General features: G+C 42.8%; 1 pseudogene; it reads left to right on the plus strand.

The window, feature by feature from the left end:
* Positions 1-36341: 36341 nt before the first annotated feature.
* On the plus strand, positions 36342-36442 carry LOC141589518 (small nucleolar RNA R71; annotated as a pseudogene).
* Positions 36443-72089: the final 35647 nt, after the last annotated feature.

Below are 72089 nucleotides of genomic sequence, written 5' to 3' on the forward strand. Positions count from 1 at the left end.
TTTTGGGATGAAAATTCATACTGTGAATACCATAGGGGCAAAGGGCACGACACAGAAAAATGCTACAAGTTGAAACACGTGCTTCAAGATATGATTGAAGATGGTCGACTTCCAATTCCACCAGGAGGTAAGCCCAACAACACTCAGAATCCTCTTGGAGTTCTAGTGATTACAAGTGACGAATCTACCTTAGATTGCTCGCATCTTATCTCCCCGAAAGAAGAGGTCATTAATGGGATATGGACGGATAGTGAGGAGGACGTCTATCTCCAAGATCTTCCCTTAATCAAAAGCGCCGAAAGCATCATAGATGAGATCATTGCCATGCTTGGGACTGCAGAAATCGACACAAAGCAGCAGAAAGGGTGGAGAAAATCTATCAAATGGACTAATAACCAAGGAAGACTCTTCAAGCTCACCACTGGAGACGGAGAGATGTTCAAAGGAGAACTAGAAGACGACGAGTTCGAGTCGGAGTCAGAATCAAAGTCGGAGTCTAGAGAAGTCATTAGAGAGTCTACTCCTGTTGTCATCCCCACTCCCTTCGTTTCTCCTAGCTTAGCCTCGAGTAGTCACAGTAGTTCGGGAAATGCCCCAATTACTGTCCCTTTCCCGCCACTGACCATGGATCAGTTGGCTTCTTTGTTTCAACTTTACTCAAATCTTAATATGAATAAATCAGGTTCTGCTTACTCTTTGCGTTATCTTGAGTGCAATTCTGTTTACAATGATACTGAGGATGACCAAGACCCAGACTCAACCGAAATACCTCCCTACGTAGCCAAAGAAATACTACATGAAGGGGAAGGGGGACCTGTAATAGAGGACACCGAACCTATCAATGTAGGAACCGAACTAGAACCCAAAGAACTTAGGATAGGGACTACCTTGAGCTCAACCGAAAGGGCCGATTTCATAGACCTCCTAAATGAATTAAAAGACGTTTTCGCTTGGTCCTACAAAGACATGCCAGGAATCGACAGGGATATTGCCGAGCATAGGATTCCGATTAAGCCAGGTTTCAAACCTGTGAAACAGAAGCTTCGACGAATGAGAACAGAATGGGCTCTAAAGATTAAGGAAGAAGTTGACAAGCAATTCAAAGCCGGGTTCATCAAAGTTTCCGAGTATTCTGACTGGGTAGCTAACATAGTACCTGTACCCAAAAAGGATGGGAGAATCCGTGTTTGTGTTGATTTTAGGGACTTGAACAAAGCGAGTCCAAAAGATGACTTCCCTCTACCTCACATTGACATATTGGTAGACAATACTGCAGACCACGCATTACTATCCTTCATGGATGGATATGCGGGTTATAACCAAATCAAGATGGCCGTGGAAGATATGCATAAGACCGCGTTCGTCACCCAATGGGGAACATATTGTTATACAGTAATGCCGTTCGGATTGATCAACGGCGGAGCTACATACCAACGCACCGCAACTACACTCCTACACGACATGATGCACAAAGAAGTTGAGGTATACGTAGATGACATGATCGTCAAATCCAAGGAAAGAGAGGGACATATTGCGAACCTTCGCAAGTTCTTCGCAAGACTACGAAAGTACAACATGAGACTCAACCCCGTAAATGCACATTTGGGGTAACATCCGGGAAACTCTGGGATACGTCGTTAGCCAACGCGGTATAGAAATAGATCCTTCAAAAATCAAAGCTCTGATCGAAATGCCACAACCTCAAACAGAAAAAGAAGTCGAGGATTCACGGGAAAAGTACAAGACATAAGTCGATTCATATCGAAACTTACGATGATTTGTGAGCCTATCTTCAAGAAACTCAAGAAAACAGACCACACCATGTGGGATGATGATTGTCAAAAGGCGTTTGACCGAATTAAGGAGATATTGGCTAAACCACCAGTGCTCATGCCGCCACAACGAGATCAACCTCTTGGTTTATATCTCACAGTAACAGAAAGCGCCATGGGTGCCATGCTGGCTCAAACTGTAGGAAGCGAAGAAAGAGCTATTTACTATCTAAGTAAGAAGTTCTTGGAATATGAGTGCAAATACTCACAACTCGAAAAGACATGCCTCGCTCTTGTGTGGGCAACGAAGAAGCTACGTCACTACATGCTTAGCTACTCCGTCAAGATATACTCCAAAATGGATCCCGTCAAATACCTCTTCGAGAAACCCGTCCTCAACGGACGTCTGGCAAGATGGACTTTGATGCTCTCAGAATTCGACCTCAAACATGTGCCACTGAAAGTTATAAAAGGTCGCGCCGTCGCCGAATTCTTCGCAGAAAATCCTATCAATGACGCACAAACCATAGATACTTGGTCATTTCCCGACGAGGATATACTTCAAACGGATATAGACTCCTGGGACCTATACTTTGACGGAGCATCCAACTTAAGAGGATTCGGAATAGGAGTATTGCTCATTTCTCATGAAGGTGAGCATACACCGATTGCTGTCAAACTCGACGTCGAGGTGACAAACAACGCTGCAGAATACGAAGCTTGCCTCATTGGACTACAAGCGGCAGTAAGCTTGGGCATTAAAAATCTCCGAGTACATGGGGATTCATCACTGATCATCAACCAAGTTACAGGATCTTGGAAAATCCGAAGTGAAAGCCTCGCACCCTATCAGGCTAGGATAGACCAAGTCGCTCAATTCTTTGATCATGTAACATACCTACACCTACCTCGGGAGGAAAATCAATTTGCAGACGCTCTTGCGAAACTTGAATCTCTGATAAATATGCCAGATCACATGATAGAAATGCCTTTGTGCATCGAACGACGGTCAGAGCCGGCTTATGTCCATCAAATCACCGATGAAGAAGAAATCGCACAGGAACCCTGGTTCCAAGCAATCCTGAATTTCCAGCTTAATGGTACCTATCCACCAGATATGGACAAGAGGGGACATTGTGCTATACACCTACTAGCTTCCCAATACATTCTGATGCAAGGAGAATTATACAAAAGAACACCTCTTGGTGTAGTCCTACGATGCCTTAATCATTCACAGGCATGAAAGGTGATGGAAGAAGTCCACGACGGAGAATGCGGTCCTCACATGAGTGGGCCTATGATGGCAAAGAAAATCACACGTTTGGGGTATTATTGGACCACAATGGAATCCGATTGCATCAAATACGTGAGACGTTGCCACAATTGTCAAATTTTCGGGAATGTACAACATGTCCCTCCTTCGTTGCTCTACACGATGACATCTCCTTGGCCATTTTCTGCATGGGGAATTGACATAATCGGGAAGATAACCCCAGCCGGAACAGGAGGTCACTGTTTCATCCTAGTGGCGATTGACTATTTCACCAAATGGGTAGAAGCGGCTTCCTACACTGGTCTTACGGCCAAAAATGTGGCAAAGTTCATACAAAACAACATTATCTGTCGATACGGCTGCCCACATGAGATCATTAGCGATAATGGGTCACACTTTCAAGCCGAAACCGAGCAATTGCTAGCCAAATACAAGATCAAGCATCACCACTCTTCGCCCTATAGACCACAGACTAACGGCGCGGTAGAGGCGGCAAACAAGAATGTTGTCACAATTCTCAAGAAAATGATTGACAACTATAGAGATTGGCCAAGCAAGATACCTTTCGCCTTATGGGGTACCGTACATCTGTCGGGACGCCCATCGGGGCTACTCCTTTCTATTTGACCTACGGAATGGAAGTCGTACAACCAGTCGAGCTAGAAATACCATCCTTGCGTATTTTACTCGAAAGTCAAATCCCAGAGGCCGATTGGAAGAGGGACAGATATGAAGAACTCATCCTCCTGGATGAACGTAGGCTACGCGCCTTACATAATGTCCAAACATATCAAGCACGTATCAAACGAGCTTTCAACAAAAGGGTTAGGCCAAGAAACATCAAAGAAGGAGACTTAGTACTCAAATCGGTTAGAGCTCTTTTACCTGTCGACCCAAGGGGAAAATTCAAACCTAACTAGGCCGGACCATTTCTAGTCAAATCCATACTCCCGTGGGGTCTTGTTAGAATTCTGAGACTTAGACGGGAATGAGTTTTCAAACCCCACAAACCTTGACCAACTGAAACAGTACTATGCCTAGAATAGGAACAAACACGCGCCTCGCGTAAACCCATGTGTCGCTCTTGTGGCACTAAATAAACGGCCCCTGGCCAAGCTAAAATAAGCCCAAATGTCACTGTGCTCTTGCATTTTGACAAGTTTGTCATCCTCATATCATCAAATAAACTAAATTCGCACCTCCAGAGTAAGGAAAAGCTCATGCTTATTTTCTATGTTCATTACAAGCTCTTGCTTCGAATAATTATTCTTTTACATTTACTCGAACTACGCGCAAGGGTTTGATTTCGCTTTTTCAAGTGAATACGTAGGCAATCCTTCACGGGATTCAACCCATTATATCTAAAATGTAAATAGAAGGACATTTGCATTGCATTTGAAATTCGACAAGAATAATAAGTGGAAAATCTCAACGGTTTCATAACCATTTAACCTTTTTTATTTCATTCGTTTCATAAATAATAGTAGTACGTTACATAATAAAAATAGAATAGGCTAGGATTCTAAAAATCCCTCCTTTTTATTACAACAATAATAATAATAATAAAATAATAATAAACAGACTTGGGCTATTCCTCCATTTTCCCCTTGCCCTTGTCATTCTTGTCATATTTTTTGTCACGACCTCGAGCAGGGCGCTCTTGCACCACTTCAGACCTAATCACCAACGGTCTTTCTCGAGGCCTGACTCTTCCATTCTTGCCAACCACCACCTCTGCGACAGGAGTAGTCTTTGATTTCTTTGAAGGATGAATGACTTGAAACCCGGCTTCTTCTTCTCCCTCTGTCAGATGCTTCTCCTTCTCTTTCTCTCCCTCGCGCACCTTGTAGTCAACAGGCTCGCGTTTCCTCAGTCTCTCGCGCACTTCCGGAGTTGCAGCCTTTCTCCACCTCAGATAAGAATCCGACACCCACAAAGCATTGGTGGAGAAGCCCAACAACCACATGTTTCTTTGGGCCCATTTAATGGCCCACTCCCTTCGGCTCTCCGTAGTAAGTGCCATAGCAGTCCGCGGGGCGGTATCAAGCCTAGGGATCTTCTGCTTCAGCCCAACTTGCCTCATCAATCTTTCCGGAAAGATGCATACCATAAACTCCAATCCCGGAATGCGCACGGACCTAGTGGGATCCAAAGAAGACACTCCAGTGACAGACTTGAGGTGCCACCACGGTACGACCCACCTGATCAACGGACCATCATCATTCTTCAGCTTGTTCTTCCAATAGTCACAGACCCGGGTAAAGTCCACCATGTACAACCGCGTCCTCATCGCAATCGAACGAGCATGATAGGAAAGTGCATGAGCTGGGGGCTCGATCAATCGGAGCCGTTCCATAAGCCAAACCTACCAGAAGCAGGCATTAGTCATAAAAAAAAAAAAAAAAAAAAAAAAAAAAAAAAAAAAAAGCGAAAAAAAAAAAAAAAAAAAAAAAAAACAAAAAAAAAAAAAAAAAAAAAAAAAAACAAAAGATGTCTTTTTCCTGCAAAATGACGGGACTCCCCAAGAACGGCAGATCGCGGTTGGATTTCCTATTATCCAAACCGAAAATGATCTCTCCTAAGCATAAGCAAGCTGGGCTCCTGCGCAGCTCCATTTGCTCAATAAGACCCAAAAGACGGGGATCACCTCTCAGATCTTCATCAACGTGTCCCTGGAAGACGTACACGTGCAGCAAACAAAAGCCAAATGCCCTCCTCCTAGCAACATGAGAAACAGTAGGGTCGGCCCTGTTGATGAATCGGTCTATAAAGTCCAACATTCTCACGCCTTTCGGGGTAACTAAACGGTCCACCTCGAGTCTAGTCAATCCAAGCAAGTCTCTGAATTTACTCTTATACCCTTGTGAAGTAGAAGGGATGGCAGGTAAATGTTCGGGGTCCCACCCACCAATAGCAGCAATTTCCTCAGGAAATGGGCAAATATCACCTCCCGGGAACGCGAAAACATGATAATTCGGGTCCCAATAGTCAAGGCAAGCATCCAAGAACGGTTTTACTACCTTAATGAGTTTCAAACTCAACAAAGACCCAAGGTTATAAGCACCCATGTCGTGCTTCTCCATATTTGAAAATTCATTAGTCCATTCCTTCAAGCGGATCTCCAAAGTATTCATGATGACAATTTTCTCTTGAAGATTTATTTTTGGAGTTTTATGTGAATAGACGAAGAAGAGACGAAAGATTTATGTAAATTAAAGCTCCGTCGACGCTTCTATTTATACTAATTGCTGTTTCCAAAAATCCGCCAGAACGGACCAGCTTGGGAACAGGCGCAACGCCTGCTGCGCCTCTTCAAAGGGACGCATCTCATGCTGCGCCTCTTCCCCGGTCTCACTTCTGTGATTTCCGCGTTGGATCTTTCCTAATTCTATAACGCATGATTTCCTATTCCCGCGGGGTTGTATTTTGGTAAATACGAGAAGTTTACCATGTTTCAAGCCTTCCTGGATTCGCGGGCACGCATTTCAAGGCAACATCGACATTTCTGCCATTATATCACATTCGCATATTTCATTTTAAACATAACTTTCACTTTAATTTTAGCTTGTGTATATTGATTTCTTTTATTTAATTTCATTTTCTAAACTTATAGATTTCTCTTTTTTCTTTTTTTAGGGGGTAACCCTCCCTACCGTCCGGTCATTTCCGGCAAAAATTTTTGCACTTTTGTGATCTTTTGCGTCTCATTTTGCGCTGATTAAAGGCCTTATGTATATAAAATGTATGTTTTGCGCGATTTCTATGTAAATTTCGGCAGCATGACGGCGTAAACCGTTGTCTACCAAACCTGTTCAAGAACTAACCTGCAGGTACAAGCAACACAACCCAGCAACAAAGGCACTCAGGCCATCGTATATACACCAAACAAAGCAAATGTACAAGCAAACTGGGGGGCTTGCGCCCCGAACGGAGTCCAAAAGACCAAGCAAACTGGGGGCTTGCGCCCCAAACAGAGTCCAAAAATGTTTCAAAATCAAATGTCCAAATGTACAAGTCAACAAAACTACACAAAACTACTGCTGGGCGCCCTCCAACTCGGCAACTCTCGCCACAAGAGCAGCGATCTCGCCATCCCGAGCCTCGAGCTCCCTCAGCAAGTGAGCGGTCTCCTCCCGAGACTGGGTCAACTCTCGCTCCAACTCGCGGTCACCCTGTAAACAGCAAAAAAATTGGCTCATGTCAATCGGTTCAAGCAAGATCGAAAATCAAAATCAAAAAAATCAAATGAGGTTCATACCTGACGACCTCGACCACCGACGAGTGCCTCGATGGCAGTAGCTCGCAGCCGGTTGGCCACCCTCCATAGCGCCACGAACCGGGACGGCGCGACCTGCATTATCAAAAGAAATTCTCAGCAAATTGAGCAAACTCAATCAAATGTGTTCTTACACAAAAGTCATACAAGTTGGAGGCTTACCCTCGAATCGATCTCGCAGGTCATCTAAGCCAGCATCCGTCACAGCTACGTCAAAGTCACGCAACTCGGAGATCGTCGTCCTCCCAGTCGCGTCAGTGTACTCGAGGGTCTCGGGGTACTCTGGGGGCTCGATGCCCGCCACCTCAACCTCCTGCAAAGACAAATAGCTCTCGTTAATCGATGATCTTTCGTCGCAATTCTCGAAATCAAATCAAGAAAAAAGTAAAAGATACTCACCACTACCGGCCAGTACGCCAACCTCCCGTAAAGGAACGCCGAGTAGTCCTCGCCAGGCAGAAGAAGGTCGTCGCCACTGGCACCAGCGAAGTCCGCCTCCCTCTCAGCCTCAGAAGGCTCCCTAAACATCGTGCTGGGAGGATCGACAGGAACCGTCAACACGTCCCGAGAGCACTGGCGAGCCAACCGCTCGCCCAAGTACCACACAGGACCCATCGACGTCCTCAACAGCAGTCGACTCGGGCTCTTAGGTTGAAGGACCTCAGCGACAAAAGGAGGCGCTCCAGCGTACTCCGCCCAAGGTCTGGCCACCCACTGCGACAAGATAAGGCAAAGATCATCCCTATGATCAATTAAAAGCAAAGTATAAATAAATGAATACAGATGGGATACTCACGCTGCTCAGCTGAAGAGCGTTCACGTCCCGCCGGTAGACATTGTGAGAAGAACGCTTGCTCTTCGTCCGACACATGACCCAATCCCTCACCACGGGATAGGCCCTCTCCAATGGCTCCATCCTCTTGGGCGCGAGACTCGGGAAGTAAGAGTACACCCACGCCTGTAAAACAGAATAATCAATGACGATCTTTCGTAGTTTGATAACGAAAGGAATTTACTTTGGTCTAAAGGTTCATACCTCCAACAGTAGTCCAGGTCCGACAGCACCAGGAGAAGTCCCCTTCTCCATCAACTCCGGACGAACCATGGCCCTCATGAAGCGGATGAGGACCGCAAAACCAGCAAAGATGACCCGGTCCCGGCGTCCTAGGGAGCTCGGGTCGAAAGAAAAGGAAGAAGCTTCGTCGACGACCTCTCGCCCTTGTCTCCGAGGTAAATCGAAGACAGGGAACCACCAAAGCCACATACGAGCCCCTCGTCACCAGACAGGAGGAGGAGCCGTCTCCCTCCCATCGATCGTCACCGGCGCCGGGGTCTTCCCGCAAAGTAGTCTCGAACGTAAGGCGGGTACCAAACCCAAGATCGCAACAGCCTTCGGCGACAAGTTCCACCCGATCAACCTCCTAGCCTCGGCCGAGTCCGCCCTCATGGCGGTCTCCGGCCACACCATCTCCTCGGTCCCCACACGGCACTGTAAATCATGCCGTAATCCTCCAAAGTGACTCCCACCTCACCAAAAGGTAGGTGAAACGTGGAAGTCGTATCCCAGAATCGGTCCAAGAAAGCGCGGACCAGGCTAAGGTTAGCCCGCAACTTCCTCTTCACGATATCCCTCCAGACCTGAACCAGAGGACCAAACGCTCCACGCTCGATCATGGCCCTCTCCTCCGCCGACAGCTGCTCGTAGTGCTCCATCGCTGTCGTGTAACCCGAGAACGACCTGATGTTCCCGGCCTCCTATTATGATTTGAAACAAAAGCTGTCTTTAGTTTTGAATGAAATTTGAAAGAAATTTGGACAAAAAGAATGAAAGAGGACAGGTGTGAGTAGTGAATTCCTATTTACCAAGCTCTTCACCGTCCTGTAGGACAGGTGACCCTCTGCAGCCCACACGAGGTGTCTACTCTCCCAGGTCTCAGCCCACACAGGAGCTCCTCTCAGCTGACGACCTCCTCGCCCGACGTTGGCCCGTCTCGGGGCCTCCTCCTCCTCGACGGCCTCCTCCTCGTGAGCCTCGTCTCCAGCAGCCCATCACCGCAACGGTGAAGGCCACGCTCTAAAGCCTCCTCAACAAAGTGGCGTCTATCTCCATGGGAGCTCTCCCGAAGTAGAAGCCTCATCACCTGCAAAGCAAATTCAGGCCGCGTCACACGACGACAAGCCTTTGTTAAAGGGGTTTTCAAGCCTTCAAAGCCCTGAAACTGCTCCTCCCGTGCCATCCTTGGCCATGTTCCCATCAACCCGGTCACTCATGTGACAAATTGGGTCAAGTCAAGTCCAATTCGAAGCATTGTTCTGGGTTCGAGTCGGAAATTCGGCAGCATTTCGCTATAACGGTGATTATGCCCTAGAAAGGTGTCCTGAAAAAGTTGTCACAAACCAAAATTCCGAGATGGTAGGAAGTTTACCCATCATTCAAGGATCCCAAATATCAAATTTCATCGCAAATGGGCAATCCTAAGGCTATTTTCGAAGCAATTTACGGTTGAGCTGTAAAACCGTCTCAAAATTCACTCAAAGGCTCAAAACTTGATGAAAATTCGAAGCGAATACATGGTTGTGTTCCTAACACTACCTCCTATCCATTTCTAGTGTCAATTTGGCAAGGCAAATCCATTTGGGGGAAAAGCCCCAAATTTTCGATCAAAAGGGTCGAAAACCCTAATTTTCGCGGCTCAAAATTCGACAAATGTAGAAGATTAATGCAAGATTAAGACACATACCTCGATTAGTCATGTTTAAAGCAAGCTTTTGAATCAAACCTTGGCGGAAATGGTGAAGATTTGAGAGCGAAATGGATGATTTATGTCTCGAATGCAAATGAACACAATCCCTCTTATTTCGCGTTTTTACGCAGGAAAGCAAAATTGGGGAAAAGACGCAGCAGGCGCTGCGCCTCTTCCAAGAGACGCAGTTCTTGCTGCGCCTCTTCCTTTTGTTCCCTCCATACGGATTTTCAAAAATTCGTTATAAGTTCGTTGTTTGTGGGCCCATCTTTGGTGCGCCTCTTCCTCGATGCTATTTTACCCTTTTGGTTCGTTCGACGATCTTCTTTCGTTCCGGTTCGCATTTCCAAGCCAGTAACCGACTGTTATTCCTTCCAAGGCCCATTTTGCTTATCGTAACGAGCGTTTACTTACTTACGAAAATTCGACACACCTTCATTATGTCTCAAGCGAGAGTAAGCGTACGCACTGTCTCTCTCAAGACGTGAGGGTTGACATCTACCTAAGCAGATTTTTTTCCCTCTAGCAGTTCCCAGCCGCGTCCTGCCACTCAATATTTGTCCCCAGCGCGGCAGTATTTTGCAGTATTGCTCACTCAAGATTTCATCCATGACGATCAAGATGTTCCTAGTCGTCAAAATATTTGTCCCCAGCGCAGTAGTATTTTGCAGTATTGCTCACTCAAGATTTCTTCCATGACGATCAAGATGTTCCTAATCGTCAATATATTCCCCAACAAGAGTTCGCTTGAGACCGACGCAAGCAGATTCAACCTCAAGTTTTTTTTGCCAGAGTTCGCTTGAGACCGACGCAAGCGGATGCCCCAGCAGTTTCTACCGACGTCCTGCCACCCTCACTATATTTTGTGTTTCCCCGCGGAGTTTGACAGGGTGTCGTTCTCCAGAAGTTCCTATACCCAAACCTTAGCAACCTTTAAGTTGACCTTATTGTTAGGCCTCCTTCCCGTCAATGCTTTCCTTTAGGGCCCCATACCCTAGCACAATCCTTATATATCCTTTAGGTCTTACCCTTAGCTCCCACGCTCAACCTTAGCTCCTACGCAACTTCGAAAGCATCTCGAGAAGAAGTCTCAGGTATGGTCTCTTCTTATGGCTGGCGAGCCTCCTTACGTAGTCTAATGGACTTTAAACGACCCTCCCCGATAGTCGACAGACTCTAAAATGTTCCCGACGACAGGTCCTTGGCTCAGACCCCTTGAGCCGCCTCGCGTCGCCATAGTCGTCAGGTTGTAATCTTCGATTGACCTGATGGCTATACTTTGACTTTCGCCTTGTCCAAGCCTCAGTCAAAGTGGGGGCTCTGTAGATACCTTATTTCTGCACCCCTCGCAAACCACCCGGTGATGATTGGGCCGCATGTTTGATACGCGGAACGATTTGTGACAGTTCGTAAGATTATCATCAAGTGATTGCTCAAATATTAAATGTCTACCTCACGGTTGTCATCTACGCACCGATACGGTCGTTTTGGCAGTAATTAGAGTACATTCGGAGTACGGGTCAAAAACCGTCTCCATTTTCTGATAACCGTTAAATCCCGAGTCAGAATGTTCTGGAATGTTCCGGATATTTCTATTCCATATTTCGTAAATTTTATCTTTTGGCAAATAATATCTCGTAATATTCATAAGATATTCGAATTATTTCCGTCCTACCATAACTCAAACGCGGAAATCTTTCTTCAGCAGGAGGAAACCTCCTGGGAACAGACGCAGCAGGCGCTGCGCCCCTTCCAAGAGACGCAGTGGCTGCTGCGCCTCTTCCCAGGCCCTTTTCTGCATGTTTCACTTATCTTTTTCATATCTTTCCGAGATTCACTTCCAAAGAGTCTCCGAAACCCTAATTCCTTCACGTGATTAGTATAAATAGGAGCCTTCGCTCCTCATATTTCTGACGCGAGTGTCCGCCCTTCTCTTCTCCCTTTGCATTCTAGACTTTGTTCTTACTTATTGGCGCCTACGTGCTTGAACTTTCGACCACGTAAGCTCGGATCTTTTCGGGTACCAGCCTCTCCATTGCATGACCGACCAATTTGACCAACTACACTCAATCAACTTAATTAATCAATCGTTTTCCTCTTACGAGGGCACTCTCTTTGCATTCGCGTTGAGCATCACTAATCGATATCTTAGTTCTTCTCGTTTCGTCAACATGTAAGTCTGAGGGTGTATAATCCTTATTTATTTATTGTATTTTACTTTTCGTATCATCAATTGTAAGGTTTATGTCGAAAATACCGTTAAAATCGATTTCTAAAACCCTTTGTTAAAACCTGTTTTTGCGGATTTCCAGTAAGTAACCGTCGAGAAAGGACGCAGCAACTGCTGCGCCTCTTCGAAGGAGCGCAGTTCCTGCTGCGCCTCTTCGTGAGGCTGCCGCAGTTCCTGCTTCCTTTCTTCTTCGTTTGTCCTCTGTAATTCGTGTTCAAATTCTTTCCTTTGTTTGTTTCGTCTGCTAATTCTTCTTCTTAATATCATAATAATCCATAGGTATTATAATCATTCATCATTAGTATGTTTTAATTTATCATAAATCCGACTTAAATCCCAAATAATCCAATATTTACGGGTTTTCGTCATTAAATTCAAACCCGGATTTTAGAAATTCAATTTGTTCATATTGAGTTTCTGGAATTCGTCATTGATATAGTTTAGTCTGTTTACTCGCATGTTCGTCACATATTCGTTGTATATCCGTCGTATTTAGCCTAATTGACTTATTTCAATAGAGGACTCATTAATATTTTCATCAGAATTTCATGTAAATAATCCGTTTCCGGTTCATCCCATCCTCGTTTATCGCATTTATGACCATCATTCACATGTAATTAACCTATTAATCACTTTCATCCGAGTAAATAATTTTAATCCATCATTAAATTCATCAATTCAAATTAACGATTTGCAGTTCCGGCTTCACAGCCAGAACTCACCCTTGGGAATGACGCGGCAAGAATCTTTGTGCCTCTTCCAGAGGGCGATCTGTTGCTACTGTTCCAGGATGATTTCTGTCCCTGAACTCCGTTTCTCCCTTGACCTAGTTTAATTAGCTTACATATTAATTAACTATTATCCGTATTATCACTTCTGTCTTGTTCGTTAATTTCTTTCTTTCTTTCTTTTATTTGTTTTCTCAAATTATCCGTTTTGAAGGTATTTTCGACATAAATCGCCTAATCCTTTGTAATTAATGTAATTTTCATTATTGTAATTCATAATCATTGTAATTTTCTTTTATTGTTTGTATGCTTTCACATGTAATGAACATTAACTCCTACTTCGACCCAATTGTATGCTAATTATGTGTCAACCGACTTAGTCTAATTCTCACATGCTAGGATTAAAACTTGGATGTTGCATTGCATGCATATAGCCGACGATATATCAAGTACGAATAACTTCCCTAATCATTAGTAGAGGCCGTTATCGAGGCGGGCGGGATTAGGTGTTCGATCAAAAGAGCTTCCTAATACGTACCCTCACCCCTTACTCCAGATCTCCATGAGCACCCGTGTTCATTGGCATCTACGAGAGTCATTCTAGACATAGAATGCTAAGGGTAACGATTGCTTAGTGTTCATGTCTCTACTTTGTGTCTTGACATGACACGAGGTATTCGAACGGTTCCAATTTCCCATAAAAATTGGTGGCGACTCCATACAAAATGCAAACGCTTGTTTCGTTTCTCACCAAGCGCCCCCATGGGCGGCCCGCTGTCCACACATTCACATAGGTTATTCATGTAGATGAAAATGAAATTGCCATTAGTAGTCATGGTTGTTCATTGAACCTAAAAACGGTTGATCTCATGATTATTAGTAACTAATGTTTCCGCCATTAGAATGATCATGTACATGTCCAATTATAAATCATATGCATAAGAGCATGATGATTGATTGGTAAGCCATAATAGAAACGTCATGTATTCTCAAGTAGAATCCGATGAGCGATTTCGGTGTTTGACGGAATACTCCATTATGTGATAAGAGGTTGCACATATTATAGAAAGTCCGAGCACATGTAAGGATTTATGAGAATCCCAAATCTTTCAAGCCTAGAAAGAGAAATAAGAAGTTTTGGAAAGATGCTTGGTCGAATAAGAATTCATTCAAAAATAATCTTTCCTAGTTAAGCTAGGACTTGTGAGAAGTGCTAAGCTAATAATCTTGTCAATTGTTACAAGATTCTACAAAACATATACCTAGTGCATTGTGTGTGGATGGAATACTTGATCAGTACAAGTTATATTATTCATCACAAATTCGTTCGTTGTGTGATAGTCGATAAGAAAGTTCTTTCAAGTTAAAGAACCAAAACCAAGGTCGGGAACCTTGATGTGTACTTGGTAGGATTCATGCTATAAGAGAGAACATGAATGCAAAGGAAATTGCAAGTGTAAGAAGTTTGAACGCATGGACACATGGGATGTTAAACTTCTATTGCAATCAATAAGTGTTTACACTGACGATACACATCACAAGGTTGTAATATGATATTGACTACCCGAGTGTGATGTCGACATTTGTCGTTTGAGTTATTATTAACTCGCCTTGCACATTGTTATGTCCAAACGGGTTGTAGAGACAATTGAACCCCGTTAAAGTGAACATGGATTAACATTGTATTTGCCCATAGTTACTTATATGAGGTGACGTCTCGAAGTGACTAGAGTGTGATGCGATTGATGGCAAGTTCAAGTGTCATAGAGTCATGTGAGATGACTAGTCGATCACATAGGCAGACTGTTAGGAACATTTTGTCGGGCCTAATGACCGCTTATAGAGTTCTGGAAAATTTATATAGCCTGGTCGTGGCGAGAGCTACTATAGTATTCAAATGAGTCAATTCTTTTGACTAAAGACTATTTGCCTAAGATGGCACAGTTTCAGATTAACTTTGATTTGTGTTACTACGACCTTCGTAAATGGGGTCAAATGGGCATATTTTGGGTTATGATGGCTGTGGCTAGTCGAAGGGAATGAGTGCGATAGGAATTGTCCACCCCTAGTCAGGGCTATAACAATATCTCAGGGCCACTCGAGGAGTAATGAATCGAAATGCGTGGCCACGCTCGGAAAGTATCTATGATAGATAAGTCCGGTCAATCAGTTATTCTCCAGATCGAGGAAATCACTCTCGATATGATCACTTGCAAGTACGACCTGAAAGACACCTTGCATTGAGTGGGAGATAGTAATAGGACAAGAGAATTGGTGACGCACACTTGTCGAGGACAAGTGGAAGATTGTTGGAATATGTGTCCTCCGACAATATTGCGATCACGACTGTTGTTCATAATGATCACGTGTTTAAATCTCATTATAAAGAATACAATTGGGAAGTAATTTTGTTACTGTCAACTGGTCAACATATATCGGTAATGATTGGCTGACTAGAGTTTGACATTATTGTCGTGCGACGGTCGTGATCAGTTGACCCCCTAGGTCATACCTATAGGGCAACACTCTTAATTGATTATTTAATTAATCGTATAATGTTACGAGTTAATTAAATTACTTGAAAATTGACGGACGATTTTGGAAGTAAAATTCACGTATCAAATTGAAATGTGATTAAATGAGATACGGTCTGAGTAATCAAATTGTATGATTACTCGGATGAAATAATTGTTTAATGTAACAATTAAATTTGAATGAATTGTTATAAATACAAACTGTTGTGATTTATAAATTGGTAAAATATTTGGTACAAGTAATTATGATATTACTAAGTCGATTTTTATATGTGACGTATTTTTGATAATACGTTGATTTTTAATATGTTAAAAATACATAACAAATTTATGTGACATGTGACATGTGACATATTGACAATTGACAAAAATAATATGGAATCCATATTACACAATGTGCCGAAAAATTGGAGGAGTATTAGGCTTAATATTGTGTTTATAATTAAGTGGTAAACATAATGATTGAAAAGGAAGAGTAGCCATGCAACCCTATAAACCTTGTGAAGGCAAACTAATGCATGCATTGGCTCTATTTTTCTTCCCTCCTCTTCCTTGCCCGGTTTTTCACAAAGGAAAAACAAAAGGGTTTTTTCCTTATATTCTCCTAATACACTACATTAATTTTTAGTGTATCATTATTCATTCACACTTTCATTTTATCTAAACAAGTTTTAGAGAGATAAAAAGCTTCAATTTTCTCCTCATAAAACCGAGATATTCAAGTGTTAAATAATATTTTGGTTCAATTTTCTACTAGATTAATATTATACTAGTATTTATAATATTAATTTGAATTAAGAGAAAGCCTTGGGTATTAAGCTTAGGGAGAGATCCTATACTTGGATCTTTGTTCTTCCATAAGGGAAAGCTCAAGAACAAGAGAGAAAGGTGATCTCTCTTGTGCCCATTAAACCGAAATCATCAATGTAAGGATATGATTTCTCCTCTATTTTTCATATTGTTTGCATGCATAAAATCCACATTTAATTTTATGACAAATTAATTTCGACATATATGAGTATGTTAGTATGTATATAGATCTACATTTCCTTCAAGTCTAGCTTCCGCTGTTACAAGTTTAGTTATCTTTGATTTCAGTTGTATTGAGATCTTATACTTTTATATTTGAAATGGTTTGAGATAATGTAATCGCTAACTCTTTATACTTTAATAAATGTGTTAGGACAGACGCTTTTGATATGTACTAACCTCGGGCAACCGAGATGGTAACAGTCTTTCATGTTAGGGTAGTCCTTGGTAAGGTACCTTGGTATGAGGGGGTGTTACAAAGTGGTATCAGAACCGACGATTCCGGCACCTAAAACTAATTAACCCAATAAACTTAGGGAGTCTAAGTAAAATGAACCCGGGGAGAGTTGTTTGGAGCTACCGCAAAGACTTGGGAGACGTCCCAAAGTCGCATTTAGGCCTTTACGATCTCAAGCCGGTCACATGGGGGGAAACTGTTGTATGTTTGAGTCATGTGTGTGTAATACTTGTAACTTGAGCCTTGTGAAGTGGTTGGATGACATGGTGAAAGTGTTGGAACATGGTAGTATATGAAAGGTGGATTTTGAATTCGCATATGATAGATCTTGAGCATGAAGTATGTTGAGCATGTTACCTATTTAATACGATATTGAGCATGATGAATGGTAGTGGTACATGTATAAATGAGCATGATGATGTTAATGTTTGGTTTGTTGGTAGTAACATGTGATTAAGGGCATGCGTCTATATATATATGAATATTGTGTTTAATTTTCATGTGAGTATGATAAAAGTTCAATTATGTACTGCTTTCTTGAAGTATTGAGTTGTTTTTGTTGCCTTATGCATGTTCAAATTGTTTTGGTTTAGAAAATTTGATTTGTATGAAGATCGATTACGGAAGGGTTGTCTTAAAACTGTCATAAGTCGAGTTCCAAGAACGATATTGCTGTGATTCTAAGTTGAGGTGATAGCTTGTCTTCTTACGATTCTAACGATAGGTCACACGCCCAGAATGACCAAGTAACGAATGAGATATGACTGTTTTACGAAAACTGGACGATGCTGAGAACTGTGTTGGTACTCGACCGAGTAAAGTAATACTCGACCGAGTAAGGGCTACTCGGCCGAGTATTCCCAATACTCGACCGAATAATCCTCTGTGACAATTGTGTTCGCTTCTGGAGTCGAAAACTCGGCCGAGTAATATAGTTACTCGACCGAGTACCCTATACTCGGCCTAGTATGCCACATACTCGACCGAGTACCTCAGTGGGCGACCATTTTGAGTCGGTGGCTATATTTTCACCTTAACTTTGAGTCGGTAGCTATGTTCTTACATTTGTTTTGAGTCGTGGGGTATGTGCACACGTTTGTTTTGAGTCTTAACGCATTCTTTTATATATGCGACGGTCTTGATACGTAAGTTACCAAATGTTATGATAGGGAGAATGCCGGCTTATGAGGGATAGGTGTTGGATATAAAGGACATGAGTTATATGTGGTTGTGAGGGATAGTGGAACAAGAAAAGAGTAGATTGATGGGCTAATTGAGGTAAAGAGCATGTTTTGTGTGATATGATGAGTAACATAATCGTGTGTTGAGTAATATAAAAGTAAGTGTATATGGGCAAGGGTGATGTAAGTGTAAAGAAACGTGAGAATGAAATATTGAAATGAGGGATACGAATAGTGGCATATTGGGGTATGTAAGGATTTATGGAGGGAGACGGTTAGGATTGAGTTGCTTAAGGATATATGAGATAAAAGGTCGCTATAGAGAGATGGAAACGAATGGTGTATAGTGGGATCGAGTTATGCCGCGATGAGTAGATAGTGGTTGATTTGGGAATTTGGAATATCAAGAGGTGAGCCTAATGTGTAATTCTTTGGGCAATTAACGGTATGAGATAAATTTTTGGTTTCCTAGAGATACGACAGGGAGATACGGCTTATTGAAGAGTAACCGTTAGTGTGTAGACTTGATGGTGACAAGGGTGAGAGAGAGGCAAGATGAGAGGAGATAAATGATAAGAAAGAATGATAATATATTGATATGAATTAATGGAATTTGGGTTGTGGAGTAACAAGAAGGTAATCAGATTATTAAGGAGTTAGGTAGAAGAAGGAAGAAGATAAATTATTAAGTGGTATTACTGGATGGAGGTAAATTGGGAGAACGTTGATCAAAGTTATGGGACATGGAAATAAGGAATCAAGGAAAGGCAAGATAGCATTATGAGAGGATGTGGGGTAATAGTTATATAGGAATTCAGGACGACATGTTAGCTGTCGGTCTTGAGGTATTAAGGGAGTAAGAAGCTAGGAGAGTGTTCATGCGATATGAGATTTTTGGTGGGAGGTTAGGTTACGACGCGATAAAGGATAGAATTGAAAATAATGTTCAGATAAATTTTGTTGATGGATTTGATATTCGTCATTTGGGATGATAACCAAAGAGATGAACGGATTGTGATATTAAGAAGTGATAGTAAGAGAGTAGTCACATGAAGGATGTTGGTGTCATAGTATTGTCACTAGTGGTTGAGGATGACGTTACTTTAGGGAAGTTAGTTGTTCTAATGAGGTTGATTTTGTGGAGGTGATTAGTATGTTTGGTTGTGAGGGAGTATAAGATGTGGATATATGAGGTGTTCGCTGGAAGTTGAGTGCGATGTTATGGCTACATTTGCTTGGGAGGGGTGATAATTGTGTGTATGGGAGGATATGTTATGAAAGGCACCTGAGTTAAGTCCGGATGAGAGGTATTCATTGTCAAGTGGTAACTTACGTGATCAGGATTGGCTAGTTAGATTCGATTATGGGTCCATGAGGTGTGTAAAACTTTGTGTGAGGTCCTGGCCTCACGAGTTATGGTGTGGCGTGATAGATACGAGTCGTTATATGTGTGTCCTGCGTCATATGTTATACTTATATGTGTATGTATGATATCTGTAAGTAATGGTGTGAGGTTCCGGCCTCTAGAGTCATGGTATGGATAATATTCATAAGGTTGGTATTGGTGATCCCGTCTAATATGTTGCGTCGTGATACGTAGAGAGCAGTTTTAAGAAAGTCTTGTGGTCAAGGAAGTTGTGCGCTCAGTCAGTGTTATGGGATTGTAAAAGTTGTGATGGCTATCGATATGGTTGTTGTTTCTCGAGTGGTGATCTGAGAACGGTAATTCGTGTGGTGATAAGAGTATTTTTGTGGTGTCATAGATTGTTGTTAGTTACTGCTATTTCATGTCAGTGTCGGTCGGGGCATATAAACCGTTGTTTTGTTTCTCGATGTTTCTTACCAGTGTCGGTATGGGTATGGTTCTGTTGTTGTCATGGTATAGTAATAAGCTGTTAATGGGACACAGTTGTGAGGGGTTATGGCGTACTTTTGATCTTGTTTTAGATGAGACGTTGGTGGACATAGTTGTGGCAAGAGATTGTGGAGCATGTAAGGTATTGATCTGGAACTACATGTGGTTTATCACCTTTTTCTTGGGACAGCGAGTACGGAGTTTTAGGACTTAGTATCATGTCAAGTCAAGGGTGAGTTTTGTGGTAATAGAAGAGATGAACTTGAGAAGTTAATGTGAGTATGTGTAACACTTGAGGATTATGAGATAAGATTGTGGACATGAGTGTATATGTATATAGAAGTATGTCGTTTTTTTGGTAATGTAGAAGAGATGGAGTAGTGGTTATACTGAGGATTTTATGATATATGTTATGGGGGTACAGAATAATTGGGGGCACGAGAACTGTTAGAGAAAGAGTGTCCTGGATATAGGAATGGTTGGAGGTGTTGAGGTTATAGTGGGTTATCGTTGACATGCGTTGATAATGAGGTTTATGGGAGGTATGGTAATGGACCTAGTATTAGTGAGTTACGAGGACGTAACTTTTATCTTAAGAGGAGTACGATGCGACAAAGAGAGTTTGATGATTGTACATGTTATGGTACAATTGGAAGTTGAGTGTTGGTGTAGAGTAAGGATGGATTTGTGTTGGGGTTAATTTTATTACAGGTAATGGCAGTGCTCGTAGTAGTATGATGTTTAGGAGTGTGAGTAACGGATTGTGTGAGGATGTTTATGTGTGTGAGTAAACTTCGAGGACGAAGTTCGTTTTAAGGGTGGTAGAATGTAACATTCTGTCTTGATGGTTGATCTTATTTTGTGGATTTTCTTGGTATTGAGTTGCTAGTGAGTGTTATGGAAGTGAGACAAGGTTGGCAACATTATATTGTGGTTATTCGATAATATTATGGAGTTAGTATTAGGAGGCTATGTTGTAGTTGAGATGTTATCGTGAGCCGTGTTGTGGAAGTAAGCGTGGTTGGTGGACTTAGTGTTAGGTGTCCAGGTTTTATAGGTTGGGTTGGAACTTCGGGGACAAAGTTCTTTTTAAGGGGGGAAGACTGTAATACTATGGATTTTATTAAGCTAAGTACTCGACCGAGTAGAGCCTACTCGGCCGAGTAGTGCTAAGTGTATATTCTGTTTAGCTTCTGCCGAGGAATACTCGGCCGAGTATGATGAATACTCGACCGAGTATAGGATACTCGGCCGAGTATACTCTATACTCAACCGAGTATCCGGTCTGCCGAGTAATATTTCAGCGGTTTGATTTGGAAGTAATTAGAACGATATATATTTCGTTAAGCAGTTTCCTAAACATAATTTACAAAATCTAATCATCGTACGACGCTCTAATCACTCCGAATCTCTCCTCTGTGTGTGTGGATAATCGTAGCAATCGCATTCGATCCTTTATTCCTTCGTCGGTAAGTCTTTATCCCCATGTTTGTTAATGATTATTCTAGGGTTTATCTTTGATTATGAATTTGGGGGAAATTGGGTTTTGCATATAGTGTTTGCGTTATGTGACTGTTGATTATCATTGTTGTAGGTGACGATGTGGTATTTTTTATGCATATTGTATGATTGATTGCAGCATAGCGGATTGCGAAAAGGTAGGGTTTCCCTACTCAGTTATTGTTAATTGATTTAAGACTGTGGTTGTGTTATAATTGTTGTTATCTGCTGATCATTGGAGTATGGGTGTTGTGATGACGGTGGTGATGTGGTTGTGTTGTGACGGTTATGGTGTTGTGACAGCTGTGATGCTGTGTGTGTGTGTGATTGTGGTGGAGTCACTTACGGGAGTGGCTTCACACCCTAGTTCGCCCTCCGTGGAACCCGCCACGGGAGGGGATGTGCACATTAAGGGACAGGGATTGTTAGTCGCTCGTTGATGAGCTGGACTAGGTGGGGATGGGTTGCGGTCACCCACTGGCGGAGTGGATTACCTGTTGCGATGGGTAATCTGGCAGGGCTACACACTTTGGTGTGTAGTCGGTTACTACGGAGGATGATCAGCTGGTTGCATTGTTTGTTTCTCTTTGTAGATACCCGGTGTCTGCTGAGACTCCAACAAACACCCGATGATTATCGGACTACAACATGTTTTGGAATCGCGGCGTTTGATCGACAATTTGTGTACAACTTTACGTCGGAAAACTTAAAACGATTTCGAAAATAAAACATTTCAAAAATACCTGGAGTGTTTAATGCACAGCGACGGGGTCGAGATGACACTAACTAGAGTCAAAACCGACACCGGACCAAAAACCGACTCAAAAATACAAATCCCGACTCCAACCGAGTCAACCACAAAAACAAAATATCTTAAATCCTTCTACCTTAAGTTTTCCCGGATTCATGAATGGTCAAGTACCAAACATGTGACTACAAAACCTAGGATAGAACAAATCATGATTGCGTTTGTTGTGAAAGCGACAACACAGCTCGAAGACCCGCGACGTGGCTCGCGCCTCTTTGAGCAGCCCAGGTGGCCACGTCGCTCAAAACTCACACAACCACTCATTCTCCTATAAATACCCCTCAAATGCCACCCATTTGAGACTTACGCGAGTGTCCGCCCCCTCTTTTCTCCCTTAAAATTCTCGACTCGACTTCTTAAGTCACAACCCGACGCGTATTTACGACCTACCGATCGTAAACACGAGCCTTACACATTGTTTGGTACCGTCATCGTGCATTAAACCACTTGACCGACCATTTCGACCACTACACTGATACGTGCCTAATGTATAGTCTTTTTGGCCTATTTCAGCACGTATTACTATGCATTTCTATACTGTTTTTATAGTATTTTGCCCCGAATTGGCTACTTTGGTGTATTTTGTCCTTTTTGTAGGAATAATCGCGGAAGTAGCGGAACCATACTCCTTTTCGTCCTTTTTGCATGCATTTAGAGGAGACGGGATTGTCCCAGAGTGAGATACTGTACTTGGAAGTGTCGTTGCGCGCATTACGAGGCATTTGGGTGAAGACGTAAGCTGAATTGAAGATACAAGTGCTCGATCGAGGGACTTCTGCTGAGATGATGGTCGATCGAGTGGTTTAATCCACTCGATCGAGAGGTTTTCACGGGCGTGGGCTTTAGTTCAGTCCGTGTGTTTAATTTTCGCTAAACATTGTTTTGTTTTCCTATTTAACCTACGTTTAACTAGGTTATTAAGGGGGATCTCTTTTATTATCTAAGTTTTCAACACTAGAAACTACTGTTATTCTTCCTACGTTACTTTTACTTCGACTGCTACTCTTACTTTCGGGATTGCTTCATTGGATTTCGTGTTCTTTACGCCGGAATTTGCTTGGATTGTAATTCCCTCTCTTCTTTCAATAATAATTAACCTTCTTGTTGCGTTAATTCTTTGTTTGCCTTATTTATTCTTTTGCCCTAGTTTATCTATTATTGCAATTTATTGTTATTCATCATGTTTTCTGCTGGAAAATTGTTTGCTGTTAGTTTTATTAAGAATATGAGTAGCTAAACCCTCTCATGTTGGGATTAGGGGATCTGCGGTAGGAAAATGACGACGTAGTGAATGAACTGGACGAATTGATTAAAGAGACTCTGTCACTATAGCAATTTAACTGTAATTCTCGACCTAGTTGAGTGCACGCTTCTATGTCACCCATTAATCTGGCTAAATTTGATCCTGGATCGAAAGATTGGACTAAATAGGCCTGCTATAAACAGTAGACTACCCTAATGAGGACGAAAGTTAAGTTAGTGGTATTTTAGGGTGGGAAGTGGACCGAAAGGACCTTCTAATATCCGTCTCGCATTAGTTAAATCGAGTCATTTCTTCGCTAAGTTGTTGAACTACCGTAGTGAACCGAATTCCCGACATGTCCCCCTCTTATTGATAGTTTTAATCCACTTTCCTGCTTTACTACTCTCTGCCTTATTTCTCTTTCCTTTCAACTCCGTAGTTAGAACCAAAAATTTAATCGACACCAATTGTTACCATAGATTAGAAATATATAGCCGTAGTTGCATTACCTCCCTGTGGATTCGATACTCGACTGCCTCTACTACATTTTAGTTGAGACCGTTAGGTTTTATTTTTTGTGCACGCGACAGACGTGTCAAATTTTGGCGCCGTTTCGGGGAGGCAATTGTTCAATTTACTATTTGTTTTATTTTTAATTCTTCTTTTAGTTTAAGGAACATCGTTCCTTAGACTATTCTTATATCTTGTCTGTAGTTTCTTCTTATGCGCAGGTCGCAAGGTGGTCCACTACTACCTTTTGATCCCGAGATTGAGAGATCTCTGCACGTAAAAAGGAGACTATTTCAAGAACAACAGGCAGAGGAAGAGCCTAGTTCTCGTGGTAGCTTTTACGAGAACGAGCTTTTCGAAGACAACCCACCGTCTTCTCCAGTTTCCAATTCATCAGTTGAGTCTATTACTTTCCCAGATTTTCCCGAAATGGCTGAGTAAGCAACCATTGCTAGTCACTCCGAGCCCACGGCTGACAATCTCTATAAAGGGTTCGAACTGCCGGGAGATGCTAGGAAGTTCGAGCCAAAGCCTTCATACATCAATATGGTCGAGAAAAATCAGTTGGGAGCAGAATCAAGATGCGGCTCAAAGATATGGAGACCTTCATTGATTATCTTTGCTCCATACCTCCTCCCACCGGCGTGACGGTGATCGATAAAAGAAACCATGTTCATCTTCTCACTCCGCGATCTTTGCAAGGGAGTGGTATAGGGACTTGGACCGAGCCGCTCACGGCATAGCAGTTGGAATTCGCTAGCATTGGCGTTTTATAAGAAGTACTTCTCTGCTTCGAGAACCATCGCCATCGAGCTCGGATAACAAGTTTCAAACAAGGGCCCGACGAGAACTTCCACGAGGCATGGCTTCGATTTAAGAAACTGGTGCGGACCATACCGCACCACGGTTTCGAAAAGTGGAGCTTGTGTAACCATTTTTACAATGGTTTATATGATGATCAGAGGGCTATATTAGATGCGAGCCAACGGTTGATTTCTTTCGACAACTTGGGAGCGACCAAGGGATGGAAAATCATAGATGATTTAGCCACTCATAGGGCTGAATATGGGAATTCAAGAGGAAACCAAAGGAGAGCCGCTGAATCCTCTTGAGAGCCGCATTAGAAGCCCTTACCGCGAGGTTCGACAAGTATGAACTAGGGGGAGCTCTCAAGGGAGGGATGTACCAGGTTAATGCTATGACAGACGGTCCTTTCGTGCATACGAGATGGGGTAGATGGACATGTCTCGATTATTGTCCTAGTCCTTATGAGCAATGTCTTTGCCATTCAACATTACAGCAAAACAACACTCATTACGAGCCGAATATCCACCCCAATTTGAGGTGGCGTAACCGTAACGTACTCAACCCCACCGCCCCTCCAAATCAGCCGCAATGACCCTATATTCCTCCACATCGAAGCAACAAGGCTATCGAAGCCTCCGTCTTTCAACCCTCCTAACCAAGGTGCTTCGTCATCTAGTGGGGTGAGTGAGATAGGTGAGTTAAAGTCCATGATGCGATCAATTGCAAAGCAATTACAACAGAAGGACACGGCATTCAAGGCACTTGAGACTCAAGTTTCCCAACTGGCTGAAAATCAATCCTCAAGGAAGCCCGGTCATTTACCGACTCAAAATGACAAGAACCCAAATGAGACGGTGCATCTGATAGAGTTGAGAAGCGGTCTTTCTTATGAGGAGGGAAGCAAGTAAATCAGACCCAAGGGAAGTCATCATGATGATGAACAAGTGTTCTGTTAAGAGAAAAGGACTCACGACACGGGAGTTACTCGATCGATCAAGTCGATGCTCGATCGAGTGGAAATGGTGAAGAAGTGGTCGATCGAGTAGAATCCCCGCTCGATCGAGTGAAGCAGATGATGAGGTTGGTCGATCGAGTGGTAAGTTTGCTCGATCGACCGACGCCGGTGAAGAAACCGCTCGATCGAGTGAGCACATTGCTCGATCGAGTGATACTGATGACGGGAAGCTTATTCGAGAGCCTGCTAGTGCTCGTTTAAGCGAGGAATTACCAGAAAGGCCTCGTTCGAGAGGTAAGAAGCGTCCAAAGGACACCGAACTTGCTCCGGAAGACACTTTGGAGGCGAGAAACAAGGGACTCGAGATTCCAATTACAGTTCCCTTCCCGAGGCAGCTGCAGAATACCAAAGTTAATCAATAGTTTGGCAAATTTGTTGAACTCTTGAAAAGCGTGGAAGTTTCCGTGCCGTTCACTGAATTGCTGACTAAGGTACCCTCTTATTTACGATTTATGAAAGAGATTTTAGCACGTAAGAGGACTATAAATGATAATGAGACCATAGCTTTAACTGAGGTGGGGTCAGCCCTATTTCAAAATAAGCTACCTCCTAAGCAATCAGACCCGGGTAGTTTTTCGATCCCTTGTCACATAGGTATGCAATTGATTGATAATGCGCTATGCGATTTAGGCGCTAGCGTAAGTGTTCTACCTTTGTCTCTAGCTAAGAGACTTGGTGTGACAAAGCTGAGTTGCACCAACATGACTGTCCAGATGGCCGACCGTAGTCTATCACGGCCACTAGGTGTAGTAGAAGACGTACCTGTTCAGATCGGGAAGTTCTTTATTCCCGTTGATTTTGTCGTCTTAGATATCCCCGAAGATGTGCACACCCCTATCATTTTAGGGAGACCATTTCGTCCACCGCCCGTGCAAAGTAATAGACGTCGGGGAAGACTTTGACCTTCCGGTAGGGGACGAGGAGCCGACTTTTCATCACCCAAGTTCCGGAGGGCTCCCATGCAAGCTCGGCCTTGCAATGCCCTCTCTCTTTCGTCGACCCTATTATTGACACTCCGGATGAAAATTTGGAGAATATTTCATTATTGCTAACCCTCCGCCTCATCGAGAGCAAAAAGGAGGAAAATTGTCTGCATTTTTTTTTCCTTCGTAGGCACGGATGAAGGCAAGAAAGGGTGTCAAGGGACGTGGTGCAACCACTATCAATCAAACTGGAGCCAAGGATGCCAAAGAAGATGACAGAGGGGCGAGAACGAAGACGTTCGAACCTACATAGATTGGAACTATGTTCCTCCTCCTCTTGCAAACAAGAATTCAAGCTCATGGAAATCAAAGAGGACGGTCAGTATCGCTGAAGTGACGTCCTCCAGTCAGAAGCCCACGAAGGGGCTACTGAAAGCTAATGGGAATTAAACGGGGAAATGCCCCGTGTAACAAATTGTAATAGATATTTGCTTGACTATTCTTTTGAATTTCTTTATTACGTTTTTAATTAGGACAATTAGTTTAGACAATTCTTCAGCTTAGACTAAGACTATAGACTTTGTTTTATGCGTTTTTGGTATTTTGGGATGTGTTTGGTTATGTTTTACGCAGGTTTGGGGAAGATTCACGCAATTCGAGGAAGAAGGGACGAAATTCAAAGAGTCTACAAGAGGAAGCCCTCGATCGAGTACTTTTTGCACTCGATCGAGTGGAAGTTGGTTCGATCGAGCTTGCTGGTTACTCGATCGAGAAAGGCCAAGAGGAACAGGTCGATCGAGAGGTTTTTACTCGATCGAACAGAGGGATATCAACAGTCCTCGATCGAGTGATTTAAAAACCACTCGATCGAGTGGTATGAATAGGACACGGGAGTTTTCTATACTTAACTCCTTATTTCAGTTTTCATTTTTATTTTTATCCCTAATTTCTTCTAACCCCTTCCTAATTGCGATTTCCATCTCCCCCAAATCCCCATTTCTTGCCCAAAATTATCAAATCCGTCACCTACATTCTATTGCTAGCACGTTAATCTTCAATAGCCCCTTATTTTCCCCCTCTTTTGTGCTCGTTTTCACGGTTTTTAAAGGGAATTAGGGTTCGCGGGTTTTTCAATCGAAAATCCGCCTTTGTTGCTTGTTATTTGAAGTTTAATTGCTTATTGTAGGTTAATCATCATCAAGTAAGTGTTCCTTTCACACTGATCGAGGCCATTTCGTGTTCACAATTAAGCATATGTGGTCGTTGGTCAATGGTCGATACAAAACACAATTTATACTCCACAAACAACTCTACAATTAGTAAAGAGGCAAGTAAAGGTCGGATCCCAAGGGACGGGTATTGAAATGAGAATTCTATTGTAACTAGTAGTGTCTAAGGGGTGTCACAAATTGGGTTGATGTAGAAGGTTACTAAACTAAAATAACAATGAAAATAAACAAGCAAGATGAATAAAATAAGGGGTGTAAACAATTGATTAAAAGCACTAGGGTGTCATGGGTTCATAGGGGAATCATGGGATATGATCATACAAACATGTTCTCAAATTATAAGCAAGCAATTATTGTTGTGATGGATTGAGTTGGGTTATATCTTACAATCCTAGGAAAGTTTGGGTCCCGGAGCCGAATCGATTAGATTGTACAACACCTACAAGTCGACTTAATCTTTCCTACTCAACACATGCATGGTCTAACAAGACTCGAGTTGGGTTATGTCTTACAAGTCAAGTTGAAAGGATAGAAGATGATAGTAAATGCAAGGATTCATAGGCTTAGCATTTCATCAAATATAACATGTGCATGTATTAAGATCAAAACAAGCAAGCAAATAAGATATGAAATCATATTAATTTAAGCATGAATCATTCCCCATGTTGGTTTCCCCTAATCACCCATTAAACCCTAGCTAAGAGACTACTCACTCATTATCATATTGATCATGCTAGAAAGGTTGTCAATCATACTAACATAATGAAACATGATGAATAAATGAAAGTAATTAACAATAATTAAAAAGGGATTAAGAGATTATACCTACTAATGATTCCAATAATAAAGCAAGAATAATAGAAGTACTTGAATCCTAGATTGAGAGGTTGTCAATCTCCCAATAATAACCCAAATAATCTTCAATTACCCAAAATAAAGGAAGAACAAGAGAGAGATTAAAGAACTAAAACTTGGATTAAAACTTGATTAATACTTGATTACAATATTGAAGAGAGATTTGATTGATATTAACTACTCTAAATATTGATAAGAAGAACATGCTCCTCTAATTAGCCTAATGGGGTATTTATAGTGAAAATTAGGGAGGATGCATTAGGGTTAACTAAGGGCTAAACTAGTAATTACACTTTTTAAGTTGAGCAAGGAGAATCCGGTATTTTCTGAGAGAAGGGCTTCTCTTTTCGTAGATTGAAGAATGAAAAATGTGCTGTACTGAAATCCGTGCGGATTGGAGTCGGGACGGCCGGATATGGGCTAAGGAATCCGAGCGGATTCAAGAGAGGGACGCTCGGATTGTGCTGGGGGAATCCGAGCGGATTCCATGGTGGGACGCTCGGATTGGGCTGGACGGACGGGCGGATTTGGTACAATCCGTTCGGATTGTTGGTCAGCTTCAATTTTTCTTCTTTTCTTCCCTTTTCTTCATAAATTCCTTGGGGATTTCCTTGGGGACTCAAGGACCCTTTCTCAACAATGCTCTTCTACTAATGATATGTACAAAGGTCTTCTAGTCTTGTCTCTCCTTGATGCTTGGTCATTGAATACAATCAATTTAGCCCCGTTTTGCCATGAAAATGCAAGATTCTTACTCCTTTCCTACCAAGGGATCAAAATCTCAAAGAATATGCAAAACAAAGAACTAAAGATAAGAAATGACCCAAATAGGCACTAAAAAGCATGGAAACAATGGTAATTCGGGGGCTAAATATGCGCCAATTATGGTCACATCAAATATCCCCAAACCGAACCATTGCTCGTCCCGAGTAAAGAGGTGACAAAGACTAGGACCAATACTAACCTAACCTAATAATAATAGCCGATATGAGACAATTAGCGGGTCTCACTCCGCCCCTTCAACTCACAACAAGACAACCATGAGGTAGGATGCCTTCTTGCAAGGCAAGGTGGGTCTTGCCAAAATGGCGACACATCCAAACATTAAGGCACATAAAATCACATAATGGATGCATCTACAAAAGAATAGCCACTTTCCTCATCTAAGTGGCGAAAATTATCTACAAGGGAAGCAATTCAAGGGTACATAATCCTTCATAGATGCAATTTGTTCAAACTACTAGGCCTAGAAGGATACCAATAAATCACCTCCAAAAGGTGTCAAGCTAGGGTACCTTTGTCCTCAATCGTTAAATGCTTTTGTCAAGAGTAGACTCCCTATGGTGTTAGAAATACTGGAGGATCGCGGAATTCCCCCTCTTGCCTAGACAAGAAGAAGGGTCGTCCCCTCTCTACCATGCACAAAAATGGATACGATGGATAAAGGGATCGATAGATTTTTGAGTTTTCACTTTGGGAGTTTGCTTTTGTTTTTGTTTTTCCCCCCAATTTCTTGTGGCATATAACATTTGAGAACACTTTCTTTTTGCCATTTCTTTTTGATTTTTGGCTTTTCAATACTTGACAACTTTTTTGCATTTCTTTTTGAACATTTTCAAAGTCACCCCAATTAGTAACGAGGGTGCCTTGTATTTGAAGCTTAGGAGTTCTATTTTTGCTCCTCTTTTCATTTGATGCATTTTTGCAAACTTTCTTTCACTTTTCATTTCTTTGAACTCAAATTGATTTCTTTTTGTGCCCATTCCCTTTGATGACAAAAATGTATGGTAGAACATGGATGAATAATGGAAGTATGCATGGTTTCAAGGGTCACCTTGGAATAAACGGTAGCCAAGGAGTTATCACACCACAAGGTACTCTTGACTCGGCCTTAAACCATGGGTCAAAGGATACTAGCATGACACATCCTAGGGTGTTTTACAAGCATTCTAACAAGCAAAGTCTTAAGAATAAAAAGCGTCTACTAGGGCCTATATACACTTGTCAAGCTTCCCAAGTAGACGGTTTCGCAAAATTTTCTAACATGCAACTACATGCCATGATGCAACTAACATATATACATCCTAATGCAAATGATTCTACCAACTAATATGCCATATAATCTAAATGCAATCCTAAGTTCACATTGTTTTACCGCATCAATCAAAATAAAGCCACATAGTCATTAACATAAAGAGGAAAAAGGAGATTGGAAAGATCATACCATGCGGTCTTCAATATCCTCATGTCTCGGATGTGGCGTAGTCAATCAAAGTGAACAAGGATGAAACAAACACAATGTATACAAGACAATATATACAAAGGAAATGAACTTGTTTTTTGTTTTTTCAATTTTTTTCAATTTTTTTGTTTTTTTGAAATTTTTCAATTTTTATGGGTTTTTGAATAAAAGTTAAGTGTTAGAATTCCCATCCCCACACTAATATGGGCATTGTCCTCAATGGCCAAAATGATGGAAATTATGCAAAGATGATGCATGATTTCTATACTAAATGCAATTCTACGCTAAGCTATACTACATGATGCATGGTTTTTGTTATGACGGAGAGGATAATTTAGATTACCTCCCGTTGTGTATGCATTAACTTCCCCAAACCAAATAAGACACTATTGCTAATGTCAAGGATGGGTATAGTTCATGCACACACTATGCTATGCATGAAACTAGATTGTCATTTTGGATTTTCAAAAATGGGAACAATAAAGAACACCTCAATGGTACCGAGGTGTGAGTCCTTTGATGTTGCTAGGACTAAACCAACAATGATAAAAATGAAATAAAATACAAAGAGATATAGACAAACCATGGGAGTGTAGGAGTCTCCAAGGCTAGTCTTCCATCATGCTATCATCATCATCATCACTTCCCTCATGAGAAGTGGTCACATTGCCACTTTCCTTGGCACTTTCTTCTTCACTTTCTTCATTATCTTGCTCATCATCATCTTCACCATCTCTTTCTTCATCTCCACTTGCTTCTTCCTCAATATTATCATCAAATTCTTCACCATTTCCAACAACCTCATTGTCTTCCACCACGTCCCTAGATGCACCCGGAAACAAGGCTTCTTTATCCGCCCAACTAGGCAAAGGACAAGATGGATCAAGGAGTCCTTGCCTAGCTAGATGTAGGAGGGGAGGATATTGAGCCAAATATGCATTCTTCCGGTCTTCATAAGCTTGCTTGTGCATGGCTTGCATAAGAAGAGTGACATAGTCTTTCCCAATTTCAACTCCTTGCGGTTTGAACTCTTCATACACAAAGGGGTAAGGCGGTATAACAATGGAAGAGGAGGGGGTTTCATGATCACCCTTTTGTTGTTGAATGATGTACTCGGCTTCTTCGGATAGGGGAAGTAAATAGTTGGTCCGGTGGACACTTAGACGACAAATCTTCGCGGGTAGAGTGAATGATCGAGCCTCACTAGTAAGCCACCCATACTTGGTGTCAAGGGGATTGTGAGCAACCCACTTGAACTTGTTAATCATGATAGACATATCAATAAGATGGCCACCTTCCTTTGCCTTGTACTTGCTATCCTTATTGAAATTAGGATCAAAGTGCTTGGCTAGGACCGTGACTAGGCCGCCATTAACAATAACGGTTGTACCCTTCTTCCCACTATCAACATGGAGCCATCTATCAACCAATAGCCTCAAAGAATTGTAAGGCTTGGTATGAATTCTTCCAATATTCAAAGCCGATTCAAGGAGAATAAAATCAAGTCTTGTGAATGATTGGTGTCTTTCCTAGCAATTATGGTATTTCCCACAACTTTGTTCCATACTCTTATGCCCGGATGGTGGACCAAAAGAGCACGACAAGCATGAAAATCATCAAATTTCTTCCCGGAGATTGCCTCCCAAAGAGGCTCGGGGTCATACTTCCCATATTGCTTATAATATTTCTCTTCATCGCTAAGACCCAAAATTTCACCCAATTCCGGAAAGGTAATGCGTCTACTAGTGTTAGCTAGACGAAACTCAAGATTTTCCCTATTCTCAACTTTTGTCACTTTTAAAAAACTTAAGAATTCTAAGACAAGGGAGGGGTATGTTACTTCCTTTGTTTCAAACAATTTCTTCAAACCCATGGCATTGAAAAAGGCTTTTGTTTGTTCAAGAACACCTAATTTCTCCAAAACATCTTTACATATGAATTTGGTGGATTGAATTGATTTCATAGCAAACTTGGCAAATGTCTTTCTATGGGTATCGGAAATAAAAGTTACCTCCGGATAATGCAAGAGTTGATCGACACGGAGTAGAAGGTGATGCTCCCATAGAAGTTTGTTGTTGTTGTTGTACTTCCAAGTTTGGTGTTGATACCACCATTGCCAAAGCTTTCTTTGTTTGGAGAGCTTTTTGCCTTTGAGAGAGAGCCTTTGCCTTTGGTGCCTTTGTTGCCTTTGTTGCACCCTTTGTCCTTGCCATTTGATGAACTAACCAAGAAAAGAGTCAAAAATCTTCAATTTGTGGAATGCCCAAATCGATTTGAAGGTGAAAGGCTTTGCCTTTATGAAATCAAAAATCGACTCAAAGGTTGAAGAATTTGTTCTTGGTTTTGATTTTTATTGAAGATGGAGTGATTGATTTGTTGTTTGAAGGATGGTTTGATTTGATTTTGGTGGATTTTGTTGAGGGTTTTTGTTTTTGTGATGGAGAGGATGAGGGTTTTGATGTTGTGGGTAGTGTTTGTGAATGAATGAATGAATGAATGAAGGTGGGGTGGGTTATAAAGAAGTCGACAATTTCAGAACGCAGGGACAATCCGTGCGGATTGGGCGCAATCCGTGCGGATTCTGCAGCTTCAAAATTTTCAAAATCCCGCCTAGAGACGGGCTGATTCTGGGGAATCCGCTCGGATTCTCTGTGTTGGGACGGGCGGATTTTGTGCAGGACGGACGGATTTCAGTCCAGAGATTTTTCTTTGTTTTCTTCAGCTGCAAGACGGGCGTCTTGTATAAAAGACGGACGGATTCTGTGAGACGGGCGTCTTTCCAGAAATCCGCTCGGATTCTTTTGTCAAGAAATTTGCAATTTCAGCTCGGCTCAGACGGGCGTCTTCTCAGCAGAACGCTCGGATTTGCTGCAGACGGGCGGATTCTCAGGAATCCGCTCGGATTCTTCTCTGTTGTACACGTGTTCAGCTCCACCCGTGCACAAACGCAATCCCTTATCATTCTTTCTTTCTTTCTTTCAAATCTTGTGTTCTTCATTGTGGGGGCACTACTAAGGCATGAATAGCCTAGGCAATTGTCATCCCCACACTAAGGCAAAGCACTACACATCAATTGAAATCGTTAGTCCCTCCCTCACTTCTTTCTTACATGACAATTATTTTGATCAAAGTAAATAAAATCCAAAAATGACTAAAATGCAATACAAGAATTGAAATGTAAGTTAGGGAGTTAGAAATATTTACAAGTGGTGGTTTAGGGAGGACTCCACCAAACTCTCATTCTTGATGAGATGTCAAGGGGGCATGTTCAAGGTGTTGTTGATGTTGCTCAACACCTTGAAGAAGTAATCAAAAGCTTGTTCATTGTTATGGTAGAGGTCCTCAATAGACCGTGGTCCTTGTTGTTGATCATGATCGATGGCATGCCCAATGTAGGGATTAAAGATCCCTTCAAATTCGTCGTCCCAAAGACCACAAACTTCATTGAGTTGATCATTGAAAATCTCTTGCTTAGATGGAGACAACTCTCCCAATTTCTTCTCTTGGCCAATGAGGCCATCTTCTTCTTCCTTGGTTGATTTTGATGAGCTTTGCAAGCTCTCCTTGTCACAATTCACTTGCTCTTTGAATGGAGCATCTTCAATTTTCTTCCTCCATTGGAGTTCCGATTTCTTCTTTTCATCTTTCCGGCTATAATGATCAATCATGAAACATGGCTCATGCAAACGAGGAGCTCTCATGGTCTTGTCAAGATTAAAAGTTATGCTTTCATCTCCCACTTCTAGAGTGAGCTCTCCATGTTTCACATCAATCACCGCACCCGCGGTGTGTAGGAAAGGTCTTCCTAAGATGATTGGAATGTTGGAATCTTCCTCCATATCAACAATGACAAAGTCCACCGGGATGAAAAACTTCCCAATTCGCACGGGGACATCTTTCCATATCCCTAATGGTGTCTTCGTCGATCTATCGGCCATTTGAAGTGTGATATTGGTGCATTTAAGCTCTCCCATTCCCAACCTTTTACTTACCGAGTACCGCATGACACTCACACTAGCCCCTAGATCACATAAGGCTTTGTTGATCGTCGTGTCGCCAATGGTACACGGTATTGAGAAGCTTCCCGGATCCTTTAACTTTGGAGGTGAACTCCCTTGAAGTATTGCACTACTCACCTTAGTAAAGGCGATAGTCTCAAGTTTCCGGATCGACTTCTTCTTTGTGAGGATATCTTTCATGTACTTTGCATAGGCCGGTACGTGATTGATTAATTCCGTGAAAGGAATTGAGACTTCTAAATTCTTCACAATTTCCATGAATTTTCCAAGTTGATCATCAAATTTGGGTTTGGCTTGACGACTTGGAAAAGGAAGTCTAATCACAATGGGCTCCTTCTCTTTGGCCTTGTCTTCATTTTTCTTTGAACTTTCTTCTTTTGATGATTCCCCTTCTTTGGGGCTTTGCACCACAACTTCATTCTCAACTTGCTCCTTCGGTGCTTCATATCTTGTACCACTTCTCAAGTGAATGGCACTAACCGTTTCATGTCTAGGGGGATTACTTTGTGGTGGTAATTGCCCCTTTTGTCTTTGTGAGCTTCAAGATGCTAGTTGAGTCAATTGTGTTTCCAACATCTTGGTGTGAGCTAGAATGTTGTTGATGGTGGTGTCTTTTGCTTGGCTATCTTTTTGCATTTGAGTGAAAAATTCTTGTTGATTCTTTTGCATTTGGAGGACCGCTTTTTGAACATCAAAACCTTGGTCATTTTGGTGATTGTATGGATTTTGATTTTGGTAACCTTGGTTTTGATTGTAAAAGGGTCTTTGATTTTGATTTCTCATGGGTGGTGGGGTGTATGTTGTTTGAGGGTTTTGAACATTTTGGCTTTTGTATGAGAGATTTGGATGGAACTTGGTGTTTTCATTGTAAAAATTTGAATAAGGGGTACCACTTTTGTAAGCTTGGAAAGCATTAACTTGTTCGGTTGTTCCCCTACACTCACTTGAGTCATGACCCAAAGTTCCACAATTCTCACATATCCCACTTGGGATTGATGAGGATGCCGTCATGGCATTAACATGATGCTTTGATGTTTTTGAGTTTTCCTCAAGTCTAGCCATAGCTTGTTCAAACTTCAAGTTGATTGTGTCAATGTGAGCACTAAGTTGAGAACCCAATTGAGTAACGGAGTCCACTTCATACTTTCCTCCTCTAGTAGCCTTGCGAGGCCTACTATATTGTGAATTATGGACCGCCATTTCCTCAATCTTGTTCCATGTTTGATTGTCATCAACTTCGGTGAACATTCCATTTGATCCCATATTGAGAATGTTCCTTGAATCTTCATATAAACCATTCCAAAATTGTTGCACTAAAAACCATTCGCTAAGTCCATGGTGAGGACATGAGCGACAAATACCTTTGAACCGCTCCCAAGCTTCATACAAAGATTCTTCATCCCTTTGCTAGAGCTAACTTCTTCCAAGAATCTATTCCAAGGGTGGCCTTATCAAGGCCCTTCAACCATTGCTTTGCGGTGCCGATTAACGAAAAAGGAAATAAGACCCATCTTATTTGGTCTTGAGTCACGCCCGTTTGAGAGATAGCTTCATAATAATCGCAAAAGGTTTCCATATGAGAATGAGGGTCCTCAGTAGGCATTCCCCCGAATTGGCTCCTCTCAACTAGTTGGATGAAGGCGGACTTGGCAATAAAATTACCGGTGAGATGTTGCGGTGTAGGAGTACCATTTGGTAGGTCCTCCTCGGTGGGTATAGAGTGTGACGAGAAATTAGGCATTGTAGGTGGATTTTGTGGGATATTGTTTAATGGGTTCTCTTCTCCTTCTATTGCGAAAGGATTGACAAACTCACTAGTGGGTTGAACAACTTCACCAACACCTCCCAAATTCCTCCTAACAAGTCTCCTATTATTCGTCAAGGTTCTTTCGATTTCACGGTCAAAAGGTAACAAATCTCTTTGTAACCTTCTAGACATGCAAAATATCAAACAACTCGAAAACAATTAGAACAAACCTTGAGGAGTTTTACTTCCCCAAGGTGAAAAAGACACAACTAATAACAATAAAAGAAATCTTAAATCAATTAAACACCGTCCCCGGCAACGGCGCCATTTTTGATCGAGGCCATTTCGTGTTCACAATTAAGCATATGTGGTCGTTGGTCAATGGTCGATACAAAACACAATTTATACTCCACAAACAACTCTACAATTAGTAAAGAGGCAAGTAAAGGTCGGATCCCAAGGGACGGGTATTGAAATGAGAATTCTATTGTAACTAGTAGTGTCTAAGGGGTGTCACAAATTGGGTTGATGTAGAAGGTTACTAAACTAAAATAACAATGAAAATAAACAAGCAAGATGAATAAAATAAGGGGTGTAAACAATTGATTAAAAGCACTAGGGTGTCATGGGTTCATAGGGGAATCATGGGATATGATCATACAAACATGTTCTCAAATTATAAGCAAGCAATTATTGTTGTGATGGATTGAGTTGGGTTATATCTTACAATCCTAGGAATGTTTGGGTCCCGGAGCCGAATCGATTAGATTGTACAACACCTACAAGTCGACTTAATCTTTCCTACTCAACACATGCATGGTCTAACAAGACTCGAGTTGGGTTATGTCTTACAAGTCAAGTTGAAAGGATAGAAGATGATAGTAAATGCAAGGATTCATAGGCTTAGCATTTCATCAAATATAACATGTGCATGTATTAAGATCAAAACAAGCAAGCAAATAAGATATGAAAACATATTAATTTAAGCATGAATCATTCCCCATGTTGGTTTCCCCTAATCACCCATTAAACCCTAGCTAAGAGACTACTCACTCATTATCATATTGATCATGCTAGAAAGGTTGTCAATCATACTAACATAATGAAACATGATGAATAAATGAAAGTAATTAACAATAATTAAAAAGGGATTAAGAGATTATACCTACTAATGATTCCAATAATAAAGCAAGAATAATAGAAGTACTTGAATCCTAGATTGAGAGGTTGTCAATCTCCCAATAATAACCCAAATAATCTTCAATTACCCAAAATAAAGGAAGAACAAGAGAGAGATTAAAGAACTAAAACTTAGATTAAAACTTGATTAATACTTGATTACAATATTGAAGAGAGATTTGATTGATATTAACTACTCTAAATATTGATAAGAAGAACATGCTCCTCTAATTAGCCTAATGGGGTATTTATAGTGAAAATTAGGGAGGATGCATTAGGGTTAACTAAGGGCTAAACTAGTAATTACACTTTTTAAGTTGAGCAAGGAGAATCCGGTATTTTCTGAGAGAAGGGCTTCTCTTTTCGTAGCTTGAAGAATGAAAAACGTGCTGTACTAAAATCCGTGCGGATTGGAGTCGGGACGGCCGGATCTGGGCTGAGGAATCCGAGCGGATTCAAGAGAGGGACGCTCAGATTGTGCTGGGGGAATCCGAGCGGATTCCATGGTGGGACGCTCGGATTGGGCTGGACGGACGAGCGGATTTGGTACAATCCGTTCGGATTGTTGGTCAGCTTCAATTCTTCTTCTTTTCTTCCCTTTTCTTCATAAATTCCTTGGGGATTTCCTTGGGGACTCAAGGATCCTTTCTCAACAATGCTCTTCTACTAATGATATGTACAAAGGCCTTCTAGTCTTGTCTCTCCTTGATGCTTGGTCATTGAATACAATCAATTTAGCCCCGTTTTGCCATGAAAATGCAAGATTCTTACTCCTTTCCTACCAAGGGATCAAAATCTCAAAGAATATGCAAAACAAAGAACTAAAGATAAGAAATGACCCAAATAGGCACTAAAAAGCATGGAAACAATGGTAATTCGGGGGCTAAATATGCGCCAATTATGGTCACATCACACACTCTTTGCATTTTCACTTCATTTAATTCGAAATTCTTGAGGTGATTTGAATTAGGGTTCGAAAATCCATGTCTAGTCGATTTTGTTTCGACTTAATCGTGTTTATATGCCTTTAATTAGCTTGTTGATGATCTTTTCGCAATTCCTCGCTGTTGTTACATGTTTAAATTCGAATTTTGCGCGATTTCCGCGATTAGGGTTCCTGTAAGTCGAAATTTGTCGACTGTCAGACGGTTTTATGCTGCCATGCTATGTCTAACTGCAGTTCTTGATTACTTGTTGCTGCCGTTATCTTCTTTTCCGTCCCCTATCGCCATTACACGCTGTGAATCACTGGGAAATCCCGTGCTGTGAGTAGAAGTCTTCGACTGCTAGGAGTCATACATGCTCCCATGTTTGGTTTTCATGCTGTATTAGCCCCTTTAGCAGTCATTATTTTATCATATCACCACCACTCACATGCTGTATTTCGAATTTTTTGAGGAATTGTTGGGTTTTGCATTCTGGAAGTCGATTTTTTTCGACTAATAGGGCCGTTATTCGTTGTCACATGCTGGCTAACGCTTCATTTTAGCCACGGTTAGCAGCCATTCTTTCTTATTAAGCCCTTTATTTGATTGCAGGATGGATGCTAGTTCTCTTCCTTCTGCGAGTTCATCTTCCAGTCCATCCGTGAGCGAGCCAGTGGTCCCTGCTGTTGCCACTAGCTCCGCCTTGGTCACTACTGCAGCACCAGCTCTCCTTGTTTCAGCTGCAGGGACAGTTTACACCGCAGCCAGCTCAGCCGGGAGCTCAGTTCAGGCTACACCAGCCGTTACCCCTACCAGGCCCTTCTCTCTGCTGGATTGCGGATTCACCCCCCGCTTCCCGACCTGGTATGCCGCCACCGAGGCCACATCGCAGGCTAGCCGATTAGCCATCACTTCCCTTCCGAGGTCGTTGTTACGGGAGAGAGCGCTCTTACACCTTTACCGAAGATGCCCACGGTACGTTTCACTTCAGAGGCTCACCGGAAACGGTTAGCCACTTTACTTCGTTGCCCTCTCTCCCCCACCCGTTTCCTTGCGCGGACTGACCTAGAGACCTTAGGCATTTATGAGGAGGTCTGTAGTTTGTTGAACGGGACGGGTATGTCGGGTCTGATCACCATGCAGGAGGCTACTATTCGTACCTCTACTTACGAGTTTTTTAGCTCCTATTCTTTTGACACCGACTCTTACCATGCTGACCACTCCAGTTCCTGCATTCACTTTCGACTCCGCAATGAGTCGCACCACTGGACTTTGGCCAGGTTTGGGCAGGTTTTGGGACTAATTAGTGACGGTCCCACCGCCCCACCTCGAGACCTCCTTCAGCCACTTTGGGCTGCACTTACTCACACCCCTTCCGGGCACGGAAGGGAGCTCATGTTCACTTACCCGCGCCCCATTACTACTTGCGTCGTTAGGAGAGACCATTTTTGGGCGCCCGAGCCCAATAACGTGACCAACACCGAGCTAGCGATTCTCATGGTACCTCAACATTGACTACGGTACCCCGTTTGTTTCTAAACATTGCCTATCTAGTAGCTCGGCATTGAACGGAATTGGGACTCGGGTCAAGACCCGTTGTCTGCGGCGGGTGGTGACTAGGATTGCCCGCCACCTTTACCCCACCGAGCCGGACTCGGTGCACCGATGAGATGGCTCACCTTGACTGGATGCCATGGCCGACTTCGCCCTGGTTCCCAAAGGCGAAGGGGAGCGCGAGGACGTGGAAGATCTGTGGTTCCACGCCTGTTACCTTACCGTGCTCTACCCTTCCTCCACTTTTATCGCTCCCGTCTGCTGCTGAGGGAGCGAGGCCACCTCCACCTACCTACCACCTTACCTTCACCCCTCCTTCTTCTTCTAAGAAGAGGAAGCGGGAGGCCGGAGCATCTTCTAGCTCTCGAGGCTCGGACTCGAGCCCAGGCGGACCGACCCCCACGCCTCGGCCTACACCCACTCGGACTCATACTCCACCTCCACTTGACCCTCCTTTCGGTTCGGGCTTTGCACGCCAATTTTGTTTGCCCTCCTGTTTTAGGGGCGCCCGAGGTCACGGACCAAGGGCGTCGTGATCCCCTGCTTTTGGATATGTTTGGTACATTATCGAGATGCGACGGGATATGGCTTTGGCCGTATTCCCGATCTACGAGTACCATATCCGAGCCGGCCGACCGATTCCAGAGGGGTGGCCGCATCCCTCCTTTTACCGATACCCAGCGGACGGATACCCTTCACTTCCTTCTAACTCAGAGGAGTCGGTGGAGGAGACAGCGGTAGCACGAGAGGTGCGGTTGCGGGCTGAGCAGGCAGCACACCGAGCCGCCAGAGAGGAGGAGAGGGACCCCCCGTTTTCACCGACTGCGGAGGAGGCTGGAGATGACGACTAGAGGCCCCCCCTTGTTTGTTGCTGGTTTGGGGAGACCGTTTTGTTGAGTCGGAGTGCACTGGGAGACGGCGGTGCCGACGACGAGTAGCTCTTGGTCTACTCACTTCCCGGTTTTCGCTGGTTTGGGGAAGTTCGTGTCTTGTATGTTCTCTTACTCTTTTTATTTCGTCTCCTTTATTTTTCTTTTATTGGTTGTATACTCCCATCCCCATTTTTATTTGGTGTATCTTGGAGGACAACGAGGGCGTTGTCCGTTTTGGTTTGGGGAGGGTGTTGCATCCTTTTGAGTCTGCATCTGCATTTGTTTTGCATTCACGTTTAATTTTTCAGTTTGCATTTGTTGTTTATTTTCAAAAAATCAAAAATCCAAAAAAAGTTAGAAAATGTTAAAATTCAAAAATTTTTCACGTTTATTTTTGCATTTAGGTTGAGTCGGAACGGTAGATTCCCGTGATGAAATTGCACTATAACTTGTCAATTCACTTGAGCCTTGCACTTTATTGATGGTTTTTAGCTTTGTCATACGCATAGTCTACGAATTTCTGTTCAAATAATAGCCGATTTGTCTAGACTTGACTGATAAATTGGCAAACTACTTAAAAATTCTGAGTTTTAGAGCCATAATGGTGCCCTTCATGACCCAGTTCATTAGGAATTTTGAGAGTAGTACTCCTTGCATAGCATGTTCATCTCTTTTGCACATTTATGACATTCAATTTCTCGTCAAATGCACATATTCGGGTCTGCGGTTGGTGTCACATGCAGGGAGGGTCTTGCAATCTCCCCTTTCTTTACATCTTTCACCCAATTAGCTCCACATTGACCAAAACTAGCCTTTTTGACCCATTAGCCACATTCCAAACTAAGCCTGCCTAGTCAAGCTAGTTAGTCTGTCCTTTTGTGGTATGTTTTCCATTGCAGTTTGGTCCGTAATTCCCGTTTGGAGTTGGTGTTTGTATTAAGGAAGGAGGAAAGAAAGAAAAAAAAAGTATTGAAAAAGAAAAAAAAAAGAGAAACGTGAAAGAAAGAAAAAAAAAGTATTGAAAAAGAAAAAAAAATAGAAACGTGAAAGAAAGAAAATGAAAAGAAAAAAATGATGAGATTCACGTACAAAAAGAAAAAATTGTGAAAAAGTTGTACCCTCTTGTCAGAGTTGAGAAGATGTTTGAGGATGTACAATTGAAAAAAGGTTGTTTGTTCCAGTTAGTATCTTCAGACGGTGTTTAAAAAAGCGAACTTTGTGACCGTCTAACTCCTCCACTCTTATTCTATATTTTTGAGGAGATTGTGCTTTGAGTCTAGTGAGTTTTGTGCCAAGTGAAGGGCACCTGTGTTTAGTCTTTCAGACAGTTGAGATCCGGATGGTTTATCATGGTCCTGTTAGGAACTAGCTTGACGCTTTTACCTCCACATTTCCATAACTTGTTTTGCCTTTTCTCACCTGAACCTCACTATTCCCATATTATTTGCAAATCCTCTATTTGTGACGGACATTTTCGGTTGGAGTGTGTGCATTAGTACTTGAATTGTCTTTCATTTTTGTTGCATGCATGCTATGTAGGTCGCAGTTAGGCGAGTGACTGTCTTTTCTTCTCTCTTTTACATATAACATTTGCCCTTTGCTTCATGAGAAAAGAGTGACCACGTGAGAGTCCGGTTTTGTTGGTCTTGCAAGGTCGATAGGTCACTTTATTTTACGAACGACTTATAATTCGTTTGCGTATTGACTACTTGGCTTTAACTGTTGATTTCTGTTGCATTAAATCGGTTCAAGTAGACAAGTTAAGCTAGCTCTGAGCTATCATTTCCGTTCCATTAGTTTAGTTTTGAGTTTACTCGAGGGCGAGTAAAGGTTTGGTTTGGGGAGATTTGATACGTGCCTAATGTATAGTCTTTTTGGCCTATTTCAGCACGTATTTCTATGCATTTCTATACTGTTTTTATAGTATTTTGCCCCGAATTGGCTACTTTGGTGTATTTTGTCCTTTTTGTAGGAATAATCGCGGAAGTAGCGGAACCGTACTCCTTTTCGTCCTTTTTGCATGCATTTAGAGGAGACGGGATTGTCCCAGAGTGAGATACTGTACTTGGAAGTGTCGTTGCACGCATTACGAGGCATTTGGGTGAAGACGTAAGCTGAATTGAAGATACAAGTGCTCGATCGAGGGACTTCTGCTGAGATGATGGTCGATCGAGTGGTTTAATCCACTCGATCGAGAGGTTTTCACGGGCGTGGGCTTTAGTTCAGTCCGTGTGTTTAATTTTCGCTAAACATTGTTTTGTTTTCCTATTTAACCTACGTTTAACTAGGTTATTAAGGGGGATCTCTTTTATTATCTAAGTTTTCAACACTAGAAACTACTGTTATTCTTCCTACGTTACTTTTACTTCGACTGCTACTCTTACTTTCGGGATTGCTTCATTGGATTTCGTGTTCTTTACGCCGGAATTTGCTTGGATTGTAATTCCCTCTCTTCTTTCAATAATAATTAACCTTCTTGTTGCGTTAATTCTTTGTTTGCCTTATTTATTCTTTTGCCCTAGTTTATCTATTATTGCAATTTATTGTTATTCATCATGTTTTCTGCTGGAAAATTGTTTGCTGTTAGTTTTATTAAGAATATGAGTAGCTAAACCCTCTCATGTTGGGATTAGGGGATCTGCGGTAGGAAAATGACGACGTAGTGAATGAACTGGACGAATTGATTAAAGAGACTCTGTCACTATAGCAATTTAACTGTAATTCTCGACCTAGTTGAGTGCACGCTTCTATGTCACCCATTAATCTGGCTAAATTTGATCCTGGATCGAAAGATTGGACTAAATAAGCCTGCTATAAACAGTAGACTACCCTAATGAGGACGAAAGTTAAGTTAGTGGTATTTTAGGGTGGGAAGTGGACCGAAAGGACCTTCTAATATCCGTCTTGCATTAGTTCGTCTGAGTCAATTACTGCTAAGTTGTTGAACTACCGTAGTGAACCGAATTCCCGACATGTCCCCCTCTTATTGATAGTTTTAATCCACTTTCACCTTTCTTTGCTCGCCTTATTTCTCTTTCCTTTCAACTCCGTAGTTAGAACCAAAAATTTAATCAACACCAATTGTTACCATAGATTAGAAATAGATAGCTGTAGTTGCATTACCTCCCTGTGGATTCGATACTCGACTGCCTCTACTACATTTTAGTTGAGACCGTTAGGTTTTATTTTTGACAGGTACGTGACAGACGTGTCATACACCATCACTAAACTTTTAAAACACTCTTTTTACTTACCAAAACGGTTTTAAACCGTGTTTTTTCCGATCAAACAAGTTGTTACACTTACGTCGGTCACTCGCCATAACCAAACATGTAAGTATGTGGGTGTAAAAATCCTCTTTTATTATGTTTTCATTTGTCTTATGACTCTAACATGCTAAAACATGCATAACATGAACCAAAACATGGAATAAACGAGCCAAAACTGATTTTTGGTCTGAGGCAGAAGCCTCTTAGGTCGCCAACTGGCTCGCGCCTAAATGGGGTATTCAGACCAGAAATCAACCGTGTTTATTCTCGTCATTTCCCTTAATCCATTTTTCATATTTGTAATCGGTCTTTACCATTTCAAGTATTTTCGAAACCTTTTTGTTTCATTTCACATGTTTTAACCATAAAGCATTTTTCACCCTTGGTTCTTCATACCATGGCGGTTAAATCCGTGTTTCGGTGATAATATTTGGTTAATGACATTTAGAAGGTATTTTAAAGCCTTTTATTTCATTTCCTCACATTTTCAAACAAACATATTAGTCACCAACACAAAATCATCCTTGGTTCTACATACCATGCCGGATTTTAACCCGGGTACGATGACGAGTATCGACTAATTACATTCAAAATGGACTTAAAACAACTAGTCCATAATCATTTTTCAAAACTATTCATGTCAAGTTTGTCAAATCGAACTCGACACCGAATATTATCAAATAATGATGATTATTCGAGTCTAGTTCTTCAAATCAACAAATACGGTCTAAACGACCTTTTCAAAATCAAACAGGGTTCAAATACCCATTTTCAACACGTTTTATAACGTTTTCTAAATAGTCAGAACACGGCATACAACCGTTGGCTAACCCGCGCCTCAAGCAGGCTCCCCATTTCTCATTTTCAAAACTAGAGGGAGGTCCCTTACACCGCCGGCTGGCTCGCGCCTCTTATAGCCATCTGGTATAGGGCCTGTTTCCTTCCAGCATTAGTCCAGGATGATCCCGACTCCGGTTAACCCGGATATAGGACGGATCAGATGACTATTCGAACCATATTTGCTAAATGCCTTACTAAGACAAATGGATCATGTTATGCACCCTAAACCTAATACGGTAAATGGATGTTTAATTTCCGTCTTGCACGCAAATCAATCATTAATCCAACTCGACATATTATACTTGATACTTGGATTAAATCAATCAACTTAGAAAGCTCTCACATGTTAGGTTTAAATTATTGGATGCGCATTCATGCATTTAAACCGTTTTTTCAACTTTTGCATTCAACCAACCAAGATCGATCAATAGAGGCCGCTAAACGCGGGCGGGATTGGGTGTCTGATTAAAGGGCTTCCCAATACGTACCTTCACCTCTTACTCAGAAACTTTGGATAGTGGACGACCTTATCCAGGGCGTACGAGAGTCATTCTAGAGATAGGATGCTAAAGAGGGACGATTTCCTTATCTTTAGTACCTATGTCAAACGCTGCTTTGTGCTTCGATCTGACCGAGGTATAAAGTGGAAATCGAACGGGTTCCAGGCATCCCACAAATGCTTGGTGGCGACTCTGAATATCTCTAATCGTTTCGAGACCATTACCGAGACGAAACCAACCGATATAAAACGATCCGGTCGAAAGCATCTTTACGCCGCCGAGCGTGGCTTTCAAAAGACCGCTGCATGTCCACAGATTGGCTTGGCGTGCAGGTGGCCCGTGACTACGGACCGGTAGGTGGCCCAAATCCACAGACTGAGACGTGGCCCATGCCCACAAATTTGCGACTCCGCTGAGGAAAACTAGGACACTTACGTCTTTGTGTTCCCTAGATGGTGAGACTCGAACGAGGTCTTGGTTGGAATGCATTAATTGATATTACGGTCACGGTCAGGTTTCCTTGTCCGGGCCCACAACCTAACCATTTTCGACCAGTTGGCTCCTTTCGTCGGCGTGAGTTTTCTCATCCCCGCGTTTCGAATCCCGATTGAGTCAAGCATACCATTGACGTTACACATTTCTGTTTCGTCAAAGAGCTTTCATCACTTTCGAGCACGAGGCTAGGGCACCCTCCTTACACATTTTGTTTGGATTGGTATCCCTCTCGCAAATCGGGGTTTGATTGCTTGGTGTGTAACCCACCTTTCTAAGCCAAAACCCGTGTCAGCATTATGCATAATATAATGAACTGTGAGTGCTTATGTGCTATTTGATCATAAGTCCTTCCGTGCATTTTCAAACTTTCAAAAACACCCTTTGCGCGCCGTTATAATGGCCATTTCAAACCTCGGTCTTTCGCCGACCGATGCACGCCTTTCTAGGCCGTCGTAATGACGATTTTCAAACCCGGTTTTATATAACCATTTCAACACGCCTTTCTAGGCCGTCGTAATGACGATTTTCAAACCCGGTTTGTATAACCATTTCAACACGCCTTTATAGGCCTTCGTAATGACGATTTTCAAACCTGATTTTGTATAACCATTTCAACACGCCTTTCTAGGCCGTCGTAATGGCGATTTTCAAACCCGGTTTTGTATAACCATTTCAAATCGCCTATTTACGCCGTTATAATCGCCGCGTCTAGACACGGATTTTAACCCGTTTCGCGCCGACAATAGCTTTCTTTCAAAACCCGAGAAAAGCACACACCCTTTTCTCGAGACACTTTCAGATCCCGAAGACCATACACCGTCCCCGAGACCTTTTCAAACATTTCAAACTCGATTTTCAAAACATACAATTTTGAATTTCAAAACCGTCTTGGGAAGCAACACACTGTTTTCCGAGCCGACTCAAACTCAAACCGCCTTTTGCAAATAAACTTAAGACAACCCTTTTCAACTGATCGACTTGCGGAGATCTCTATCTTCGGAAGCCGTCCATTAAAGCGACAAATGAATCTTTTTGAAAATTTCTATTTTCGAAAACTTCAGTCCACCGTTCCAATTCCGCCTCGTGTCTATCGAGTCAAAGCAAACGTACTTATGGGTCTTTACTTATGAGTCGTCTCACCACGAGACCCGTCCAATGGCGTCGCGCCGTCATGATTAGACTCGTGTCAAAAGTTCGGTCAAACACCGTCACGTCATAAATCGAGTCAGCACCGAGGGACCACACACGGTCACCCCGTCTTGTTGAGTCGATCTTTGTCTCGTCCTCTGTGTTGTCTGCGTTCAGTCTTGGAACCGTGTCAGATTGAGTTGTAATGTGAGCCGTTTTTCTCCCTCAGAGCCATGACCCCGTCTTCAACTTTGTCTGTCAACCACAACAACAATGATAACAACAGAGATGTCACAACCGATCGGCTAGCCGAGCCACCGCTACCGCTCTTAAGGTCACTCTGGATCGCGTCGAGACCCATATCGACGCCTTGGAGAACAAGGAAATTGGGGAACATAATGCCCCACCTATGACTGAAACTGAGAAGAGGCTGAAACTCTTGGAAGAACAGCTCCTAGCCCGGGGTAACAATATCCACCTTGAAAATAACCGAAGGTTCGAACATTGGGATCGGTTACGACAACTTCACCCTGACCGATATGCCTAAGTTCAAGGAAGTGGAGGACCCACTCAACCACATCCGTGCTTTCAAAGACTACATGGCCATTAAAGGGGTCAAACAAGAGCTCTTTACCCGGATCTTCCCATCCTCTCTGGAACTGATTCCTCGCCAGTGTACTACTCCTTAGATCCGAAAAACCTTACTACTTGGGATAAGATCGCAGTTGAGTTTGCCAAACAGTATGCCGACAATGTCGAGATCCAGGCCAACCCCCGTACTCTCGAAGTGCTAACCCAAAACGACAAGGAAGGGTTCACTGAAGTTCCTAACCCGTTGGAGGAGGGTGAGCACTCACTTGGTCAGTAAGCCGAGTGAATCAACTCTGGTGGAAAAATTTGTCAACAACCTCCGCTATGCCAACCTACTGAGGTATCAGAATATCAAAACTTTTCAAGATCTGCAGATTCTGGGGACACGTATTGAGGACGACCTCCGAAAGGGTGTCTTAGCAAAGACCACTGGCAGGGGTTATCAAGGATCCACCTCAACCGGATCTCGCCCTTACGGTCAGACAAACAAGAGTGATGAGGTTAACCTCGTCGAACCATCTGCCAAGAAAACTGAACGCCCCCAGAGAGTGTTCACCAACATAGGGTCGACTTATGCAAGTGCCTTGAAAAGGCTCATGGACCAAGGGAAGTTACAACCGATCGGGTCCACCCCGGACCCGGCCGACGCCAAGAAATCCCGATTTTGGAACCCCAACGCCTATTGCCAGTATCATCGAGGGAAAGGGCATGATACCGAAAATTGCTTCGAACTCAAGCACCTCATTCAAGACATGATTGAGAAGGGAGATTTGCCTATACCCCCACCAACTAAACCGAACAACAAGACGAATCCCCTGGGAATTCATGCCATCTCTGACGATGAGCCGACGCTAGACTGCTCTCATCTCATCTTGCCGATTGACGACGAGGTGAATGTTCTGGAAAAGGATCCTTCAGACGGAGTGTTCGTGTTCAGTGCTGCCACCATGCTCACTATGTTTCAGCAAGTGGAAGAGGCCATAGCCAGCCTCTCTGAGAAAATCACCCGACTCGACGACGCCTACCGTCGACTCATCTTCAATCCCCCAACACCGCGCCCGAGGGAGAATTCCCCAAGCATTCAAAACAACCCGCCCCAGGATGGATTGCTCCCGCGACCATTCTGGTATAGACCTCACGAAAATCACCCTCAAAATAACTACCCTCAAAATAACTACCCCCACAAAAATCGCCCTCACAAAAATATCCCCCACAAGAACTACCCACCGAGGAATACCCCTCCAAGGTATCCTCGAGACCCTGAAATTAACGGCATATGGCGGGATGATGTTGAGGATGTCTATGTCATCCCAGGGAAGGAGAAGCGGACGAAGGAAATCGGACATCTCACCCGGTCCGGACGTCCCTATCATAATCCGATCAATCCAACGGTCGTTCCAACAACGAATGACCAAATCGTCCCAGAGGTGGACACTCAGCCAAAGGCCCCCGAGAACTCAATCCTAAAACAGCTCCAGAAAGCAAAAGCCGAAATCTCGATTTGGCAGCTGATCGCAACGTCTTTTGAGCATCGACAGGCCTTGTTGCAGGCCTTGGGAAAGTTAACCGTGCCCTCCACCTCTTCCCCAGAATAAATAATGGCACACATGACGAGAGACGCCATTGATCTGAGAAACCCGGTCGTCTTCTCCGACGAGGATATCCCCCTGTTCGAAGCTAATCACAACCTGGCCCTGTGCATCACCGTATAATGCCTCCAAAAGAATATACCAATGGTCCTCGTGGATGACGGTTCCACCGTGAATGTCATTCCTCTCAAAAGTGCCCACAGGCTGGGTATCAAGGAATCTGATTTAATCCCAATGAATCAAGGAGTACGCGCCTACGACGACACTCGTTGCAAGGTCGCTGGGTTAGTCACTTTGACCGTCGCAACCGGGCCATTAGAAAGACAAACCAGTTTTCAAGTGGTCGACATCGACGCGTCCTTCAACATGCTCCTGGGACCTCCCTGGATTCACGCCGTCAAGGCGGTCACCTCAACGCTCCACCAAAAGATCAGGGTCCCCTTCAACGGGAAAACGATCACGATCCCCGCTTCCCTAATCAAAGCAGTTATGAGAAGAGGGGTAGCCTCCCAAGCCATTGAGGAGGACGACAATGAAATGTGGGGTTTCCAAGCCGTAACCGCCATAACTGATGAATCGGCAACCTCTGAGTGTGACCCGTTCACCAACCTCATCATCAACCATATCATGATGCGTCAAGGTTTTTTCCGGGCCCGCGCTCAATCCATCGAAGGACCCATTGCCTCCTTGAAACAAAGCTAAGGTCCCCAACATTCCCTTTGGGCTGGGATACGAACCTACCAATGAAGACATCCAGGAGATGAACCTCCTAATCCGAAAACGCAAGAAGCACGGAGTCATCCTCCGTCCATACCACCTGACTCTCAACGGATACTTTGTCCCCGAGGGAGAGTCTGAACTCTACCACGACTTTCCGGAGCCAATCTATGACTCTGTGGCAAGGGCTAGATACCCTGGAGTGGAAGTCTTCCAGGACTGCTACTTTATCCCCGACAACATCGAGGCTGCGTCAGCCGAGTCCAAACCATCACCGTGCCTTGACGGACAAGCTGTCACACTCCTATTTGGGAAGATAACATCAAACACCTCGACTATGAGGACATCATCAACATCGCCCTGAAAAACAATCAATTTGATCCAACTGCCTTGATCTCCGATACTGACACGGAGAAACCTACCCAGGGCTGGAGGAAAACCATCACGTGGACCGATCGCCAAGGCCGCATTCTCAAGATAACAACTGGAGAAGGCCCTATGTTCAAAGAGAGAAGTGAAGAAGGATCTGAGTTCTAGTCTGAGTCGGAGTCAAAGTCTGTCATAGCTCCTAACACTCCTGATGTCCCAGTCAAGGTCCCCTTACCACTGTTTTATCACAAGCTCGTGGCTGATTCAGAGGCTGAGTCTACTAAGGTCACCCCCACTCCCATGAACGGTGACAACCTGGAGCTTGTTCCAGGGGCCACTTCCTCCGTCGTGTCGCCTCTGACTGACCACGAGATGTCTGTCCTTTCCGAGCTTTTCGCTCGTGTCAACTTAATGAACGCTAAGTTTATGAGGAATTTTAACTACAATGCAATTCTGAATGATTATGAGGAATTTGACTTGAGTGACTACCCACCTCACTTAGCCAAAGAACTTGACAAGCGGGAAACCAGAACCCCCATCATTGAGGAAACCGAGCCTATTAACGTAGGAACCAACAATACACCTCAAGAACTTAGGATAGGGACAACCCTGGACCCCTCGGAAAGACAACAGTTCATTGACCTCCTCCACGAATACAAGGACGTGTTCGCCTGGTCTTACAGAGATATGCCTGGGATTGACATAGAAATTGCAGAGCACCGGATACCCATTAAACCCGGGGCTAAACCCGTGAAGCAGAAGCAACGCCGGATGCGTCCTGAATGGGTCCTAAAAATCAAGGAAGAGGTGGACAAACAGTTCAAGGCTGGGTTCATCAAAGTGTCTGAAAACTCGGTTTGGGTGGCCAACATTGTGTCGGTACCAAAGAAAGACGGAAGGATTCGGGTTTGCGTCGACTTCAGGGATCTGAACAAGGCGAGTCCAAAGGACGACTTCCCTTTGCCACATGTTGACATTCTGGTGGACAACACTGCCGAACATGCTCTCCTATCAGTCATGGACGGGTATGCCGGGTACAACCAGATTAAAATGGCTGAGGAAGACATGCACAAAACTGCATTCACTACACAGTGGGGTACATATTGCTACACGGTCATGCCTTTCGGCCTCATCAATGCCAGAGCGACCTATCAAAGAACCGCTACCACTCTCCTACATGATATGATGCACCAGGAGGTAGAGGTATATGTCGATGACATGATTATCAAATCAAAAGAACGGGACGGCCACATCAATGCCCTCAGGAAATTCTTCGCTTGTCTGCGAAATATAACATGAGACTAAATCCTCAGAAGTGTGCATTCGGGGTCACGTCCAGAAAGCTCTTGGGACATGTCGTCAGCAAAAGAGGCATTGAGATTGATCCAACCAAAATAAAAGCCCTTCAACAAATGCCTCGGCCTAGGAAAAAGAAGGAGATTCGGGGATTTCTCTGTCAGGTTCAATACATCAGCCGGTTCATTGCCAAGCTCACTATGATCTGTGAACCAATATTCAAGAAGCTTCGTGCCTCTGACCACACCGATTGGGACGACGACTGTCAAAAGGCCTTCGACAGGATAAAGGAAATCCTATCCAAACCTCCTGTCCTCATGCCACCCCAACCGGGGATTCCTCTATCCCTATACCTGACTGTTACCAACACAGCCATGGGAGCAATGCTAGCACAAACAGTTGGCAACGAGGAGCGAGCCATCTACTACATCAGCAAAAAGTTCATTGAGTACGAGACGAGGTATACCCAACTGGAAAAGACATACCTTGCCCTAGTATGGTCAACAAAGAAGTTGCGGCATTACATGCTCAGCTACACGGTCCATATCTACTCCAAGATGGACCCGGTTAAATACATCTTCGAAAAACCCGTACTAAATGGAAGGTTGTCTAGATGGACACTCATGCTGTCCGAATTTGATCTCAAGTTCGTACCCCTCAAGGTTATCAAGGGAAGAGCAGTCGCCGATTTCCTAGCAGAAAATCCCGTCAACGAGGATCTAACGACCGACACATGGTTACTTCCTGACGAGGACATCCTTTGTGCCGACTCCGACGCATGGGACCTATACTTTGATGGTGCATCTAATCTGTGAGGCTTCGGGGTAGGAATCCTTCTAATATCACCAGAGGGAGAACATGTTCCGATCTTGGTCAAGCTAGAATTCGCCGTCACCAACAATGCCGTTGAATATGAAGCATGTCTCATCGGCCTACAAGCAGCCATCACACTTGGCATCAAGAGTCTGAGGGTCCACGGCGATTCCTCACTCATCATCAATCAGGTATCGGGATCATGGAAAATCAGATCTGACAGCTTAGCTCCCTACCGAGCAAAGAACAATCAAGTGGCCGAGTTGTTCGACCAAGTCGACTACTTCCACTTGCCGCGAGAGGCAATCAATTTGCTGATGCCCTGGCAAAACTTGCCGCGCTCGTCAACATACCTGACGACATAACATCGATGCCCCTATGTGTCGAAAGACGGAGTGAGCTGACACGTCAGTCGTATACTTGTCAAAAATACCAACTGGCTCTAACTAATATAGCTAGGGATGTCGGGTCGATCTCCACAGGGAGATGGGAAGATGTCAGCTTTGTCTAAGTTCGTCTCGGTAACCAAATTGGGGGGTTTTAAATTGATTGATTCTAAACTAATGAGAGTAAGGAAAAGAGTAAAGCATAGAAAATAAGGAAGACAAACAGGGGTAAATCAGATAAAAGAGAGAAATATGCTAGGAATCGGTCCACCGTGGCAGCTACACTATCGGGTCAACTGAGTCGATTAAATTATTGATAAGAAGAGCGAGGTCGTCACCTTTCGGTCCTTAAACCTACGATTATACCCTTTCGGTCTCTAATCGCCCTAGGGTCTCCCTAACTTAGCTTTCGCCCTAATTATGTGTCACCTATTGTAATTAAGCAAGCCTTCCCTTCCAATCTTTCGATCCAGGTCGGGGGTAACTAAGTAATCGGTCTCCTGCATGCATTCATTCAACCTAAATACAGTTATATTGCTTAACACAATTCTTTTCGCAAAGCTAATCTAATCATGTCGATCCTAACATGTTTCTACCACGGTTTCCCTAATCCTAACATATTAAAGGAATTAGCTACGCCTCATCATCGAATTAACAATAACAACATATAAATAATTAGCACTAAACATTATAGCAAACTAATAAAGATCGAATAAGTTAGAGATGAAATAATAGGGAAGAACAACAACACAATAGCAATAATAATTATAATTAAAAGATTAAAGAAGAATGATAGTACCAATCGTAATCCAATTCCGAGTAGCAAAGTATAGAGTAAAAATGTATGAGAGAATCAAGAGTGTCGAGAAGAGGGGGAGAGAGAGAGGAGTTACGTTGTTCACTCCTTCAGTCTTATACGAAAAATCCACTCTAAACCTAATCTATGGACTAATTACAAAAGCCCATACGAAATTTAGGCGGAAAAAGTCTATAGCAGGACAAACTACTCGATCGAGTGGAAATAAACCACTCGATCGAGCAAACTGACGCCAAACCACTTGATCGAGTGGAAATAATCCACTCGATCGAGCACTCCTTGCAAAGTCTTGTCTTGAGCATACTTGAACTGCTCGATCCAGCAGCCTTAAGCGAATAAAGCATTCGATCGAGTAGAAAACTACTCGATCGAGCGATCTTATCACGTAAGACAAAAAAATACTTCCCGAATCCAGCTCACGCGTCTTCCAAGTGTTAGATTTCCAAGCTCCGGCTCCTCGCTCTCCATAAATGCATGCAAATGGGACGAAACAAGGCTCGATTTAGCTCCTCTTTGGTTAATTCCTGCAAATTACATAAAACGAACCAAAGTAGAATATTCGGGGGTATTTGTAGCTAGATGCTACATAAATAGTATAGAAATGCGTGTAAAAATGAGGTAAAAACCTTATATAAAATACACACATCAAATCTCCCCAAACCAAACCTTTGCTTGTCCCCAAGCAAAATAGGAATGCAACTAAGGGATAAACAATGGAACGGGACCAACGCATCGGCTACAAATCACCCACGAAAACCAGTTTAATGCAACAAAATGACAAAGTGGCAGATGAGAAGTGCAAACGAATTAAATCAATGTTTCAAACTTACTGAACCGTCGACCTTGCTAGACTCAAAAGATATCGGACTCTCACGGGTCGCTCATCACTCAAAATTAGGCATAAGGTGAGTATATATGTGAAAGATAGAAAGAAGTGAAGACACTCACCTAACTCGACCTATAAGAACATGCATGAAGTTAACATGAATAAAGTCTTCTACAACCAAACATATGCATTCCAACCATACTAATGAGCAAGACACATGCCGAGGACTTACATTTGGGTAAGTGAGGTAATGGGTAAGAAGGGGCTAAAATGAATTTGGATAAGTGGAGTTAATAGCCAGGCTAGCAACAACGAATCCAAATATAAACTGCATCCCAATTGGTACTCAATATAATCAAGATGAAACGGTGCAAAAACCATGTACTCTACTCACGAAAAACCAAAACAGACCGTCAACTCCCCATAAGATATAAATAAAACATGGGAGTAAAAATCATTATACAATTTCTCTTTTTCTTTCTTCGCAATTGATTTTTTCTTTCTTTTTCTTCTTTTTCTTCTTTTTCTTATTTCTTTTTTTTCGTTCTCTTTTTTTTTTTTTTTTCATTCATCGATTTTTCTTTCTTTCATTCCCTTCGATTCTTCCACCAACTTCTGAAAATCAGATAAAGATAACCAAACTGCAGTAAAACATTCCAAACGGCTACTCGTCACTAGCTCGGCTAGGGTAGGGAAAATTATAGACAGTAGCTAAAAGGACAAAAAGGCAATTTGGCTATGTAGGGCTCTTGGGTAGAATGAAATAAAAGGGAACTGCCTCTCCTAACATGTGTCACCATCCACAGACCGAATGCATACAGGTATTAAGAACACTAGACTCATGTTTATGCAAATTGATGTTACATGCCTTAAAGAGAGTACTACTCACATCCTAAATGAAACCGGTCATGAATGTCACCAGTTTATAAAGCTCTAAACTCAGAATGTAATGTAGCTTGCCGATATAAGAATCAAGTCTATTCGTTCAGATAAGAGAGAAACAAAAATTCGTAGATCATGCACATAATCATGCCAACTAAATGTCAAGAATATGCAAGGTCAAGTAAGGATTCAATGTAGCGTCAAAGTTCAAACGTTCCGACCCAAATTAAACATGAAATTTTTTTGATTTTTTGAAATTTTTCTAATAATAATTTTTTTTAAATTTTTATGATTTTTTTTGAATTAATTAAAACAACAATGCATGAGAAAATAATTAAACGTGCAAGCGACAATGCAAGAGAACACGTGCAAGCGAAAATGCAAGAAAACATGCAGACAGACTTAGATATGGATGCATACCTCCCCAAACCAAACCGTACAATGCCCTCATTGTACCAAAAATAGGGAAAGAAATGCAAACTAAAGAGAAAAGGAGAAGTGGAGTCGGAAAACTTACAAAATGTCATAAAGAGGGACCTCCCCAAACCGACCATGAACATGGGAGGTCAAAGAAAGTCAAGCAGTAGCTCTATAGACGTAAAATAGCTGCTGGAAGACAAACTGCTCGATCGAGCAACTTGGAACAGCTCGATCGAGTAAACTGGTGTTTGGAAGGACTCGATCGAGTAGAAAACTACTCGATCGAGTAAACGTGATTTTGGCTCTGGTCGATCGAGTAAAAATAGCACTCGATCGAGTGGATACTACCCAAAAAGTGCTCGATCGAGTAGAAAAACTACTCGATCGAGTGCTTGGTCCTGCAAAACACGCGTTAAAAAGCAAGGAAGGCATAAAAAGTTCGTAAAACAGCGTCTAAAGTGCAACAAAAAGCTAAAGAAAAATAAAATGTTCAACCAAAGTACAATAAAATAGTCCGGGCTGCCTCCCAGAAGGCGCTGGTTTATGAGGTCCCGCACGACCTTTCTGGTATCAATTGACTGGCACATCTAGCTCGTCGAAGTACAAGACTTCAACACGATTGTCTCCTTCATTTGCCTCGTAGTAATGCTTCACATATTGCCCATTCACCTTGAACCTACTACCTTGAGTCTTGAGCTCCACGGATCCAAATTTGGTAACAATGTTGTCACCGTGTAAGGACCACTCCACCTGGACTTCAGCTTGCCAGGAAATAATCTCAAACGGGCATTAAAAAGCAGCACCTTTTGCCCAACATGAAACTCATGAGGTAGAATTCTCTTGTCATGCCATCTCTTCGTCTTTTCTTTATAAATGCGCGAGCTATCATAGGCATTAAGCCTAAACTCTTCCAACTCATCTAGCTGCAAAAGACGATTCTGACCACACAACTTAGGATCAAAGTTAAGCTCACGAATTGCCCACCAAGCCTTACATTCCAACTCAAGCGGGTAAGTGACATGATTTCCCATAAACTAACCTATAAGGTGATGCACCAATTGGTGTCTTAAAGGCAGTTCTGTAAGCCCATAATGTGTCCTCTAACTTAAGACTCCAGTCCTTCCGTGATTTAGAAACTACCTTAGACAAGATCTCTTTCAACTCGCGGTTAGAGACCTCAACGACGACCACTAGTTTGGGGATGATACCCCAAACCACGCCGGTGTTGGACACCGACTTTGAAAGAATAGAAGTTAGTTTCTTCTCCTTAAAGTGCATTCCCCCATCACTAATTACGACCCTAGGGACACCAAATCGGGGAAATATGACCTTTTTGAACATTTTTATCACGGTCTTGGCATCACAATGGGGTGAAGCAATTGCCTCAACCCCTTTGGACACATAGTCTACAGCCACTAAAATGTACCTGTTACCTTTACTAGACGGGAATGGTCCTTGGAAATCAATGCCCCTGACATCGAAAACCTCAACCTCTAAGATGCCGTTTTGTGGCATCTCATGTCTCTTTGAAATGTTCCCTGATCGTTGGCAAGCATCACAAGCTGAAACAAAAGACTTAGCATCAGCAAACAAAGAAGGCCAGAAAAAACCAGACTGAAGTACCTTAGCCACGGTGCGCGATGGACCGTGGTGACCACCATAGGAAGAGGAGTGACAGCCTTCCAGGACTACTTTGGCCTCCCACTGCGGAATACACCGTCTGTAGAGACCGTCTGCACATTCCTTAAACAAATAAGGATCATCCTAGAAATAATGCTTAGCGTTATATAGAAAACGCTTCCTCTGTTGATGAGAAAGGTCAGGCGGCAGCTTGCCACTGACAACGAAGTTAGCTATATCTGCATACCAAGGTTCTTGGTTAACAATAGACGATATAAGAGCAATTAAAGTATCATCAGGGAAAGAGTCATCAATAGGTACAGAATCTTCCCCTTCTTGTCGCATCAGTCGCGACAAGTGATCAGCTACAACGTTCTCAGCTCCTTTCTATCCTTGATCTGCAAATCAAACTCCTGAAGAAGGAGTATCCATCTCAATAGCCGTGGTTTAGCCTCCTTCTTAGCAAGAAGATGCTTCAAAGCTGCATGGTCAGTAAAAACAGTAACTTCTGACCCAACTAAATAAGAACGAAACTTCTCTAAGGCATAAACTACAGCTAGCAGCTCTTTTTCAGTGGTAGTGTACTTCATTTGAGCCTCATCCAGAGTTCGGCTCGCATAGTAAATCGCGTTCAAAGCTTTGTCTTTCCTTTGGCCTAGCACCGCTCCTAGTACATAGTCACTGCCATCACAGATTATCTCAAACGGCAAGTCCCAGTCGGGAGGCTGTATGATCGGCGCAGAGACTAAAGCCTGCTTTAACCTGTGAAAAGCAGAAAGACACTCATCAGTAAACACAAAAGGGGCATCCTTAAGTAGCAGCTGTCTAAGTGGTTTAGCAATTTTTGAGAAGTCCTTGATAAACCGGCGATAAAAGCCGGCGTGACTAAGGAAACTCCTCACCCCCTTAACATTGACAAGAGGTGGTAATTGCTGAATCACTTCCACCTTTGCTTTATCAACTTCTATTCCCCTATCAGAAACTAAGTGCCCTAAGACAACTCCCTCGTTGACCATGAAGTGGTACTTCTCCCAGTTAAGCACAAGATTAACCTTAATGCAGCGCTGCAACACTTTATCAAGGTTAGACAGACAGTTAGAAAAATCACTTCCATAAACACTGAAATCGTCCATGAAAACTTCCATAATAGACTCAATATACTCTGAAAATATCCCCATCATACACCTTTGAAAGGTGGCAGGGGCATTACATAAACCAAAAGGCATCCTGCGATAAGCAAACACGCCCTGAGGACAAGTAAATGTAGTCTTAGCTTGATCGTCTGGGTGAATGGGGATCTGAAAGAACCCTGAATACCCGTCTAAATAGCAGAAAATTTATGAGAAGCTAACCTTTCTACCATTTGATCAATAAAAGGAAGGGGAAAGTGATCTTTCTTGGTGGCGGCGTTAAGCTGTCTGTAATCTATACACATCCGCCAACCAGTCACTACTCGAGTAGGTATTAATTCATTCTTATCATTCTTAACCACAGTTGTCCCTCCTTTCTTCGGGACCACCTGTACTGGACTCACCCATCTAGAATTACCAACAGAATAAATAATACTTGCGTCTAGCAGCTTCATTACCTCAGCCATCACAATATCCTGCATCTTCTGGTTCAGCCGGCGCTGACCCTGTCTTCAAGGTTTGTGATCTTCCTCCAGCTCTATCATGTGCATACAAACATTGGGACTAATCCCCTTGATATCGTCCAGTGAATAACCCATTGCTTTCCTGTTTTTCTTAAGTACAGCTAACAAAGAAGTCAGCTGATCATCATCAAGCTTAGCACTAACAATGACTGGATATTGCTCAGTATCGTCTAAGAAAACATATTTTAGATGAGAGGGAAGAGGCTTACGTTCCGGTACCTTTACCTCAATGGAGCAAAGAGTGCTAATCATCTGTTCCACTTGCTCTCCCTCAGCGTCGGTGAGTCCACACTCATCTAAATCATCAACAAGCAAATCCAACACAGCGTCATCATCGTCTGGGCTATCTGCACACTCATCAAAAAGCATAAGATCTTCTAGTGGGTCCTTCATAAAAGAACCCGACCAGAAGTCATAAATAGACTCGTCAATAATATCAACCGAATAACAAGTATCCTCTATCATTGGTCGGGCCAAAGTACTAGGCAGACTGAAAGTGATCGCGTCATCCCCTACTGCAAGAGTCAAACGCCCTTGTCTGACATCAATGACGGCCCCAGCTGTACAAAGGAATGGTCTTCCTAAGATAATTGGGGTCCGGGTGTCCTCAGCTATATCTAAAACAATGAAATCTACTGGAATAAAGAGCTTGCCTATTTTCACAGGCACGTCTTCTAAGACACCTAAGGGCTTCCTAACAGATCTATCGGCCATCTGTAGGGTAATGTTAGTCACTTTAAAATGACTCACGTTCAGTTTTTTGCAGACAGGAAGGGGCATGACGCTAACACTGGCTCCTAAATCACAAAGAGCCTGATCAATGACCACGTTGCCTATAATACAGGTAATAGAAAAGCTGCCCGGGTCTTTCATTTTAGGTGGACCTTTATTTAAAAGCAAATTACTAGACTTTTCCATAAATGAAATCGTCTCAAATTCACTTAAATTTCTCTTACGCGTCACAATATCTTTCATAAACTTAGCGTAAGTAGGTACCTGAGTAACAAGTTTGAAAAAAGGGACAGTTACCTGGAGGTTCTTCACAACGTCCACAATCTTACCGTACTGTCGCTCGATCTTTGCGTCCTTCAGAGGAACTGGGAAGGGCACTCTGGTAGCAATGAGTGGACCCACAACTTTCTCTTTACCTTTATCAATGCGTGACATCCCCGCAGCAGGGGAAGATGACACGGTAGCGGAATTAGATAGTAAAATAGGATCTCCGTCGCTTCTGGTACTCGATCGAGCACAATTACCACTCGATCGAGTGGTTTCACATTGCAATATACCTGATCGACCATTTTCCTTACTCGATCGAGTGATGTCCTTTTCTGACTTACTCGATCGAGCGTTTTTATCACTCTATCGAGTGAGTTCTTCAGCAAATTTAGTCGATCGAGTAAGAATATCACTCGATCGACCATCTTCAATTTATGCACTGCTCGATCGACCATAATTATCACTCGATCGAGTGATGGGATGAATTAATTCACTCGATCGAGTTGATTTTTCACTCGATCGATGGTCTGCATTGCACGAAGCTAGTAGTTCTTCTAAAAACTCATCTATATCATCCTCCGGGGCATCGTCATCTATCAAAACCCCGTCTTCTGGTACTTCTGGCCCTTCTTGAGTAAGGCCAACTTGGAGATTCGTCACTCTAACTGGATTGCATGTCGGTAGAAGCTTGGCTTGGTCACTCGCGAGTGTTAACTGCGCGACTTGTTCCCTCAATTCTGCTATGACAGTTTCTTTCCTATTGCACTTCTCATCAAATTGTTGTGATATGCTCATCACAAAAGATTTCAATTCGGCAATTTCCTCATTTGTAGATGGAGAAACCGGTTTGCGTAGCGGCGCGTAGAAAGAGTAGAGACATTCCTTATTTCTTCATACAACTGAGAAAAAGGAACTCCTTGCTTGTATTTCTGATAAGCAAGGACGCGCTCTACACTTGCCAGGCACCCAATAGGGTCATGCCCTTCCATGCCACATCTACCACATGGCTCTATATGCTCAGTAATCGAACAAACCTGTAATTTAGGCATTCTGGAAAATAGACTTACAAAGCAAACGAATAACCTGCAAAACTAATCAAAACTTTGCAGAAATGAGATCAGCCTCAAGGAATAAATTCCCTGAGACGAGAAACAAACTTAATTAAAGCAACAAAATTGCGCCACCTCCCCGGCAACGGCGCCAAAATTTGACACGTCAGCCGTATACCTGTCAAAAATACCAACTGGCTTTAACTAATATAGCCAGGGAAGTCGGGTCGATCTCCACAGGTAGATGGGAAGATGTCAGCTTTGTCTAATTTCGTCTCGGTAACCAAATTGGGGGGTTTTAAATTGATTGATTCTAAACTAATGAGAGTAAGGAAAAGAGTAAAGCAGAGAAAATAAGGAAGAAAAACAGGGGTAAATCAGATAAAAGAGAGAAATATGCTAGGTATCGGTCCACCGTGGCAGCTACACTATCGGGTCAACTGAGTCGATTAAATTATTGATAAGAAGAGCGAGGTCGTCACCTTTCGGTCCTTAAACCTACGATTATACCCTTTCGGTCTCTAATCGCCCTAGGGTCTCCTTAACTTAGCTTTCGCCCTAATTAGGTGTCACCTATTGTAATTAAGCAAGCCTTTCCTTCCAATCTTTCAATCCAGATCGGGGGTAACTAAGTAATCGGTCTCCTGCATGCATTCATTCAACCTAAACACAATTATATTGCTTAATACAATTCTTGTCGCAAAGCTAATCTAATCATGTCGATCCTAACATGTTTCTACCACTGTTTCCCTAATCCTAACATATTAAAGGAATTAGCTACGCCTCATCATCGAATTAACAATAACAACATATAAATAATTAACACTAAACATTATAGCAAACTAATAAAGATCGAATAAGGTAGAGATGAAATAATAGGGAAGAACAACAACACAATAGCAATAATAATTATAATTAAAAGATTAAAGAAGAATGATAGTACCAATCGTAATCCAATTCCGAGTAGCAAAGTTTAGAGTAAAAATGTATGAGAGAATCAAGAGTGTCGAGAAGAGGGAGAGAGAGAGAGGAGTTACGTTGTTCACTCCTTCAGTCTTATACGAAAAATCCACTCTAAACCTAATCTATGGACTAATTACAAAAGCCCATACGAAATTTAGGCGGAAAAAGTCTATAGCAGGACAAACTACTCGATCGAGTGGAAATAAACCACTCGATCGAGCAAACTGACGCCAAACCACTCGATCGAGTGGAAATAAACCACTCGATCGAGCACTCCTTGCAAAGTTATGTCGTGCGCATACTTGAACTGCTCGATCGAGCAGCCTTAAGCGAATAAAGCATTCGATCGAGTAGAAAACTACTCGATCGAGCTATCTTAGCACGTAAGACATAAAAATACTTCCCGAATCCAGCTCACGCGTCTTCCAGGTGTTAGATTTCCAAGCTCCGGCTCCTCGCTCTCCATAAATGCATGCAAATGGGACGAAACAAGGCTCGATTTAGCTCTTCTTTGGTTAATTCCTGCAAATTACATAAAACGAACCAAAGTAGAATATTCGGGGGTATTTGTAGCTAGATGCTACATAAATAGTACAGAAATGCGTGTAAAAATGAGGTAAAAACCTTATATAAAATACACGCATCACGAGCCAGCTCACATTTGTGCCATTATCAACGACGAGGAAAGCCATGATGAACCTTGGTACCAAGCCATCCTCAATTACAAAACCAAAAACGAATTTCCTCCTAACTCTGATCAAATAGGACAAAGAGCCATCCGTTTACTTGCATCACAATTCGTGATAAACCAAAATCAACTCTACAAAAGGACACCCCAAGGAATTCTCCTCCTTTGCATTGACCATCACAAAGCTAAAAAAGTCATGGGAGAGGTTCACGACGGAGAATGTGGCCCTCACATGAGTGCAATGATGCTTACATGGAAAATCACGCGGCTAGGTTACTACTGGACCATCATGGAAGCCGATTGCCGTAACTACGTCAAACATTGCCATAATTGCCAAATCTTCGCCAACATACAACACATACCACCATCCCTTTTATAAACCATGACATCACCCTGGCCATTCTCAACCTGGGGCATCGACATCATCGGGAAACTCAACCCTATAGGCACCAAGGGGCATTGCTTCGTCCTCGTCGCCATCGACTACTTCTCCAAATGGGTGGAATCACAGTCATATGCAGTCTTGACCGCCAAACAAGTGGCCAAGTTCATTCAAAACAACATCATCTGCCGATATGGGGTACCCCATGAAATCATCAGCGATCAAGGCTCTCACTTCCGGGCGGAAACTCAAGCTTTGCTGGACAAATACAAGATCAAACGACATCGATCATCCCCCTACCGTCCCCAAACTAACGGAGCGGTGGAGGCAGCGAACAAAACACTTGTTACCATTATCAAGAAAATGCAAGACAACTACCGCGATTGGCCGAGCAAACTCCCATTCGCACTATGGGGATACCGAACCTCCATTCGAACACCGACAGGCGCCACACCCTTCTACCTAGCATACGGTATGGAGGCGGTTCAACCGGTAGAGTTAGAGGTCCCATCTCTACACATCCTACTTGAGAGTCAGGTCCCTGAGGCGGAATGGACCCGTCGAAGGTACGAACAACTCACTCTTCTAGACGAACGGCGACTCAACGCCTTGCACAACGTCCAGCTATACCAACGACGTATACAACGGGCATTCAACAGGAAGGTTAAACCCAGAAACAACCAGGAGGGCGACTTGGTCCTCAAGTCAGTTCGAGCACCATTACCCGTCGATCCGAGGGGAAAATTCAAACCCAACTGGGCCGGGCCATACCTGGTCAAGAAGATACTTTCGGGGGGTGCAGTGAGACTGAGTGACCTAGACGGGGAAGACTTTACAAACCCGACCAACCTAGACCAACTCAAGAAATACTACCCTTGAACCCTATCAACCAACAACCTAGCCAAGTTTTACAACTAGCATCGACCTCAACACTTTTCAAGTCAAGTTCCTTAATATGTTCTGATTTGAAATTGCATGTTTTATCGAGTCTAAGCTGCGACACCTTGCCCGTTTCGAATGTCCTTTGATCCGTCAAAGGCAACGTCCATTTGCACTAAAACAAAAACGAACCCCCTAAACTACGAGCATGGTTTGATTTCACCTCTTCAGGTGGATACGTAGGCAGTCCCAAATATGCGTGAGGGATACAACCACAAAACCCTTTCAAATTCACAAAACATTTCGAACTACGATCATGGTTTGATTTCACCTCTTCAGGTGGATACGTAGGCAGTCCTTTCTTACACAAGAAGGATACAACCAATCCCACAATCAAAAAAACATCACCCATATCAACTCCCAAAAAAAAGAGAGAAAGGGAAAACCATTCCCTTTCCCACAAAAATACAAAAATGAGCCTTTCTCCCTTTCCACAAAATACCACTTTCCCAAGTGCAAATGTTTAGGACGATTCAAATCGAATTGCCTTTACCAAATGAATGGAAGATACAAGCGTTCACAATTTTCGATACTGAACCCCACTCATCAGCCACCCTGTCTATGAGCCACAACGAAAAGGACAAACCGGCCATATTAGCCGCCTATCCTCCTCTACGGAAGCATCCTCCACCACCGCCTCGAATACGGCAGCCTCCTCGGCCGCTACAACCCCTCCGGGATCGACTTCCTCCTCCAAAGCCTCAACGACGGACCCCATAGGTCCCAAACAATACCCTGCGATCAAAAAGCAACAACAAAAGAACGTCAGCCAAAATTTCGGCATTACGACGGCATGAAATGGATAAATCCAAAAAAAAAAAAACACAACCTGCAATACAAAAACAAGGGGCAATCCCGCCCCAAACCATTCACAAAAACAAACACAAAAACGACTCGCCCCTCTTTTCAAGCAAAAGACGAGTCAAAACCACAAAAACGGCATTTCAAGACCCATACAAGGTCCGCCAACAACCCAAAATACATTCCCGACACAATAGGGATTTTTCTACGGTTCGAAAAGGCAATTCATACGCTAATTTGAGCCCAAACCGGTCAAAAATTCAAAAACGACCGCAAAAAGGCAAACGTGATTTTATCACGCCTCAAGGTGACCTAAAATACCAATAAGTCCATTTCAAGGCAAACTGACTCAATTCAAGCCCAAACAGGCGCTTATTTGGTCAGACGTAAGACCGTCGCAAAAGGCAAAAATCCAATTTTGCCCACAAGCATCCAACGAAGGTCCTTAGATGGCAAACACGGGTTTTCCCAACTACAATGCAACCTAGTGGGACCCACTACCCAAGCAAATAAACTTGGCATTGTGAAATGAGACGGTTTCTCGCCTCATTCACGTTTTTCGAGCACAGGGAGCGGGAACGGGGACCAAAATGCAAACTAAAAGCACCCCTATGATCCTAAACAGGTTTCTAACCTAATGCAAACATCAATTTCACTCGAAATGGGCTCAATCAAAAACGCCCAATTCGATTTTTAGGGCAAAATTTCGCCCTAATTCAATCAAGCTAAAAATCAACAAATTTGAATGGATTCAAGAGGAAATACTTACCTTGAGATGACATTGTTGATGAAAGGCAAGAACTCGAACACGCAAGAAGGTCCCTTAATGGCGATTTTGCGAGATTTTGAGGTTGAAGATGAATAATCATCCGCAGCTCAACCTCGCGTCTTTTTAACAGAAAATAGGGAAGCCGGCTTCCATCGCCAGATGGATCACGCCTAAACCAGGCCTCTCCCTTGCCTTTTCAGCGAAATTTGGGCTTTGGCCCAATTTCCACACAACAAATTTGGATTTTCGTTGACGATATTGAATGTCGTCATTTCCTCAAAAACAAACAAAACCAAATAGTGAAAATTCAAATTCGCTATTTTCAAAAAATTTCAGCAAACGGCGATCTAAACCGCCAACTTCAAAAATAATGGCGAAAATTCAAAATCGCTATTTCCTCAAAATCCGAACGACGGCAATTAAAACCGTCAATTTCAAAAATAATAGCGAAAATTCAAAAACCGCTATTTCTCCAAATTGCAAGCAACGGCGGCACATAAACCGTCACTTTGATCAATAGTGAAGATTCCAAATTCACTATTTCCATCAAATATCAACGGCGGCACATAAACCGTCACTTCAATCAATAGTGAAGATTCCAGATTCACTATTTCCCTCAAATGTCAACGGCGGCACATAAACCGTCACTTCAATCAATAGTGAAGATTCCAAATTCACTATTTCTGTCAAATGTCAACGGCGGCACATAAACCGTCACTTCAATCGCTATAGCAAACTCAAATTTGCTATTTTCCTTCAAAATTAGAACAAACGGCGATCAAAACCGCCACTGCAAATTCAAGCAAATGAATGGTGAAGATTCCAAATTCACTATTCCTTCAAATACCAGCAGGGGGCTTCCTCGCGGAACCCACTCATTCCAAAAACGGTTATAGTGAAAATCCAAATTCACTATTTCCACAGCGGCATCACGTGTTCCCTACTTTCAAAACAAGCCCATTCGACGCTGCTACTCCCATGGTCCATTAACCGACCGTTACCAATGGCTGGCGAGCCTTTGTCCACGACCTTTCAAGGACAGATCCCGAAGATGCCTCGGGTACATTTCCTTACCATTGGCTGGCGAGCCTTTGTCCGCAACACATCAAGGATACATCCCGAAGATGCCTCGGGTACATTTCCTTATCATGGATGGCGAGCCTTTGTCCGCAACACATCAAGGATACATCCCGAAGATGCCTTGGGTACATTTCCTTATCATGGCTGGCGAGCCTTTGTCCGCACCCTTTCAAGGACACATCCCGAAGATACCTCGGGTACATTTCCTTGTCACGGCTGGCGAGCCTTACAACGCATCGCGGATGACGAGCTCTCCTCACATACGCACCACAGCTGGCGAGCCTTTATCCGCAAACATGCGAAGACATATCCGAAGATGCCTCAGGTATGACTCCTTCTTATGGCTGGCGAGCCTTTGTACGTAGTCTAACGATCTTTAAACGACCCACACGGACAGTCGACAGACTCTAAACTATTCCCGACGAAAGGTCCTTGGCTCGTACCCTCGAGTCACCTTGGCGTCGCCCTTCCCGACGGCAGGTCCTTGGCCCGAATCCTTTCGAGCCGCCTCGACGTCGCTTGGGTCTCCAGGTTGTAATCTTCGATTGACCTGGGGGCTCTACTTTGACTTTTGCCCTGTCCAAGCCTCAGTCAAAGTGGGGGCTCTGTAGATACCCGGTATCTGCTGAGACTCCAACAAACACCCGATGATTATTGGACTACAACATGTTTTGGAATCGCGGCGTTTGATCGACAGTTTGTGTACAACTTTACGTCGAAAAACTTAAAACGATTTCGAAAACAAAACATTTCAAAACATTTCAAAACATTTCAAAAATACCTGGAGTGTTTAATGCACAGCGACGGGGTCGAGATGACACTAACTAGAGTCAATACTAACACCGGACCAAAAACCGACTCAAAAATTCAAATCCCGACTCCAACAACGAGTCAAACCGAGTCAACCACAAAAACAAAATATCTCAAAACCTTCTACCTTAAGTTTTCCCGGATTCATGAATGGTCGAGTACCAAACATGTGACAACAAAACCTAGGATAGAACAAATCATGATTGCGTTTGTTGAGAAAGCGACAACACAGCTCGAAGACCCGCGACGTGGATCGCGCCTCTTTGAGCAGCCCAGGTGGCCACGTCGCTCAAAACTCACACAACCACTCATTCTTCTATAAATACACCTCAAATGCCACCCATTTGAGACTTACGCGAGTGTCCGCCCCCTCTTTTCTCCCTTAAAATTCTCGACTCGACTTCTTAAGTCACAACCCGACGCATATTTACGACCTACCGACCGTAAACACGGGCCTTACACATTGTTTGGTACCGTCATCGTGCATTAAACCACTTGACCGACCATTTCGACCATTACACCATCACTAACCATTTAAAACACTCTTTTTACTTACCAAAACGGTTTTAAACCGAGTTTTTTCCGATCAAACAAGTTGTTACACTTACGTCGGTCACTCGCCATAACCAAACATGTAAGTATGAGGGTGTAAAAATCGTCTTTTATTATGTTTTCATTTGTTTCATGACTCTAACATGCTAAAACATGCATAACATGATCCAAAACATGGAATAAACGAGCCAAAACTGATTTTTGGTCTGAGACAGAAGCCCCTTAGGTCGCCAACTGGCTCGCGCCTAAATGGGGTATTCAGACCAGAAATCAACCGTGTTTGTTCTCGTCATTTCCCTTAATCCATTTTTCATATTTGTAATCGGTCTTTACCATTTCAAGTATTTTCGAAACCTTTTTGTTTCATTTCAAATGTTTTAACCATAAAGCATTTTTCACCCTTGGTTCTTCATACCATGGCGGTTAAATCCGTTTTTCGGTGATAATATTTGGTTAATGACATTTAGAAGGTATTTTAAAGCCTTTTATTTCATTTCCTCACATTTTCAAACAAACATATTAGTCACCAACACAAAATCATCCTTGGTTCCACATACCATGCCGGATTTTAACCCGGGTACGATGACGAGTATCGACTAATTACATTCAAAATGGACTCAAAACAACTAGTCCATAATCATTTTTCAAAACTATTCATGTCAAGTTTGTCAAATCGAACCCGACAACGAATATTATCAAATAATAATGATTATTCAAGTCTAGTTCTTCAAATCAACAAATGCGGTCTAAACGACCCTTTCAAAATCAAACCGGGTTCAGTTACCCATTTTCAACACGTTTTATAACGTTTTATAAATAATCAGAACTCGGCATATAACCGTTGTCTAGCCCGCGCCTCAAGCAAGCTCCCCATTTCTCATTTTGAAAACCAGAGGGAGGCCCCTAACACCGCCGGCTGGCTCGCGCCTCTTATAGCCGTCTGGTACAGGGCCTGTTTCCTTCCAGCATTAGTCCAGGACGATCCCGACTCTGGTTAACCCGGATATAGTACGGATCAGATGACTATTCGAACCATATTTGCCAAATGCCTTACTAAGACAAATAGATCATGTTATGCACCCTAAACCTAATACGGTAAATGAATGTTTAATTTCCGTCTTGCACGCAAATAAATCATTAATCCAACTTGACATCTTATACTTGATACTTGGGTTAAATCAACCGACTTAGAAAGCTCTCACATGTTAGGTTTAAATTATTGGATGCGCATTCATGCATTTAAACCGTTTTATCAACTTTTGCATTCAACCAACCAAGATCGATCAGTAGAGGCCGCTAAACGCGGGCGGGATTGGGTGTCTGATTAAAGGGCTTCCCAATACGTACCTTCACCTCTTACTCAGAAACTTTGGATAGTGGACGACCTTATCCAGGGCGTACGAGAGTCATTCTAAAGATAGGATGCTAAAGAGGGACGATTTCCTTATCTTTAGTACCTATGTCAAACGCTGCTTTGTGCTTCGATTTGACCGAGGTATAAAGTGGAATTCGAACGGGTTCCAGGCATCCCACAAATGCTTGGTGGCGACTCCGAACATCTCTAATCGTTTCGAGACCCTTACCGAGACGAAACCGACCGATCTAAAACGATCCGGTCGAAAGCATCTTTACGCCGCCGAGCGTGGCTTTCAAAAGACCGCTGCATGTCCACAGATTGGCTTGGCGTGCAGGTGGCCCGTGACTACGGACCGGTAGGTGGCCCAAATCCACAGACCGAGATGTGGCCCATGCCCACAGTCTTGTATTGATTGAATGGTACTGACCCCGTTTTGGTTTGTGGTATCTACTGTGATCCATTCGGGGATGGTGAGCAGGTTTGACAGGTAATGCAGATGTTTAGCTATGGGGCAGTCATGGGGAGTCATCGCTACGAGTCTAGCTTCCGCTGTTCCAAGTTTAGTTGTCTTTGATTTCTGTTGTATTGAGACCTTATACTTTTATATTTGAGTTGGTTTGAGATAATGTAATCGCTAACTCTTTATACTTTAATAAATGTGTTAGGACAGACGCTTTTGATATGTACTAACCTCGGGCAACCGATATGGTAACAGCCTTTCATGCTAGGGTAGTTGATGTGACCATAATTAGCGCATATTTAGTCCCCAAATTAGCCTTGTTCCCATGCTTTTTAGTGCATATTTGGGTCATTTATTGTCTTTAGTTATTTGTTTTGCATATTATTTGAGGTTTTGTGTCCTTGGTAGGAAAGGAGTGCAAACCTTGCATTTTCATGGCAAAATGAGACTAAATTGATTGAATTCAATGACCAAGCATCAATGAGAGACAAGATTAGAAGGCCTTTGTACATATTATAGTAGTTGGGCAATGACGCGAAAGGATCCTTGCATCCCCGAGGAAATCCCCAAGGATTTTATGAAGGAAAGGAAGAAAAGAAGAAAGAAGTGAAGCTGTCCAAAGAACCCGTGCGGATTGACCGGAAGACGCCCGTCCTCCACCTCCACAATCCGGCCGTCTTCTCCCAAAGACGCCAGGGCAACAAGCCCGTAAGACGCCCGGATTCCCTTGAAGACGCCCGGCAGACTCACAAATCCGGCCGTCCCGTCCCTAAGACGCACGGATTCCAGTCCAGCACAAATCCGTTTCTTCAAGCTTCAAAGAAAGATGCCCTTCCTTCGAAAAATACCGGCGTTTCCCTGCTCAAATCTAAAAAGTGTAATTACTAGTTTAGCCCTTAGTTAACCCTAATGCATCCACCTAATTTCCACTATAAATACCCCATTAGTCTAATTAGAAGAGCATGTTCTTCTTATCAATCTTTAGAGTAGTTAATATCAATAAAATCTCTCTTTAGTTTTGTAATCAACAATTAATCAAGTTTTAATACAAGTTTTATTTCCTTAATCTCTCTTTTGTTCATCCTTTATTTTGGGTAATTGAAGATTATTTGGGTTATTATTGGGAGATTGACAACCTCTCAATCAAGCATCAAGTACTTCTTTTATTCTTGCTTTATTATTGGAATCATTAGTAGGTATAATCCTCTTAATCCCTTTTTAATTATTGTTAATTACTTTCATTTATTCATCATATTTTACTTTGTTGGTATGATTGACAACCTTGCTAGCATGATCAACATGATAATGAGTGAGTAGTCACCTAGCTAGGGTTAATGGGTAATTAGGGGAAACCAACATGGGGAATGATTCATGCTTAAATTAATATGCTTTCATGGTTTATTTGCTTGCTTGTTTTGATCTCAACTCATGCACATGTTATGTTTGATGAAATGCGAGCCTATGAATCCTTGCATTTTTTACCCATCACCTATCTTTTCAATGAGACTTGTAAGACATAAACCAACTCGAGTCTCATTAGACCATGCATGTTGTTGAGTAGGGAAGATTAAGTCGACTTGTAGGTGTTGTACAATCTAATCGATTCGGCTCCGGGACCCAAACTTTCCTAGGATTGTAAGATATAACCCAACTCAATCCATCACAACAATAATTGCTTGCTTATAATTTGAGAACATGTTTGTGTGATCAATTCCCATGATTCCCCTATGACCCCATGA

Source organism: Silene latifolia, chromosome 6, assembly GCF_048544455.1.
Source record: "Silene latifolia isolate original U9 population chromosome 6, ASM4854445v1, whole genome shotgun sequence".
Classification (NCBI taxonomy): Eukaryota; Viridiplantae; Streptophyta; class Magnoliopsida; order Caryophyllales; family Caryophyllaceae; genus Silene; species Silene latifolia.